General features: G+C 38.3%; 1 protein-coding gene and 1 pseudogene across 1 annotated transcript; both read right to left on the bottom strand.

The window, feature by feature from the left end:
* Positions 1-9,783: 9,783 nt before the first annotated feature.
* On the bottom strand, positions 9,784-10,702 carry LOC122467905 (annotated as a pseudogene).
* A 17,866-nt stretch (positions 10,703-28,568) lies between these two features.
* On the bottom strand, positions 28,569-67,712 carry GYPA (glycophorin A (MNS blood group)). Its single transcript, XM_043568124.1, has 7 exons — positions 67,077-67,712; positions 63,686-63,769; positions 41,391-41,429; positions 38,328-38,363; positions 36,641-36,726; positions 34,264-34,339; positions 28,569-30,331 (listed from the first exon to the last, which is right to left on the bottom strand). The coding sequence occupies exons 1-7, from the start codon at positions 67,117-67,119 to the stop codon at positions 30,324-30,326; spliced, it is 372 nt and encodes a 123-aa protein (XP_043424059.1). The 5' UTR covers positions 67,120-67,712; the 3' UTR covers positions 28,569-30,323.
* Between the last annotated feature and the right edge of the window lie 4,377 nt (positions 67,713-72,089).

Genomic DNA, 72,089 nt, shown 5'->3' with positions numbered 1-72,089 from the left:
CAGGAGGTGGGTTACTTGTAACTTTAGGAGATACCTCCATGAGACACCCCCTTCCCCCAACCAAGATGTCCATAGTAGCTGCTTCTGATTTTGCTCTAATCCTATGTATTTCTTATTCTAATAGAATATTATATATATATATACATATATATGTGTATGTGTATATATATATATATATGTATATTTTCATTGTTGGCTTTGTCCACTCCATGATACACTTTACACGTGATACATCTATGCTATAAATCTATCTTACTTCTCTTAATTGCATATAATGTTCTATCATAAAAATGTACCACGTTTTATTTATCCATTCCCTGTTAACCATTTCCAAGTTTTGAAATTAGCAAATATGTCAATAAATAAATAAAAAAGATTGAAATGAAGTTTTTTTCTGTGTATAAAATCCTGAGTGGGTTTTTTTTTAATGTAGATATCTATCTGAGTGTTTTGGATTAATTTTTAAAGGATAGGTATCTAAAACGTAAACCGTGGGTTCCTAGACTAGAATATTTTCAAGTGTACTACTACTGAGGTGACTTCCCTATTCCACTCTCATCTTCCGTCAGCAGTCTTTGAGGGATCTGCTTCCTCACAATCTCATCCTTGACATTTACAAACGATGTAAGTTTTGCAAATAAAATCAAATACGTGCACGATGTTACCTAGTTTACACACAGCTATTTTGATGCTCTGGGCATTTGAAACCTCATGTCTTTGTCATCCTATTTTCACTTTGGCAGATTCTGCTCCTCTAGCTCACAGGCTCACTTACCTCTGTTCACACCTCACTTACTCTGGAGACGCCGGAGCTGCTGGTGCTGGGGAGGAGAAGTTTCTATAGCATAAAGACTATTTTTTTTTTTTTTTACAAAGATGAAATTACCATGACTTTATTTAGGGCCATGGAATAGCACTCAAATCAAAGAGGGCATATCCAATATGACTCATAAAACAGTTATGTGAAATTCTCTACTTTAATCTTGAATATTTCTTTTATAATAAATACACTTCTCTGAGATAACCTTTAATGGTTGCAGACTATTTCATTTTATGGATGTTCCAGAACTTAATAAATAAATTCCTATTTATTTATTTGTTTGTTTTCCAAACAGTTGGATAGACTATAATTGTAAAAAATCTCAGGACACATTCAACACTGGACTTACTGGTCAGGCGAGCCTGGAAATACATTTCTCCAAGAGTCTCAAGAAAGTTTGGACTCAAAAGGAAATGGAATATTTTTTCCATGTGTTCAGGCCTAATTGTATTTCTTCTTTTTGTGATTTTTCTGTCAACATTCTTCCTCTGAATTTTCATTAAATTAGAACAATTCTTTGGATTTATTATAAAAACTGAACAATTAGATTATGAAGCAAATGGATTTTGAGAAAGATATACTCGGTTTCATCTTTACAGAATTTCTTACCCAGAGCATAGTATTAACTGGACTAATTTACAATATTACTTTAGTATTGTTTCATTCAGGATAATACAGCTCACTTTGCTTGACCTCAACATGGCATATTCTATTTTTATTGCCTTTATTTCACTCTTCAGGATCTCACTAACTTTTCCAACTTAGTTTTTTGCTTCAAAAGTAACCTTTGCCATCATCACGGTAGCAAAATACAAGAAAATGCTTTTCTCATTTTTGCTGTTAATCACAGTTGGAGGTGATCTCCGAGTTAGCTGGAAAATATACAATTAATGCTATCTGTAGAGACTGCTATCTTTGTTTTTTTTTTTTTTTTTAATTTCTTAATGTCTCTTTATTTTTGAGAGAGAGAGAGAGAGAGAGAGAGAGAGAGAGAGAGAGAGAGAAAGCACAAACAGGGGAGGGGCAAAGACGGAGACGCAAAATCCATGATGCAGGCTCCAGACTCCGAGCTGTCAGCACATAACCTGATGTGGGGCTCAAACCTATGAACAGTGAGATCATGACAGAGCCAAAGTCAGACACTCAACCGGCTGAGCCACCCAGGCACTACTGTAGAATCTGCTTTGTAAGTAAAGCAAGCAACCGACTCTATTGGGTGCCTGACAAAGTGATGTGCCGACATGTGAGAATATCAGGACTTGTGAGTTCCAGACCCTGGCACTAGAGATTTTTTGCAGATGAGAGTGGTTTTGTTTGTTTGTTTGTTTGTTTGTTTTTTATTTTTCTGTAAACCATAGAAGGGTAAAAAGGAGAAGATGGATTTCTGCAGTTTAGTTTCATGACTTTAAGAAGACCCAAATCTCAGATTTATTTCTTCAGGACAGGGAGCATGACATAGTAATCATCTAATTTTTTTTCTCACTTAACCTGATCTGTGATCTGTTGGAACTTATCTGTTCTTGCAAGCAGAGTTTTGTTGCCACAGTTCTGACATTTAATTAGAAAAATTTTATCCCAAAGCTTCTAATACTTGGGAGTTGGGCCAACTCCATATTCTATTTTCACAAGCACTTCTACACAAATCTTTATAAATCTAAATAGAATTAAAAGAAAAGAAGTATCCCATAGGTACATAACACCTCATGATGGACTGTCCTTTTATGAGGTGGGGGTAATTGGGAGCGTGGGACAGTAGGAGGTCTGTTAGAATAAAAAGTGTGAATAAGTATTATTTTTAATTGGGGCCACTTGGACACTAGGCTATTGTTGCCTTTTTAAGGGATATGTGTTCCTTAGAGCTGCTTTCCTTAAAGAACTCTTGCCTGTGTCGGTGTCTCCACCCACCAAAGTACCGTAAGTCCTAGAGAATGAAGGACATAAAAACAGGGTTTAGTCAATCACTGTTCTTTTATAAACTAGGCCCCTGTTCTTCTGGTTTTGTTTTGTTTTTTTGTCTCCAACAGAACATATTTTGAAATTTCTGTTTAGAATATTGACAGATAGTAGAGTCTTTATAGTCTGACTGACAGTTTGAATCCCTATCAATCAAATATTTAAGGTACTTCTACGCCACAGGGGAACGATGGCATTTTATGTTATTTACGTGTCTCTGGAAGACAAGAACATTTCTGTACACTGACAGACTACATATGTAAAAGTAAAAGCATCTGCCCTCTAGCTGGCCTAATCCTAGAGAAAATAGTAAAGAAGACCAGAATATTTCAAATTGGTAGTATAAGACATATAAAGAAAAGGCGTGATCATCTAGATAATACAAATCAATTTCCTATCCGTGTTGTACTAAAACCTAGACCCCCCACAGCACCCTGAGGTAATTCCATTACCATGCTAAATTACTTGGCACTTGCATGGCCTTTTTATTTTTGTGTTACTATTATTCCTGGCAAATGAATAAATTTTGCTCAGCAGAAATAAATTAGACAGCTTGTCACTCAAGCTAATCACTCTGGAGCTTTCCTTTCCCGGTTCAAAAGATTGGTTGACACCTACTGGGCATTTATTTAGTCACTTCTTGATAACAGAGCATCTATTTGCACATGGATATGAGTAGAGTTATAAAGATTTAAAAAGTAATTATCTTCAGGTCTCTTTAGGATTTGAAAGTCTAATTAAAGAAGTTTAAGACACTATAAGTCTTAAAGAATTAAGTTTATAACATCCAATCCAATCAGAGTTTGCGATTAAAGTGAGAAACAGGTATGTTAAAGATTGCAGAAACATAAATCTTAGCCAGGATTTAGTTGCTCACAAAACTGAAGTTTCAGAGAGATTTGGGTCTATAACTGTGCTGAACAAAGACAGGTAAGTCCAGATCCCCTTTTCTAGCTGGCATTAGGAATGTACCCTGGCACACACTTTGTGTTAATGATAAATGCTGCCTTGTTGGGTTATACTGGGTAGAAAATGGCCGTGAGACACAACTGGCAGAAGTCATGGAGAAGGGCAAGGACATGGGTTTTGAAATATCTACTCCTTTAGATGACATCTATACTTATGCATAAAATTCACTCCATCCTGTTTATTCCTATATCCTCTCTTTGCTTTGTTTCTTTCAGGCTATACATTTTCTTAAAATATGTGAACAAATCTATTGGTTTTATGTATGCATCAACCCAAGATCTAAAGGATACGAAGATATGAGGCTCCTGGGTGCCTCAGTAGGTTAAGTGCCCAACTCTCAGTTTTTGACTCAGGTCATGATCTCGAGGTTTCAGGAGTTTGAGCCTCACAGGGCTGTGCGCTGATGGTGTGGAGCCTGCTTCAGATTCTCTCTCTCTCTCCCTCTCTCTCTGCCCCTTTCTTACATTGTCTCTGTCTCTCTCAAAATAAATAAATAAACTTAAAAAAATTTAAAAAATAAAGGATATAAAGATCGACAGAATTTTGCTGTGTACTAAAAATTGTCCATGTTTTTCTCTTGGGAATGAAAAAGTTTTAAAGGTGAAAAATAAACATCTGAGAAAAAAGGGTAAAGGAAACATGCTTTTGTTGATTATATGTCAACATCTAAAAACAAATCCTATCCTGAAATATCAGCAATTCAAGTAAATTGGCATAGGATGTGTCCAGAAGAACAGGTTCTAGTAGGAAAAAAAATCAATAAACTTTATCTTAAAAAAATCAACTTTAGGATCATTTTTTGGAAGGTGTGCCTTTGAGATAGCTGAATATATTTCTTTCAGGCAGATGAATTATGACTTCTTGGGTAAAAAATAAAAGCTGTAGAAGTTTGTGACAATCACTAGAAGGGAGAATGGTGATATTCATCACTTTGGCTTTGGCCAGGGTAGGTAAACAGATCCATTTAAAATTTTGGTGGCAGAAGGGTATTTGAAAAGTACTTCTAAAGTTATCTATTTTTCCAAACAATTTTCTTCATGTTCTACCACCTTGGGGGAGCTTTATGGAAACGGATGAGCAGTAAATAGACTCTGTATTAGAGAGGAAGAGCTTGCTACCAGCATACTAATTTACTTGTATTACTGAGATTTCAGGAGAGAATTTGCTTTTAAATGTTTACATATGATCAAAAAAAGTATTTTTCCTTTACTCCTTTCTCTCAATTATTTTTCACCTCTAAAGTTTTTACATTCCTGAGAGAAAAATATGGACTGTTTTCAGTATACAAAGCAAAATTCTGCCTTCTTTTTCAAGCCTGGCGTTTCAAGTTTGACCCATACCACAGTGAAGGAGATATGTTTTGTCTGACATCCCTTCGGCAGCGCTAAAAGATATACCAAAAGTCACGTGAGCAAGTTAAGCCTTGTAGAATTTACTTCGATGTCTTCGAAAAATGGAAAGATGCTCACCAATCAGGAAAAAAGAGACCAAAAGAGAATTATGATTTCCCCTTCATAGGTAGTTTTTAAAAAATGTTTTTTTTTTAAATCAAGCTCAGAATTATTTTGTTTACACCGAAGTGTATTGCTCAGTGCCATAGTAATAATCAGATGCAGAGTTCAACAATATGTATGATTCCTTACCGGATATAAATAAGAGTTTAATATCATTTCTATCTCTGGGTGAAAATAAATAGCTCTGAAAAGTCGATTATTCTCATTTTCTTGCACACTTGGCCTCTAATAGTCATTTTGTGTCATTCTTGTCAGGGTCCTGATACGAAGTTGGATTGTATGTGTCATATTAGCTGTAAGCCTTTACTGAAAGTGAAATGAGAAATGCCTTTGCCAGCAATTCAGAATTCTAAATTGCCAGTCTTCCTTGGTTTTAGTTTGCCCCTCATCAACCAGCCTGTGATAGACTCATGCATGGATTTTGGAGTTAGATTGCAGGTTGAAACTTTACGCAGCCCCTTATATTTTTATTTGGCCTGTTATGCCCAGAATTCGTGATCCCCAAAGATCACCAGGGAGCCGAGTCTGACGCAAAAGCAAAGAGCCTTTATTCAAGCTAGCTGGAGCTCAATCCCCTACCTGCACCGATGCAGAGGTGAGATACCAGAGAGAAAGAGCGAGTTTCAAAAGCACAAAGGTTCTATAGGGATCTAGGGGCAGTTGGTGGGGTAATGGTTGTGGCCTTAGCCATTGGCTGGGGAAGGGTCAGAGTCCCCTTGCGCAGGTTGCTGGGCATGGTTTGAACGGGAAGTTTGAACAGGTGAGCGGGAAGTTACTCAAGGGGAGGAAGCGTGGTCTGAGGTTTGAGTGGGAATTTCTTTCTGTGGTTTTCCTGGAAAGGGGCCATGTCGGGGACATAGTCACTCAAGATGGAGGACACAGAACAAAATGGAGTCAGCTGGTCTAGGTCCGCTCTTTCAGGCCAAGTCCATTTTGAAGCCTCTCCCCCACTGCCCGCTCCCCTCCCCCCCACTATTGGTAGAATGGGAATAATGAATATACTAGCTTCGTGGAGTTGTGAGACACAAAGGAAGTAACATGAGGGGTGGATCTAACTCAGGGTCTGTTACTGGCAGTAGCAGTGCTCCATGGAAAACTGCAACTTTTTGTGACACTGCTATTGGTATGATAAAGGGGTATTTCAAGTCTCCTCATGGTTACCACAGGATATCTTCCCTGGGGATGAGCAAAAAGCCAGAGGACTCAGAAAGCCAATGAGCTCTAATACTGAGATGTGCTCAGGAGGTGTGGTCATTGTCATTGGGTTTAATAATCATCAAAGAGAGTGACTCACTTCTTAGAAAAAGTGACTTCTAACTCCAAGGCCCTCAAAGACTGTGACCAGTAGGCACTGCCCTCTGATGTGCTTATCTAATTATAGGTTAGCTATAGTTAATTAAACACCTTAAATCTGATCATTTCTACCTAGGAATGTATTATTACCTAGGCTAATATGCTATAGAAAACCCTGAGCCTGATACAGAACCTGGCAGAGGGTAAGCAGGTATTTAATATATATGTTAATAGCTTGTGGAGTAAACCCAGATCTTTCCTTGGTGCTGGGTTAGAACTCTGGGAGCATACCTTGATGGAACTTAGCTAATCTAAGCTGCTGAATAATCCTTGAGGTGAGCTGAAACAGTTTGTTATTCCTTTATTTCTACTAACGTTTATTGAGTTTATATGGAAATGCTATAGTTGGCAGTCATATTCACAATTTTGCTTAATCCTTACCCTAGTCCTTCAAGGTAAATATTATTCTTAGTTTCACATAGGGGAACAGAGACTTAGGTAAAATGACCTACTGACAGTAGCAATGTGTAGACTTATATGACACCTTGGCTACTATCCAGATAGTGGTGTGCCTTGCCCAGAGAGGATTTGGGACACCAAGTGCTGTCATATTCAGTTGCTTCCAAAATCTTTCTTTGAGAGTGTATTATTTAAATACATTCTTCATTTGGGGCGCCTGGGTGGCGCAGTCGGTTAAGCGTCCGACTTCAGCCAGGTCACGATCTCGCGGCCCGTGAGTTTGAGCCCTGCGTCGGGCTCTGGGCTGATGGCTCAGAGCCTGGAGCCTGTTTCCGATTCTGTGTCTCCCTCTCTCTCTGCCCCTCCCCCGTTCATTCTCTGTCTCTCTCTGTCCCAAAAATAAAAATAAAAAACGTTGAAAAAAAAAATTAAAAAAAAAAAATACATTCTTCGTTTTAGGCTTGGGCCATGTTATGGACTGAATGTCCATAACAAATTTATATGTGGAAGCTATAGCTCCTTATGTGACTGTATTTAGAAATGGAATTAATTAAGGTTAAATGAGATCATAAGAGTGTGACCTTGATGTGATAGGATAAGTATTCTTATAAGAAGAGATACCATAGAGCTTGCTTTCTGTTTTTACCATATGGGGACACAGAAAGAAGGCAATTATCTATAAGTCAGAAAGTGAGCTCTCCCCAGGAGCTAAACACTGTTGGAAATTGATCTTGAACTTTCCAGCCTCCAAAACTGTGAAAAAAATAAATTTCTGTTGTTTAAATCATGCAGTCTGTGACATTTTGGTATGACAGCCTGAGCAGACTGAGACAGGCCAACACAAGGCACAGATGCTTGGATAGTCTCTTGTATGCTTGCTGGTTTACTGGTTGACAGAAATAAGGTATGCAAAAAAAACTAAAGGCATATTTTCCTTTCCATTTGTTTATTTAGAGTTAAGATTTATTTATTTTTTTTTAATTTTTTTTTCAACGTTTATTTATTTTTTTGGGACAGAGAGAGACAGAGCATGAATGGGGGAGGGGCAGAGAGAGAGGGAGACACAGAATCGGAAACAGGCTCCAGGCTCTGAGCCATCAGCCCAGAGCCTGTCGCGGGGCTCGAACTCATGGACCGCGAGATCGTGACCTGGCTGAAGTCGGACGCTTAACCGACTGCGCCACCCAGGCGCCCCTAGACTTAAGATTTTAAAAAAATTTTTTTATATATAATTTATTGTCAAATTGGTTTCCATACAACACCCAGTGCTCATCCCAACAGGTGCCCTCCTCAATGCCCATCACCCACTTTCCCTCTCCCCCATCCCCCATCAGTCCTCAGTTTGTTCTCAGTATTTAAGATAGACTTAAGATTTTTTTTAAAGAACTTTTAGGTTCACAGAATAATTAAAAGGAAAGCATAGAGATTTCCTCTGCCCCCGCAATGCATAGCCTTGTCCCTTATAAACATCTTCTAACAGAGTGGTACCTTTGTTACAATTGATGAACTTACATTGATGTGTCACAATCACCTGAAGTCCAGGGTTTACATCAGGGTTCACTGTTGGTGTTGGACACTCCATGGGTTTGGACAAATGTATAATGACAGGTAGCTATCATTATATAGTATCATACAGAGTATTTTTATACCCTAGAAATCCTCTGTGCTCCACCTATTTATTCATCTCTTCTCACTCAACCCTGGTAACCACTGATCTTTTTACTGCCTCCATATTTTTGCTTTTTCCAGAATGTCATGTAGTTGGAATCATATAGTATGTAGACTTTTCAGATGGGCTTCTTTCATTTTGTAATATGCATTTAAGTTTCCTCTATGTTTTCTCATGGATTGATAGTGTATTCGTTTTTAGCGCCAAATAATATTCCGTTGTGTGGATATACCACAGTTTTTTATCCATTCACCTAGTGAAAGACATATTGGTTGCTTCTAAGTATTGGAAAGTGTAAACAAAGCTGCTGTAAACGTCCATGTATAGGTTTTTTGTGTGGATATAAGTTTTCACCACCTTTGGATAATTACCAAGCAGTGTGATTACTGGATCAGAGGGTCAGAATATATATGTGTTTAATGTTTTATAAGAAACTGCCAAACTCTCCCCAAATGGTTGTATCTTTTTTGCATTTCTACCAGCTCTACATCCTTGCCAGCATGTGGTGTTGTCAGTTTTCTGGATTTTGCCATTCTAAAATATATATATATATTTTATCTATAAAATATATATACTTCGATGAAGTGTCTGGTAAGGTCTCTGGTCCATTTTTTAGTTGGTTTGTTTGCACTCTTACTGTTGACTTTAAGGGTTCTTTGTACATTTTGGATATCGTCCTTTATCAGATGCATCTTTTGCAAATATTTTTCTCCCAGTCTGTGACGTGTCTTCTCATTCTCTTGACATTGTCTTTTTCAGAGCAGATTTTTTTTTATGAGCAATATGAGTTGATTTAACTATTTTGGAAACAACCCCTTCCCCCCCAATAATGTCTGAACCGAAAAGGTACGTAAAAATGGCAAAACATATTTTAAAATAGTAGATTTGAAGGTCATTGTAGCTTTTTCCTCATCACATGAACTCTTTCTGCAGGACAGTAAATTACAAACTATTTCAAACTGTGTTAAATCACATAATCAATATGGCTGCATTTGTAGCTGCTTCTGGGAAAGTAATCTTGTTGGAGCTATTCCTCTGGGCTGTTTGGTCAGTTGGTCCAGAAGAAGAAGTCCTAGAGACAGCAGTGGGCCTCACCTGTCTTGTCACTACTCATTCTGCTCGTCCGCTGTGATGGAAGCAGGCACAGAATCCTGGACCTTGTTGACATCACTGGTGCACACCCACTGCCCATTGATGGACTCCTTCCACAGGGCCTCCTTATTATTTCTGCCTGAGAAAGGCAGGATGTTGGCCGTGATGGACCAGCTCACATGCCACACATCATTGAACTTATGCAGCAGTTTGAGCAACCACATATTGCCTGAGGCATCGTCATGGGTCCAAATGAACATGTGACCATCCTGGGAGTTGCTGGTGATGGTGCTGGTGAACAGGCTAATGGAGAGGGCCCAGGCCACATCTCGAACCCAGTCACTGTGCACTTGTAGCTTCTGTTTCTTCTGTTGGCTGGTCTCCTCTTCCTTCCACAGCTTGATGAGGTTGTCACAGCCACTTGATGCAAACTTCTTAATACAGTTGGGCTTCTGCACCGATAGCTGGACTATGAGGCTTCCAGGTTCAAAAGGAGGGGGTCAACTGACTGCATTGCAGCCAATAATGTGAGCGTTGTTGATCTTTTTCACTTCCCACTGGTCATCTCCTGTGTACTACAGCAGAGATATGGCCCCATCTGAGTTGATATAGGCCATAGTCATGGAAGGGCCCAGCACACAGAATTTACTGAGAAGTCGTATCCTGTATGCTTGTCCATCCGTCTTCTCCCAGATGCCATTCTCCTCTTTCTCAATAAGGATTTTTTTGTCAAAGGAGCAGCATGCCAGGATGTTGACATACAGAGAGTGGTCCCAGGCCACTTTCCACACAGGATCCTCATGACCCCTGAGGTCACCAATGAGGATCTTCCCTCCATTGTGCACATTGAAGATTCTGATGGACCTGTCTGATGAGCAGGTTGCCAGGCAGGTGCCATAGTAATCCATTTGGGCATCGTGAAGCATGTCCTAGTAAGAGGTGTCTACAGTGTTGATTGCTGACACCATGGCCCTGATGGCAGCGGCTCCCGGTCTTGGATGTGGCAGCTCCTGGTGGTGCCTCTGAACAGCTCCTCCAGAGCAGAAAGTTTTAATTTTAGTGAAGCCCAGCTTATCAATAATTTTTTTCATGGTTTATGCCTATGGTGTTTTATCTATGAAGTCATCACCATACCCAAGTTCATTTAGGTTTTCTAAGGGTTTTATTGATTTGCATTTTACATTTATGTCTATGATTTATTTTGAGTTAATTTTTGTGACAGGTTTAAGTTCTGTGTCTAGATTTTGTTTTGCATGTAGTATGTCCAGTTGTTTGAGCACCATTTTTTAAAAAGACTATCTTTTTTTCCATCATGCTCCCATTGCTCTTTTGCCAAAGATCAGTTGACTATATTTATGTGGGTCTATTTCTAGGCCACTTATTCTGCACCACTGACCTATGTGTCTATTCTTTCACCAATACTACACTGGATTGGCTACTATAGTTTTATAGTAAGTCCTGAGATCTGGTACTGTCAGTCCTCCAACCTTTTCTTCTCCTGAAATATTGTGTCAGCTGTTCTTGGTCTTTGCCTCTCCATACAAACTTTAGAATCAGTTTGTCATTATCCACAAAATAACTTGCTGAAATTTTATTAGGATTACATTGAATCTTTAGATCAAGTTGGGAGGAACTGTCATCTTGACAATATAGTGTCTTCTTATTCATAAATGTGGCATATCTCTCCATTTACTTAGTTTTTACATTTCATTCATCAGAGTTTAATAGTTTTTCTTATATAGATCTTATACTTATTTTGTTAGAATTACACCTAAGTATTTACTTTCCTTAGGTGCTAATGTAAATGGTATTGTGTTTTTAATTTCAAGTTCCACTTGTTCATTGCTGGTATACAGGAAGGCAATTGACTTTTGTGTATTATACTTGTGTCCTGCATCCTTGATATAATTGCTTATTAGTTCCAGGAATATTTTGGTCCATTATTTTGGATTTTCTACATAGATGTTTTCCTTTTATTTTTAAGGTGGAAGTTTTAGGTCATTATTGACTTATTTGCTGTGGGAAATCATATTAATTGTGTGTATCAGTGTTGGTAAGAACTTATCTACAAATTTAAAATGATTTTTAAATCCTAATTGATTTCTAGATATTCAAATGAGAAGACAACATTTATGTATCGTCAGAAAAAGATTTAGGGAAAATAAATTAGTAAAATAATAAGTATTATATGTATATATATCATATAGCATCATATATGTATAGTATTGGAAGGATATATAAAAAATATTAGTGTGATAATGTGATCTCTTTGTGGAGATGCTATATGTAATTTTCTTTGCTTTTGTTTATATGAATTTTTAAAAAAGATTTCATCTTTTTAAAGTAATCTCTACACCCAATGGGCAACTTGAACTGAAACATCAAGATCCAGAGTCAAATGCTCTACCAACTGATCCAGCCAGGTGCCCAGTATGATTTTTTTTATATTTGTGTCTTCAAAATATGTAAAAGAGAATTAAAGTCACTAACAACCAAAAGCAAGTCAATTTTATAGATGGGTGAAATACACTTGATCCTTGAGCAACATGAGGGTTGGGGCGCTGACCCTGCCATGCAGTGGAAAATCTGCATATAATTTTTGACTCCCCCAAAACTTAACTACTAATAGCCTACTGTTGACTATTAGCCTTACTGGTAACATAAACAATTAACACATATTTTGTGTGTCATATATATTATATACTGTATTCTTACAATAAAGTAAGCTGAAGAAAAGAAAATGTTATTAAGAAAATGATAAGGAGGAAAAAAATACATTTATAGTAGGGTACTCTAAAAAAAGTCCACATATAAGTGGACTCACACAGTTCAAACCTGTGCTGTTCAAGGGTCATCTCTACATATCTTCTTCCAAAGAAGGACAAAGAATTGCAAATAAATGTTTAGAGGTATAAGAATTAGCAAGTAGGATGTGTCTTTTGTCCAGAAGATCTATGGCATTAATTCACAGATACAGGTGTAAAAAATGAAACAAAACAAATCACTCAGAATTTCCACAAAATGTTGCTTCCGTAAATATACTATCAACACTAACTTTAAATAAGCTGCACACAGGATATCTTTTAAATGGGTGACTGAGTTGTTCATATTTTGTTGTTCTTATAGGTGTTACCGCACAACTTTAGCTTTGTAGAGGACTCTGTGGGGAGTTCTTGGGATAGTGTCCTGAGAGAAAGAACAGTGGCTTTGGAGTCAGCAAACCCAGAGTTGACTCAGGTATCAGCTGTGTCACTGAAAAATCATTTAAGCTCTCAGAGACTTCATCTTCTCATCAGTAAAGCTGACTTCACAATTCTGTGTCCTTTGGATGATTTTTGTCAGTATCAAACCAAATGAAAATAATATATGCAGTGCTTTATGACTCATAGCACTCTATGCAAATTCTAGTTATCATTATTCTGAAGATGGCTATTACAACCAAAGTTACCCAAATTATAGAAACATAACAGAAGTAGTGCTGGAAATATTAATTAAAAATTTTTTTTAAGACATTTATTTTTGAGAGAGAGAGACACACGCACACAGTGTGCGAGCAGGGGAAAAGAGAGACGGACACACAGAATCCAAAGCAGGCTCTAGGCTCGAAGCTGTCAACACAGAGCCTTATGAGGGTCTCAAACTCATGAACCATGAGATCATGACCTGAGCTGAAGTCGGATGCTTAACCAACTACTTAGCTTAACCAACTACTGAGCCACCCAGGAGCCCCTGGAAATGTTAACTTAAGCCCCTGGAAATGTTAAGCTTAGCTTAACTTAGCTAGCTTAAGTAGCTTAACCAACTACTGAGCCACCCAGGAGCCCCTGGATATGTTAACTTTCAATGTTGGAGTCTTAATTAGGCTTAGGGCATGGCCTTTTCATATTCTTAATTTCTGCTCTGATCGTAATTAATGTATACCACTGTAGGTATTTTGGATTTCTGGTAGATGGTGAAATTTGAGGTTTAAGAACCCTTTTGAGCAATGGCTGTCTAACCAGGGTATAGTTTTGCAAATTCTAATTTTCATTCATTCAATATTTACCACTGAAATCTATTGCTTACGGTATTCCAAGTTTTGTGGTCACAGCAGCAAATAAAACAAAGCACCTGCTGAAATGGAGCTTACAATTTAATGGGGGGGGGTGTTGTGGTCCATAATACAGTGGAAAATGAATATCTAATAGTTCAGTAATGAATATAGGATAGAGCAGGAAGTGTAAGAAGTGCTATGAAGAAAAACAAAGTGGAAGAAGGGAGGTCGTCCAGGAAGCAGAAACTGGGATGGAGATTAAATGCAGAAAGTTTACTGAAAGGATCAACACTTGTCAGAGAACAGGAGGAGGTAGGGTTGGTTGGGGGGAGAACTTGGGCTACAAAGTAGACACAATTAGGCCTCCAATAACACCCTGGGAGCTGGGAAGCCGGGAAGGGCCTTCAGAATAGTGTTGAATTGTGGCAAAGGAACCCAGGTCTTTATGCTCCTGCAATGACCAAAGAGTGGTTGCAAGCTGTCCCTGGAGAAGGGAGTGTGACCTTGTGAGGTGACTTTCTTCTGCGCAAGGCAATTCCCAGGGACAGCTAATAGCAGTAATCAGCCAGTAGCCCTGTATCCATTAGAAGGTGTGCGTGGTGGGGGGTGGGGAGCAAGGGATTGCTTATTTTAAAAGATAATCAGGGGAGCTTCTCTTAAAACTTTTTTGAGAGTATATTTGAAGGATATGAAGGAGAAACCAAGTAGACATCTAGGGGAGGAGGATTCCTAGGGAAGAGAATTTTGACCTTCATTTTTAGATTTTTCTTCATGTAATTTCTATGCCCATCTACTGCTTTTCTACTCACAGTAGAAATAATAATGCTACTCTCAGTAATAATAATAACAAAAACAAAACCAATATCATTTTTCACTCTGTAATTGCAAGCTTTAATTTTAGAAGCTGATGTAAAATGTAAATGTTTCATAAGATTTCACTAGAGTTTTAATAAACCAATCCATTTATTCATTCGATTACACAGTGAGTATCTATAAATGCCCAATGTATGCCCGTTACCATGTGAGGTGATATGGGTATAGTGGTGACAGGTGAATCAGTCCCTGATTTGAAAGCAATTGACTTGGGGAGACAATTGAAACACGCTATTTGAAAACACAGCATAAAGAGTGACTTGGTGTGGTTAAGCACAGGGAATGAAGATACAAAAAGCAAGTCATTACACTAAACCACGATGAAACCAGCGTACATGATGGGGAAGGGTGGGTAACTAAAACATAGTCAAAATGAAGCTTTCTTTGAATAGGGGAAGAATGGTGTGTTCACAACAAAGCTGGTAAAGATAGGGGAGGTAAGTTTCTTTGCAAAGGGAAACCATGTTTTGTTCACCTTTTAAGTTGTAGAATGGGTTAAATCCATAAGGGTCTACAAAGATCAAACCACCAACGCAGAAAACACACATTTCTGTAAGAAATCAGTTGTGTGAGAGGTTTTCATTGCTAAAGATGGACTTTGAGCATAAAAGAGACTTAGGTAAAACATGTATCAAGGACCGAGCTGGCATCTTTTATCAGTGTGGCTGCAAGTTTGAATAGAAGTGTATTGATCAGAGGTAGGATGAGTTCTGAAAAAGTTCGTTTTGAAAAGCAACATTGAATGTGTTAAATATTTTTAGGGAATGTGATCTGCTAATTGCTCTAACAAATTTTATACATCCTAGGGAAAGGTTTGAAACTTTCCTGTCAGTCATTCCACCACCTATTTATTGAGTGACGTCTCTCTTCTACTCACTAGTCTAGGTATATAGGGACCCCTACAGTCGTTGCTCTCAGGAAACTTAAATCCTGGTGCCTGTGGGGCTGCAGGTAGCTTATGACAAACAAGGAAGCCAATGTTATAAGATGTTGTGAGATATTCCCATTCTCTCATAATTGGCATCCATGATGAGAAAGACTGAGTACCACCTGATTCAAAAGAGAAACACTGAACTGCTGCTCACTTCTGGGGCCCAGCCACCTCACAGGAGTTTCTTAGACTTTACAGAACCAGACTTTCTACTGGCCAGGCTCATAGAAAGTGAGCAATGTGGAGGGAAGAAACTCATCGGGGATTCCTGGTCAGTGATCTGGTAGGGAACACATGGAGGAGGAAAGAAGGGTGCTTTCTATTCCCAGAATCTAAGTGGGGAAGGGAAAGGGACTCTGAAAGAAAAGCTTATAAAGGTTGAGGACATCTGCAAGAAAACAGGAGAGACTGACATTTTGCTTACTGTTGGAAGGCTATGTGGGCAGCATTTTGCCAATATGGCCCTATTTCTATATGAGTAGGGGAGAGACACCTGAATGGAACAACAGGGCTTAGAGAAGGGCAGCGCTTGAGCAGCTGAACTCCATCCATTTGGTGTGTACAGATGCCAGAATATCCAGCAGATCTAGCAGAAAGTGTCGCTGGCATCTGGCATAAAAGGACTGCCCCCTAAGCAAAGTGACATTAACAGTAAGATCCTTGGGACAAGAAGTTGGGGATGGGAGTTGAGCCAGAATGGAAGAGGTAGAGCTGGTATAATCCCCATGTGATGTCAAAATCCTCTGAGATTCCCCCATGCCTTTGAGAGATCCAGCTTTGTACTTTGACTCCCAGAGTCCACTGGTGGCTAGTTTATGTAAGCCAGATTAGCAGCTACAACCATCAGGCAGAGAACCACAACCTGGAACAGTTAAGTACAATGAATTTTGTACTTCACATTTTGAAATTGAAATAGCTTTAATAACAAAAGAGACCAGAAAGTTTATTAAGTTTCCAAGATGTCTGGAAGTAATAGGAAATGTATATTCCATATAGCGTAAGTGAATAAAAGATTGAATGTTTTGGGGCACCTGGGTGGCTCAGTCAGTTAAGCGTCTGACTTCAGCTCAGACCATGATCTCTGTCCATGAGTTTGAGCCCCATGTTGGCTTCTGTGCTGACAGCTCAGAGCCTGGAGCCTGCTTCGGATTCTGTGTCTCTCTCTCTCTTTGCACCTACCCCATTCTCTCTTTCACTCTCTCTCTCAAAAATAAATAAACATTAAAAAATTAAAAAAAAAAAGATTGAATGTTTTTTAGCCAGGTGAATCAAGACTTACCAATAACCAGTTATACAAATAAAGAGTCCTAGGAACTGAATGCTATGAAGAAAATAAAGGAAAAAAGTGAGATAGAATTTAATGGAGGAAGGAGAGAGGCAGCTGCTTTACTTTGGGTAGGCAGGAGAGACCTATTTCATTCAACAAAATGTCATTGTTTTTCTGCCCACTCACTATTCCCAGCTTTGGGGATATGGTGGTAAACAAAGCAGACAAAAAGTAAAACCATCACTAGCCTTTGAATGTGTGAGACAGGAATGATATGCAGGAGGCAACCAAGCAAAGATATGAGACAAAAAGGAGAAAAAGGTAGAACAAGAAAGGAAGAAGCATAGCGTGTTGGAGTTTCAGGAGAAAAGGTCAGTGGCTGGGGCCTATGAATAAGGAAAGGGTTGAAGGGGGTAGGGGAGGGAGAGATAAGATCTGGCCTAAGGACAGTGAGATTCTTGAAGGTGAGATTCTTGAAGAGCATGCTGAAAGAGTAAGGGTTTTGCTCTGGTACAATGGGAAGCCTAATGGAGATTTTTAAATAGGGGTAATAGTTTATGGGTTTTTAAAAAAAAATTTTTTTAACGTTTATTTATTTATTTTTGAGAGAGAGAGAGAGAGAGAGCATGAGGAGGGGAAGAGCAGAGAGAGAGAGGGAGACACAGAATCTGAAACAGGCTCCAGGCTCTGAGCTGTCAGCACAGAGCCCGACGCGGGGCTCGAACTCACGAACCATGAGACCATGACCTTAGCCAAAGCCAGACGCTCAACCGACTGAGCCACCCAGGTACCCCGGGAAGTAGTTTATGTTTTAATTTATGTTTTAAGTTTTAGAAAAATTACTCTGATTGCTTTGTGGTAGAGGGAGTTGTAGGAAATAAGAATAGAGTTAGGGAGATAAAATGTGGGCTGTCACTGTGTTCCAGACAATCTCATCTATTCTTTGTAGTAAGAATAAATGATGTTGGTCACTTTTCAGTGCTCCCTTTTCTAAATTTCAAAATACTTAGGGATGGAGTTACTTTGATCTGAGAAAATTACAATATTCAGCACTTTTGTGCTTTAGTAGGCCTAGAAAGAATTGCATTGATTTAGGGTAAGTAAGACTTACATTAAACGGATTGCTTTTGATTTAAAGATATTATGTTTCATCGGAGAATGGAAATTATTTTCACATGGTTGGCAATATTTGAAATAATTACTCAACTTCAGTTGATAAATGGTCTAAAAATTATTTTATTAGCTTTCCTCAGAGCACATCTCATTACAAATAACACTACCCTCAGGAGAGAAGAGTCCATGAGAAGGGTCAAGGACATCCTGTGAGTAACATAAGTAGAGGCTGAAATAACATGTTCTAATATATGATGCACTGATAGCATTTGGCAAAAACATCTGGAAGAGACCCAAAATGAGACAACAAACCCAGTTAATAAGCTCCACTGAGTGATGTTCATCAACTGATAATGTGAACTCAGGTTGAACTCTAGTCATAAAACTTGGAAAGAGGGAGGTTTGAGAAATTGTATGTTCTTTATTGCGAAATGACTGGCCTGAGCATAAGATCAAATCTAGGAATGACTCTTAGGGTCATATAAGTTCAAGGCCAAGCTCAAATAAATAGAAAACACTCAGCACGTGCTGATCATCTCAAATTCCATTCCCAAACCCATCTATACTGAAGAACATTTTCAATACCCCCTGAAGGACTGATATTCTTGTCTCTAATTTGAACTGAAGTCACAATTCTCTGTAAACCACAATTAAGCAGTCACTAGAACATATTAGACAGGCAAGCAACACAGTCTAGGAACTCATAGATCTAGAGGACTGTTTTTATTATTTGTAAGTAAAACCCCATATAGACTAATGTAGTTTATCCATTAGAGAAGTGTGAGTTAGCAACTGTGTGGTCATGATTTTTTTTTTTTAACTTCGAAAAAGTTAGTGGTTTCTATTGCAGTTTTTCTTTAAAGATGTAATACAGCTTATTATAGAAAATTTGAAAGCTAGGCAAATGTAAAAAAAAACCCTAAAATTAGCTATAATACCATTTCTAACCACACACATGCATGTGCTCGTGTGTGCACCTGTATACACACACACACACACACACAATGAGCTCTTACTATTGGACCCCTTTGTAATCTTTTTTTTTTTTTAATTTTTAAACATTTTTAAAGTTTATTTATTTATTTATTTATTTTTAATTTTTTTTTTTTCAACGTTTATTTATTTTTGGGACAGAGAGAGACAGAGCATGAACGGGGGAGGGGCAGAGAGAGAGGGAGACACAGAATCAGAAACAGGCTCCAGGCTCTGAGCCATCAGCCCAGAGCCCGACGGGGGGCTCGAACTCCTGGACCGCGAGATCGTGACCTGGCTGAAGTTGGACGCTTAACCGACTGCGCCACCCAGGCGCCCCTAAAGTTTATTTATTTTGAAAGAGAGCAAACAGGAGAGGGGCAGAGAGAGAGAGGAGAGAGAGAGAATCCCAAGCAGGTTCCTCACTGTCAATGCAGAGCCTGACATGGGGCTTGAACCCACAAACTATGAGATCATAACCTGAGCCAAAGTCAAGGGGCAGGTGTTTAACCAACTGAGCCACCCAGGCACCCCCAGGTTGGTAATCTTTTAAACATGTAACAAACCACATTCCTTGTCATTAAATCTAACAGACCCATCATAGTGTGACTGTTAAGTAATGTTCTGAGATTTCCAAAATACACTAGAACTTATACATTCTAAATTGTCACTTTGGGAGTTCATGGTATGCATTTAGGCAAACGATGCTGCTGAGCAACACAGATGTGCCACAGTCTTCTTATAGTCTATCAAGGGAAGGCATGTGATGTGTGGCCAGGGCCCTGCCATACCCTGTCTCTTAGGACGGGAGACATGAAACCTCAGACATCCCTTACCTTCACTCCTAGGGCAAGGCTGTCGTGGTGCATCTGGTGTGAGTGATAGGGAAGGGGAGGACTACATGTTGTGACATTAGACCCTTTGGTTTAAACTTTATGTCATACGCCTGAGGGGCTCATGCAGTCTGTCAGACATTTCTGACCCAGGATCTGCCCTGTCCTTGAGATGACAGGTACTCTCCAGAGATCATCTGGATGTCTGGCCTTCCTCTGCATGTTTCTACCCTATGCTTGTCACTCTCTTTACTGTTAAGGGAAGACTCTAAACTCCAGGCAGGTGAACTATAATTGAGATCACTTCATACCAATGGAAGCCTAACAAAAACTGTGCCTTGGAGGCGAAGACTTGAATTAAACTCATTCCCTGCCCTCAAGCTGCTCACAGAATAATAAACTTGGCCTTTTGCTTGTTTTATTTATTTAAAAAAATTTTTTTAAATGTTTATTTTTGACAGAGAGAGAGAGAGAGAGACAGAGCATGAGTGGGGGAGGGCCAGAAAGAGAGAGGGAGACACAGAATCTGAAGCAAGCTCCAGGCTCTGAGCTGTCTGCACAGAGCCCGACACAGGGCTCGAATTCACAGAGTGTGAGATCATAACCTGAACTGAAGTCAGCTGCTCAACTGACTGAGCCACCCAGGCACCCCTGCTTGTTTTTAATCACAGTGCAGCTTTATCAGTAGGCACCTGGGGTATTTGAAAGTCTCAGTTTTTCTATGGCATTCCTTTCCCGTCCCTTACATGTTATTTCATTTGTGCCCGGACAGCCACACAGTGAGAATACAGGCTGATGTCTTCCTCATGCTTCTGCACATTCTCTGCTCTTGGCTTTGTTCATACCTTCATTCCTTCGTATTTATCCTCCTGGGATGGGCTTAAAATTTTGAAAATAATAAATCATCAAGGTAATACATGTACGTTTTTAAAAGTCAAATGTCGGGGCGCCTGGGTGGCGCAGTCGGTTAAGCGTCCGACTTCAGCCAGGTCACGATCTCGCGGTCCGTGAGTTCGAGCCCCGCGTCGGGCTCTGGGCTGATGGCTCAGAGCCTGGAGCCTGTTTCCGATTCTGTGTCTCCCTCTCTCTCTGCCCCTCCCCCATTCATGCTCTGTCTCTCTCTGTCCCCAAAATAAATAAAAAACATTGAAAAAAAAAATAAAAGTCAAATGTCTTTTCATGGGATTATAATAAAAATCATAACAGTTGATATTAATTGATCACTATTCTAAATGTTTTATATATATATATATATATATATATATATATATATATATAAACTCATTCACTCCTCACTACAGCCCATTGAGAAGGTACTTCTGTTATTATCACCCTATTTTGCAAATAAGAGTAATGGGGCACAGAGAGGTTAAATAGCATTTTCAAGACCTCACAACTAGTACTGGTAGAACTTGGATTCAAACCCATGTGTCATGGCCATAAGAACTGTGTTTTTAACCACTATGCTATTCTGTAACAATTCTTTGTTCCAGCCTCTCCCCACTGCTCATTTTAGGCCCTAGAAACCAACACTCACACAGGTGGTCTTGTTATTCCCCAGGTAGCTTACTGTTTTTTGGGAAAATTCTAATACACAAATCATGTTTCCTCTTCCTTTCTAATTCATCAGTTAACCCTTTAATTTCTTTTCCATTTTCCAGATCTTTACTGAAATATTCATCTGTTGTTATTATTATTTCTTCTGTTCTTTCCATTTTGCTTCTTATACCTTACTATTATTGTTAGATGGCGTCTTAGAAAAGAGAAAATAGTCACATGTCCATTGTACCATCTTGAATGAAAAGTCTGCTTTTACATGACCTAGAGAAGTGGTATTTGCATTAGCATTCATAGGGTATAACTTGTGATCCACCCCCAGCCTGCTCTCCCAAACTTGACTTTGGGCTTACATATGCTTCTTATATATGCTTCATATTTTTCTGAGTCTGGTGTCTAACCCTTTCAGTCTTTCTTGAAACCTACAGCTGAACATGATCTTTCTCTCTCATCTCAATTCCTGGAACACTTGTGGTGTTTCTCTGGAGGCAAGATGTGCCTCATGATTTCTGTTTTATTACCATCATTCCTATGCATAATTTTATTTCCATGTTGCACAGAAGCTTCTTAGGAGTGACTGCCAAACCCTTTTGTAGTGGGAAAACCTGGGCTTGAAATCAGGTGCAGTTCTATTCAAGCAATAATTACGAGAGTAAGAAATATTTAAATTTACAAATTCTCAATAGCTGAAGAAAAAAAGCATTTGATAGGATTCAATAACTGTTGCTGATGAAAAAAATATTCCCTAGCAATTAGGATGGAGCTTTCTTAAACTATAATGGTTGTAGACAAAAAACTTATATTATTCTTCATGGAGAAACTTCAGTTCAGACATATTCCCTTTAAGAAAAAGAGCGAGAAGGATGCCAACTATTACTGCTACTGTTTAACATATTACTGAAGATAGTGGCTAAAACAACAAGTCTTAGCTTCCATGACCTTTGGTTGTGGTTATGCAACTAAGTCTGGCCAATGGCATGTGAGTGAAGGTTACCACTTATACCACTTGCCAGTCTGGCCCAGAAAACCTCAAATGAGTGTCCTTCCCTTCTTTTTCCCTGCCACTAGGTGATTGGGAAGATGACTTTGCAGACCAAGAGGAACTATGAGCCTAGATCCCTGAATGACTTTATGGAACAGAAATCTCTCCCTTTCCCTTCCCAGATTCACACTGGACAGTTATGTGACCAAAATGACAAAATTTAATTGTGCTGAACCCTAAAATTTTCGCCTTGTTATAGCACTTAGCCTATCTAATACAGAAACAGAGATTCTACCACAGCAAAAGCCTGAAATATATGTCATTGGCTTAGTATTTGAGTGTCAGGGGACAAAGATTTAGATATTACTTCCCCAAAGCAGACTATTCATGCTATGCTGAAGTAAGTAATCTGGTAAGCATTGTTTATAATAATTTGGAAGGGATACTGTGTGCCTTCTGCATCTATCGTTTAGAAGAGTGGTTAGAGCCCAAGTTTTAGTGTTTGTTAATTGTTATTGCTTTTAACAATATTATAACAAAAAATGAGTTTATTAGGAAAGAATTGCCTGATTTTCAAGAAGAAATTAAGAATCTCAGAGTGTTGGGAAAAGCAAACGCTTCTGAGCTTAAAACACTAGGACAGATAAGACTGTCAAAGACTTAGAGGGAAAAGACATCAATGCTTCTCATTAACCAAAAGAACCTGGCCCTAGGGCTGAGATCACATCAAGAATATTGCTTTTTATCATAGCCCATTATTTAAGATGCCTCAAAGGAGCTGTCATTAAGTTAGAGGCAAGGATTAATTCCAGCCCACAAAGAAAGGAAAAGATGTAGAATTTTGTCTCAGAAATAACTTTGGGTGTAGTTACAGGCAAATGGAGCTGACTGAAAGCAAACTGACTAGAAGTCACTTAATTTTCTAGGGAATTTGTGTTGCCAGAGTTAAGTGTCAGCCTGGCTTGAAAAAGCTTTTGCTTGTTTCTCTAGCCAAACAACCCTAGCATCATTAGAAAACGTGTTACAAAATTTGTGTACTCACAAGCTATACACAGGGAACACTGTTCAACACTCAGTTCAAATATGGCCATGGAATTTAATGACCAGGAAGAACTTACCAGGTACAAAACCAAATGTAAGTGCATTGCCGTAGAGAATAACGGATCTTTCCATATCCTGGGCAGGAGTCTTCACAGTGTTGCCCATCAGATTCTCTCATTGCTATGGACAACTGACTGATAATGTGTTTCAAATTCATCTCTTTTTTTTGCAGATACCTTAGTTCCACCATTGTGTATTAGGTATAGCAGTAGGCAGAAAACTTGTCTTCTTAGTTTATTGACTGTCTGGCCATGAGAAAATACATTGCAACCTGATGAGAAGACTGTACATCCTAAGGCATCCTGGGCTTTGCTGTACATGCAATAACAGAGGGAAAAAGAGAAGAGTGTGATACATGTGTGGGAATGAGGGTATACATAAGTATGTCATGACCAGAGGCCTGGGTTGTGGAAGGGACAGCCAGATGTCCAATAAAATCCATTCTACCTTTATTCCTGGACCCAGGGCTTGACTTTTCCCAGATCCCCTTGCAGTTAAGTGTGGCAACGTGACTGAATACTAGTTAATGGAATGTGAGTTGAGAAATGGCCATTCCCCATCCCTGTCCTTTTGGTTCTTGATTCATGGGAAGGACGGATGAAACCTCCCACATATGCTTCTACATACTATTTCCCTCTTCTGGAATAATGATGTCCAGGGAAACTTTGGAAACCATGTGTTGACGATGGCAAAGATGCCATCAGCTTAGATTCATGAACAACTATGTGAAGGATAATCTCTATTCCCCACTGACTTGGAATATTTCTGTATCTTTACCCGAACAAAAAACAAACTTTTTTATGTGTTAGCATCATTATATTTTGGGGCTTAAACTGCTCTAATTAAAGCCACAGGCAATCTGGTGGGTGAGATAATGTAGCAGTAATTTCAGACAGTGACAATACTCAAACTCAAATGGATGGCAGCCTGAGTAGGCTTGGAATCACCATCACATAAGGCCCTGAGGATACAGAGAAGAGGGCTATCTGGTCAGCAGCCAGATGAAAGAGGTAGGATTCAAGTCCATTTTTCAATTAGTGGAGGAATTGTGGGAAAAGCCCTTCTTATAAATCCAAAATCAGTATCAGTCACTTGAAGAAACTACCAGGAAACACAGTACTGTTCTCATTTCCAAGTATGTCTTCAGAATACTTGAGGACAAAAAAAAAATACATGAACTCTTGGTCTGTCCCAGTTTTGATTTCAAGAAGTTACCAGACGCCTATGTAATAATGTATCATTGTGGTGGGCTCTATTCTGAGCACGGTGAAGGAGTTAGACGTGAAGATCCTCTGTATTGTCCTGGAAACTCTGCTGGTACACACTGGAGGTAAGAGAAAAGTAAAACACACGATACTGGAGGCAATACTATACAGCTGTATTAAATAAGAATAAGGGAAGAAAGCTGGGAACTTGGAGCTCCCATATATTGGAAGCTTTGTGATAACCCTGAGGTAAGGAGATGAAAGCAAATAATTAAAGGTTGTTGTTGTTGTTTTTAATACTACACGGTTATCATTTCTTAGAGGGTTGAGTTTTGCTTTAGAAGTGAAAAGGAACTGTTATATGTCAGGGGAAACGGACAACATAACTCCTATGCATTTTGTTCAAACGGTCCAGTAAGAGACATGATGGCTTCTTTTGCTTTCTTTTTGGGTTTTCTTTATAAGGCCCCTGTGGGAACCATGGTCCCTGGTCCATTGCTGCATGGGGTGGCTAGCAGATAATCTGGAAATAAACACTATTCACTAGCAGACTTATTGGGAGGGGTGGGAAACAGATGCACGATTTTCTGTCTTCTGTTGTTGGGATGATACTCTGCTATGGCTTCCTTGGGTTTCTAAGAGGGAGAAGTAGCCTGATTCTTTCAAACAAGGATTTAAATGATGTAAAATTAGTTGAGCTCATGAATTATCATATACATATGTACTCCTAACATTGCACCAAACGGATGTCTGAATAGGAAAAAAAATAGTTTTTTTTTTTTTTTTTCAACGTTTATTTATTTTTTGGGACAGAGAGAGACAGAGCATGAACGGGGGAGGGGCAGAGAGAGAGGGAGACACAGAATCCGAAGCAGGCTCCAGGCTCCGAGCCGTCAGCACAGAGCCCGACGCGGGGCTCGAACTCACGGACCGCGAGATCGTGACCTGGCTGAAGTCGGACGCTTAACCGGCTGCGCCACCCAGGCGCCCCAAAAAATAGTTTTTAAGACTATAGCATGTTAAAAAAAATGGGATCACGTTCCTTTTAAAGTGTACAGGCCAAGTTATTTTATTGATGAATTTTTCTGTTTTTCACTTTCTTTGAAACAGTTATCCTTCAAGTTTCAAGGACGAGTTTTGCAGAGTCACAGCACGTTTTGAGCACACCCAAAAATATGTTTCATGAGATATGAACCATGGTGCAATACCAAGGTATCGCTGGTGTTCAGGTTTAAAATAGAACTCTGGCTTAGAGATATTCAGCAGGATCCTGCAATGTTGGTTTCACTAGTGCTGCTTAACAACAAGGAAAAAGAAACTATTAAGTATCACTGAACATTTTTTCCGAACTTATTAGTTTATGTACCTGTTTTTTTTTTTTTTAGGGGAAAACATACTGTCATCTACCTTTTCAAGAATAAACTAATACCTGTCTTAAAGGTTTTGTGAAGATCACATTAAGCATTTCAAGCAGTTTGACATATGGCAAATGCTCAATAAATGTTATGTTAAGGTATCATTATCCATGAAGTTTGTGTTTCAAATAAATTTTATTTATTTATTTATTTATTTATTTATTTATTTAACGTTTATTAATTTTTGAAAGACAGAACGTGAGTGAGGGAGGGGCAGAGAAAGAGAGAGTCACACAATCCGAAGCAGGCTCCAGGCTCTGAGCTGTCAGCACAGAGTCTGATATGGGGCTCGAACCCACAAACTATGAGATCATGACCTGAGCTGAAGTTGGACACTTAACCCACTGAGCCACCCAGGTGTCCTGAAAATAAACTCAAATGGTAAAATATTTATTGGATGCATAATTGTACTACGGTGCTGTGGTAAGAAAAAAGAAAAAAAAATCAATCTTGTTTCTGCTAAGACATTACAGTCTAAGATATATAATGCCAGTGTTCACATTTATGCAGGCAGGAAAGTGAAACAAATCATTGTTATAATCACAACCATGTCATTTAAGGAGAAGAGACAGTTTAGGAAGGTTTATGGATCTAGAAAGCACCTGGAATTAGAAAAGAGAATTCTCTTTTCAAAGAGAATATGTCAAAATGATCAAAACTTTCTGGGTTTAAAAGTCAATAGAACGAGTAATTCTGAAAAGAATGGCTATGCTTCTGTCTGTTTAATAGTCATTTAATATCTAAAAAGTAGTGACTTCTTACTTTGAGGAAATTTTTTTCCTGGTAAATTGTATGCACTGTAACTGGAACTTAAGAGTTATGCCACACTTAACTTGTAGGGTGGTTCCGTTATTAGCTGTTAAGTACAAATGGTAAGAATATTTTTCATAACATTCTGAATCTCCATATGCTTTCCATCTAATTCTCTAAGAAAGGAAAGAAAGCAAGTCAGAATTATGAGAGGGGAAGGGTTTTTTTTCCAATTACAAAACCTACAGTGAGTGAGTGTGACGGATATCTAAAACATGAGGAAAATTAGTTGATCACTACTTCCTTTTATCATTGAGATCCAGTTTTTCTAACTCTATTGTCTTCAAAACAAACCTACTTTTTCAATTTAATCCCAAGTAACACTTCAAAGCTATTTAGGAGAACTGAAATCGTAAAAGGCAACTGATTTCGTTTTGTACATCTAATCAGTGAAAACACATATTGTAACATTCCAGTGACAAAAGATAAGAAATACTACCTTTCCTGTTTTTCACAACAAAAAACTGAGATGGCAAAAAGAAACATAGGAACAGACTTTAAAAGGTACATATTTCCACAGGGCATTTAAAGCGGATTGTCTCTAGAACTCTGTGCTGCTTTGTGGGTAGCAAGTAAGGAAGACTTTGTCACAAGTGATGTTAATCAGAGCTGCCTTTTTATTGAGCACCTCCTTGGTGCTGAGCACACCCTATATACCTCATTTCACACAAATGTCAAGGCATTTTTGCAAGGTAGTTATTCTTTTCTTTTTTTTATGTTTATTTTTGAGAGAGAGTGCGAGCAGGAGAGGGGCAGAGAGCGAGGGAGACACAGAATCCGAAGCAGGATCCAGGCTCTGAGCTGTCAGCACAGAGCCCAATGCGGGGCTCGAACCCATGAACCATGAGATTGTGACCTGAGCCAAAGTCAGATGCCCAACTGACCGAGCCACCCAGGTGCCCTTCAAGGTGGTTATTCTCATCTTCCCATTACAGGTAAGGAAACTGAAGTTATGTGAATAAACAAGCAAGGGTTCAAACTCTGGATCCAAAATTGATTCTCTTTCCATACCATGCCAGACTAAGCCTTTCTATCGCTATGAATAATGTCATTTTAAATATTAAGAAAAGCATCATGGGATAAGAGCACATTTTTTCAGGCCTCACAAGAGTTACAAAAATGAATTAAAGTCCCTGCTCCCAAGGGATCTCAGTTAAGTAGGGGATAGAATTTAGATCATAGTAAATGCAACGCAAGATGCACAGGTGCTGTGAGAATTCAGACCACATGTTTCATTCTAGAGACTGAAAGTGGGTTACCAGTTAGTTGCCAGTGCACATATTCTAGCTGAACAGAGCTGAGGGCATAAGCTTAGATAGATACCTGTTGACACAAGAACAGGTTCATGCATGATTTTGGGTAGAATTTTGTATTGATTTTTGCTTGGATGACATGTGGCTCTTAGGAGTTTCTTATGAGAAATGTGCTACATTTGATAAGACAAATGCTTAGAATAAACCAGAAGGCTCTTGCTCCACTACTGTATATGAATATCACTAAAATAGCCCTTACACCACGGCGTTCCTCGGATCCCCATGTTCTTCGCAAGTGTCTCACCTTTCTCCATTCTTTTCCCTTCACATGGCCCCTCTGCTCACACCTACATGGGCAAACACCCAGGCCTGGAGGATAGAATTTTCTAATCAGCATCACTCCCACCCCTGATTCTAGTCTCAATTTTAAGAAATTCAATATAAACCATTCATGTTGGCTTCCAAGGTAAGATTTCTTTACTATCATTATAGGCTGGTTTAATTATAACAACATGAAGAGAGTAAAGGTAATTTCTTCCTACAAACATTAAATTGAAATGTGAAAAGTCCACAGATCGAAGTACAGAGAAATTAACTGGAAAAGTTCCAGGAGTGTAAAGCAATTCATACTTTCATTATTCTCTGAATTCTCTTGCTCTTGCTGAGATGGTACAGTCACTCTAGTCTCTTGTCTTTGACTCGTAAATTGCGTTAGCAACAAACCTAGTCTGTTCTCTCTTGGTTCAACATTTTATTTTTATTGAAAAAAGTACATTTAAAATTGCCTTCGTGCAAAAAAATGAATAAAAAAATTGCCTTGGTGCTTGAGTCATTCATTTGATTAAATTAACCCAATAATACTGTTAAAACTACCTTAAAAAATACATACTAACAGAAATATCCTATTCTTCTTTTCAGCTGAATGATCAATTTAACAAAGTAAGACTCTCAGAAAAAATGTGTATGTTAAGATTTAGATTTCGTAATTTATTTAAAAAAAAAATGTAAGCTGCCAAGCCCAAATGTGTACATAATATTATTTACTTAACTATCACAATGAAAAGCCGTATGGATTTGTAGTAATTTGGAAATAGAATATCACAGGAGGGCACTTCTTTGTTTTTATATTGCCTTTTAAATTTTACTATAAATGAGTGAGAGCTATGTAGTTACAAAGCCTTAGTCTCATGTCTAGAAATTTCCTTTGGATTATTTAAGCTAATTTCCAAAGCTTTATTAAGAAGAGAATGTGGGAATGGATGGATTAAAGAATTCAATTGAGAACACAGTACAAATTATTAAAATATTCACCTGCTTGTCAAATTGGCACATCTTACTGAATTTATAGGGTTATTAACTCTGCAAGGTAAAGTCATTAATTCCTTTCTTTGTCAGGACACTGTGACCTCTTACATAAATAACTCTTCCAGTGGAACACAACGCATCTGTCAGTGCCCTGAAAGAGTTAATGCTCGACTGTCAGACAAACTCTTTTAAATAGGTCATTTACACACATGAAGCTTCCTTTTAACATGGGAGAAACTTTTTGTGTTGTTTTATGTATGAGAGAAGGAATGTGAATGTCTTTTTATACATCTATATCTACGTTACATATAACTCATGATTTTATGCATGTGTGTATGGAAGGCATCTCCAAACACAAGGTTTACTCATGTGACTAAAATATAATCATCATCGTCATCATCAGTGTAATCCCCTATCTTGCAATGAGGGAAATATTAGGATTTCAGGTCCCTTAATATATGTAAAACAATGACAAGATGCAGAAGTTTGGAATGAGAACTTAGATTTCATCTAGATGTGACAAGCCTTTCATTCGACAGCACGATCATTAAAGTATAATAAAATAGAATAAATCACTTGTAAATAACTGCGGATGAAGCCAACCAAAGTTTGGGGATCAGAATTCCAAATCAATTAATTATAAAAATAATGCTAACACACAAAAGCAAGCATGAAAGAAAATATTTGTTCTACATTTTGAAATAGACACCTAATGAATACAGACATTTTCCATCACTGAGTCACTGGACTCATTACAATGAAATTTTCATCCTGAAGTACGTACAGCTTAGGAAGGTATACGCTATATTGGAGTGTGTAATTCACACATTCATTTTTCACTTGACTGAAGTCTTGTGTCTTTGACTTCTTCCAAAATCTGGCTTGATGAGCAGATTCTCATGAATTACTGTTCTGTAGAAGGATTATAGAGGGAAAAAAAGCAGTAGTATGGGGCATAGTTATATTTAAGCACAATAGGAAATGAATACATAAAACATACTTTAGAATTCTACATTCTCACAGAGTTGTTCTTGAACATAATTATTAGGGAATGAAAGGAATTTTCTTTCAGATTAGCACTATTAGAATAATATGTAGAGAAAGAGAGAATTTTTTAGAAAATCTATTCCAAAAGCCTTAGATAAGGCACAAACGTAATTACTCTGCTCCTAATTTCTACAGAGATGAGAAACTAACACAGAACTTGTGTAGGAGCCGAGTACAGTGGGAAGGCAGCAAATGATAAGTGAGTTGAATTAACATATATGTCTTTGAATCTAAAGCAACCTCCCTAGTCTATAATCTCTCTTGAGAATAACTTTTTTCTTTGGACATAAACAAGAAGAAGTCTGTACAACAACTCATTGCTAAATTTCTCTCTGACACTACCACATGGGAAAAGGGTGTTGGATTGGTCTCCTTCATCAAATCTGACCCTCCACCTTTCTTGGCTAGAAAGTTGGATTTATGTTACTGCTGGAGAGTGTGTTAAATGGATGAGAAGAGTTTTGCTCTTATTAAAACAGAGTGTTTTCCACAGTTTTCTTCTATTTGGGTATAATGGGAACTGTGTATCCCAAACATTTTCCCGTGAGAAATGAGCTGATGGAGTCACATGCGCCCACCACCATGGACAGCGAACTCCGACTCACTTATTCTCCTTCCCCACCAGGCATAACCAATGTGCAAGTTCAAGGGGGGTAAAGCAGTTCATACTTTACACTCCAACATTTCTAGTTCTTGTTAAGAAGGCATTGTCACTCTACTGTCTCTTATTGCCTTTGACTTGTACATTTCTTTGTAGCAGGATTCTATGAAAACAGGACTAAAACATTTTTTAATAATTGTGTGTGTTTCCCAATGTTTCCTGTGAGATGGATCAGATTTTATAACCCATTTCACTAACTTACTAAGACACATTTGATAACCTCATTTGCACAAATAGGGGGAAATAAAAGAAGCCTGAAATTTGGCTCATCTGACTTGCCACTGGTTCTTTTCACTGTCTTTCTATATATTTGAGACATGAATTGAGAACCAAAGCATTAATCTTGCTAATATAGAAATGCACATAATTCCTTGAGTACAGCATATTCTGTCTTCTTCCATGCCTTTTGTCATATTGTCCTTCAGCCTGGAACTGCCTTATCTTGCCCTGGGTAATGTTCATCTCTCTTTTAAGACGGGCCCCAGGTGATTCTGTCTCCAGAAGCCTCTGCTACCTGCTCCAGTCTCTTTAGGTGGTATTGCCCCTAATACCTTAGAATTTGTTCACTGCAATGACCACCTTTCATTAGATTCTCAGCTTCTAAAGGATAGAGACATTAACTGGTAAATCTAATTAAGTGTGGTGCCTAGCCCACAGTAAGCATTTGGTAAATATTTGTTACACTTAAACTAACAATGGTATTTTAATGTGCTTTGGTGGATTAAATTGTCCCAAACTTTTGCAGACTATTGTACAGAGAGACTCAATATTGTATAGGAAGAAATGGCAGAGGAAATGCTAAACACTAAATTTGCCACCAAAATACATCAGTAGTTAAAAGCATATAGCAATAGAGTAACAAACAAAATTAGGCTTTGGGTAGTAATTGCTCCATTTTAGAAATAGCATCGAAACATTTTTTTGAAACCATGCACAATGTAGATTAAAAAATACACATGTTAGTTCCACCTGCAAGTCTTATAACAAGGTAGCCTAAGTAAATTAAGTAAATCTGGCACATGACTGAAAACTTTGTTAAGTATAGGCAGATTGGGTTTTATTAATCCTTTTAGCTGAGAACTGTGTATATGCCATTTAAAAATTTTTTAAATGCTTATTTATTTACTTTTGAAGGAGAGAGAGACAGAGCACAAGCGGGGGAGGGACAGAGAGAGAGAGAAGGAGACACAGAATCCGAAGCAGGCTCCAGGCTCTGAACTGACATCCCAGAGCCTGATGCAGGACTTGAACTCATGAACCATGTGTGAGATCATGACCTGAGCTGAAGTTGGATGCTTAACCGACTGAGCCACCTCGGTGCCTCCTGTATATGCCATTTACTCTACATAGCATGACCTTCCTGGGACTAAGTAATTACGTGACAACCATGGTTAAGCTTTAAGAGCAATCCACAAGATAACCTGACAAGGCAAGTCCTGCTTATAGGTTATGTAGCTGGAGCAAATCTTTAAAACTTCCTTTCCTCACTCCAAAGTCTAGGAAACCTAGCAAGGCCTTTGAAGATAGGTGCTTGGTCCCAGGTTAAAACTAGAATCCAAAAATTTACAGGTCTTCAGTTCTGTCATAATTTTTTATAATTATGGAAAAACCCCAGTCAGTTTTGCAGAAGGCAGAGTCAGGTCCTCTTTGCTTGAGTCTTAAAGCCCATTTCACAGAGATTTGTTCTTGGTGGACATCTCCCAAAATAGACATCGCTTGGGTTTATGCTTCAGGCAACATTTAATAGGAACTATGCACTTAATTATAGAGGTTATACAAGAGGCCATAATGAAAAAAATAAATGAAATTGGCTTGGTATTTAAACCAATAGCTCAGGCTGCAAGCACTCCTCGGCTCTTATGAATTAATTGCTCTCATGCTGGTATAGAGGCTCCAGCATTGTTACAGTTTATATTTTTTTCTGTAAGGGAGCATTAATATTTGGATGTTTTTTAATGTACAAATCTCCCACTTTTTAAAGTTGGCAATGAATGCTGTTTTAAAAAACCACTGTGTGGGTTAATACTGTTCTATGTAGGGGTACCTGGGTGGCTCAGTCAATTTAGCATTTGACTCTTGATTTTGGCTCAGGTCGTGATCTCAGGGTCTTGGGATCGAGCCCTGCACGGGGCTCTGTGCTGAACATGGAACCTGCTAAAGATTCTCCCTCCCTCTGCCCCTCTCTCCTGCTCAGGTGATATCTCTCTCTTTAAAAAAATATATGTTCTTTGTGAAAAAAATTGACCTGCAGTTTTCCACATGTTGTGTATCTACATAGCACCTGCAAGTGGAAAAACAGGGGGCCACGTGACTAGCCAGTTGTGTAGAGGAGGTCATTTGCTCATGGAGCCTACATTACTTATTAGAGCTAACAGGCATGAGCACTTACTATGGCCAAGAACTGTTCTCAATGTTTTACTTGTTATAGCTCATTTAATCCTCATAAAATTCCATGAGGTCGACATTATCATTATGTCATTATTAAATTATCTCCACACTAACTACCATTATCTCCATATTAGTAGCTTCTTCGTGGTTATGTAGCTAGTAAGTGTTGGGAGTATGGATTCAAACCCACGTCTGGCTGCAGATCAGGGGTTATTAAATTGTATCCTCTATAGGGCCTCCTGAATATAACTTTGCAGTCTGGAAAATGAAAAGTATACAGAAGATCTTAAATTTTGCTTTTAGTTATAGTATGTGTTTTATCTTGTTTTTTAAAATGTTATTTATTTATTTTGAGAGAGAGAGAGAGAACACAAGCGGAAGTGGGGGAGGGTCAAAGAGAGAGGGAGAGAGAGAGAATCCCAAGCAGGCTTCCCACCGGCAGTGCAGAGCCCAACTCGGGGCTCCACCTGAGCAACCGTGAGATTATGACCTGAGCTGAAATCAAAAGTCAGACGCTTAGCCAACTGAACCACCCAGGTGCCCCTGTTTTACCTTTTTTTTTTTTTTAAATACTTTGTTCCTAAGGGATAATTTCATTATGCTGAAGACATAAAAAAATCTTACAGAAGTAGCATCGATAAAATAGAATACAAATGAATCTTACTTGGGCATACCTCTCCCAAATCAGAAGTAACTAATTTTTTTCCCTCACCAAAACGCAAAAGGCATTAAGAATATTAGCACCAACCTGGATTTCTTGTTTCTACAGAACTTTCAGGATCTGCGTCCTCTGGTTGTGCAGTTTGCACAGGAAATGGAGTTTTCTATGAATAAAAACCAGATAAATATTAATGCCACAATTTTCTAAAGTTAAGACCTTATAAAGAAAATGCCTCAAGTTAAAAATATTTTGGAGGGTGGGGCTCCTGGGTAGCTCAATCGGTTAAGCTCCTGACTTTGGCTCAGGTCATGAACTCGACGTCCATGAGTTTGAGCCTCATGTAGGGCTCTGCGTCGGGCTCTGTGCTGACAGCTCAGAGCCTGGAGCCTGCTTCGGATTCTTTGTCTCCCTCTCTCTCTGCCCCTCCCCTGCTTGCGCTTCTCTTTCTCTCTCAAAAATAAATAAACATTAAAAAAATTTTTTTTAAATATATTTTGGGACTGAAGTTTGTTTCCTTTTGATTAATATGTGCTTTGTAGAGGTTACTTTTGGAAGAATTTATGGTTTCATAGATATCTACAAACTTTGATTTCAATTTGTATTTGTCTTTCTAAATAATATTTGATGTTTCCATAGGTGAATTATTACCCCAAACATTGACTCTCATATTTCCATGCTGTAATGAAAAGCTAAAATGGATTTTTTTTAAAAAAAGAGGTAAGGGAGCCCCTGGGTGGCTTAGTTGGTTGAGGGTCAGACTCTTAATTTTGTCCCAGGTCATGATCCCAGGGTCGTGGGATCCAGCCCTGCATCGGGCTCTGCAGAGTGTGGAGCTTGCTTGAGATTCTCATCCTCTCTTTCTCAGATTAAAAACAAAAAAGAAGTAAGGTCTCTTAGCATAATGGACATGATCCAAGTTTTCTATATACAAATAGAATATTTTCTCTGAATTCTGCCAACTAAGTATTTTATTGATTTTTTTTTAGGTTTTAGATTGCCAGCCAAGAGAGAAGACAACTCATTTTGCCATATATGCCCAAATACAAGGAGATGATTTTCTCCCAATATTTATCCTGCAGACAAGAGGAGTCATCTTGCATTCAAGTCTTTACAAAATTTCTCACATTACAACAGGCACTCTCAATTACTTTTATTAAGAAGTATTATTTAGACAAGATACATTTACATGGAGTGTTTATAATCCATCATAGGTTTGGATCATTACAGAAGTCACCTAATAGAAGTCATTAAAAAAGAAAAAGGCAGGGGTGCCTGGGTGGCCCAGTCGGTTAAGTGTCCAACTTGGCTCAGGTCATGAGCTCGCCGTTTGTGGGTTTGAGCCCTGCGTCTGGCTCTATGCTGACAGCTCAGAGCCTGGAGCTTTAGATTCTGTGTCTCCTGATCTTCTCTCTGCCCTTCTCCTGCTCACACTTTGGCTCTCTCACTCTCGCAGAGAAAATAAATAAATAAATAAACATTAGAAAAAAAAGAAAAAAAGAAAAAGGCAAAGGAACTTAATGTGAATTTACTATCAGTCTTGTTACACCCCTGTCATAGCAATGTTGTAACCCTTCTAAATAAGTCTTTTTAAAAAATATATATAGTGGTTATGGTGTGGAGATCACAGAGATCAAGAGCAGAGGATGAATGAGAACTCAACCGTACCATTCTTTTGGGACTAGGTCTTTAATGATCTAGGATCACAGTTCTAATTATAGCATCATAGACACACACAAATGTATCTTAAACATCTTAAATAGAAGGGGCCCCTGGGTGGCTCAGTCCATTGGGCGGCTGACTTCTGCTCAGGTCATGATCTCACGACTTGTGAATTCAAGCCCTGAGTTGGCCTCTGTGCTGACAGCTCAGAGCCTGGAGCCTGCTTCGGATTTTGTGTCTCCCTCTCTCTCTACCACTTCCCTGCTCACACTCTGTCTTTCTCTGTCTCAAAGGTAAATAAACATTAAAAAAATTTTTTTTAACATCTTAAATAGAAAGTTATAGTAAAGGTTATGTGCTCTGGAATGCTGTATCATATGGACATAAAGTTAGCTTTTGTGATGAAGAAAAGAAAGTCACTCATGCTGGAAAACACATAGATGGAGTTTGAAAAATTTGTATAAAGAAATATGACAATGAAAACCACCAAAAGTGTTAAACATATGTAAATATATCATGTTATTTTTAATATTTTGCACACACAAGTTAAAGTATATACTACAATTAGAAATTTGACTCTTCCATCTCTACGCATCAAAGTATATTAAGTCAAGTGAGACAAAACTTTATAAAATTTTTCATTGGGAAATGGAGGATAGTTTTATATTTCAGCTTCCTCTATAGGGCAAATGCAAAAAAAAAAAAGTGTCCAGTTGAAAAAGATGGAATGAAATTTTGTTTCTCTTTGACTTGAATTGCACTCAGAGGAAGCGCACTTATAGCAAAATTAAAAACTGAATCTCACCTTTGTTAGTCGTTTAATACAGAAGGCAATTGAGAGGATAGTTCCGATGATACCAGCCATTACTGCATACACAATCCCTGTTATCTCTATGGGAGAAAAAGAGAGCAGAAAATTGCAAAAATATGCAATAAGCTACCACAAAGCAACTGAAAAATAAAACAGGTAAAATCATGGTAGTATCACTTTGCGTTTTTACGGAAAATATATTAATATACTTTTAGGTATATCTTATATTTTAGAAGATTAGGTTTCCACAGTAACCATGTGGGAAACTGGAACTTTGAGTGCTAAAGTCTTTGTCCAAGGTCACACATCTAATGACAACCAAGACTCAAGAGTTCCAACTCACCTCCATTGTTCTACAGGACCTCACAGGCATAATTATGGATAAGAGCTATGTGGACATTCTACCTTGATATGGAAAAAACCCGCAAACTCTTTCACAGTTTCAAAGTTATGAGAGAAAACAATGTCTAAACTATACTATATGCTAATATACAATGTGCACACTGATTAGTATATTTCTAATGTAATAGACAAACTATATGACATTGTAAATATGCTAAAAATATTTTTCAAATCTTTTACTTGTTGAGAATGAAACACAATTGAAGTTACAGTTTCTTGCGTATTCATTCATATTTGTACTGCTTTCAAATGAGGTAAATAGAACTGAAGGCAAGACATAGAAGTAAAATGGCATATCTATTTGGCTAATTTATACTTAAAAGACTTATTATTGATTGAAAAAAAGGTAAAAGTGTTTTTTCCTGTCCCTGGTGTTGTCCAGCTTCCTTTCTATTTAGCTTTAATTCATGAATAGGGATTCGTTTCTACCATTCATTTTTCTTGTGCGAAGTATGGATACAGGCCAAGTGTGAAGGGAGGCTGAGAAATGCAGAATAGTAAAGGAGCACATGAATCAACTAAAGCCAGGTCCACAGCAGCACCTAAGAAGTGGGGGTGACGGTCCTCCAGTCATAGAGGGTTGGGAGGATAACCCCAAAGTGGTAGCATAGGCCCCAAAATAAATCAGGATTGAGATATCAATGGTCTATGTTTATTCTTGATGTGGTGCCAATCAATCAGATGATTTTAAGCTCCTTGCTTGCTTTACAAGTAGGAAACAAGGAAGTTCAATTGTTTTATAAGCTCTTATGAGACTTTGCTCAAGTACCCATGGTTGGTTAGAAGGCTAAAATATCTAAATTAAAAGAAAAATTAATATCAGATTATGTATTGCTAGTTCCAAAATGTTTAGGAAAATAAGAAATGCATATTTTAATTTTAAAAAGAGCATGTGTTGTTTGCCTTTACAGTTTTGTATGATGAGAGTTAACAACATATGCTCTTCTGATTTAAAAATTGATGCTTTTGGGGGCACCTGGGTGGCTCAGTTGGTTGAGTGTCTGACTTCAGCTTAGGTCATGATCGCATGGTTCATGAATTTGAGCCCTGCATTGGGCTTGCTGCTTTCAGCATGGAGCCTGCTTTGGATCCTCTGTCCTCCTCTCTCTCTGCCCCTCCCCTCCTCATGTTCTTTTTCTCAAAAATGAATAAACATTTATTTAAAAAAATTGATGCTTTTTATTTTCTTAGGCAATCGCAACTAGTAATGTGTCTAGTTGATCTTAAATCAATAGTTTAAGATGAAATTATTATTATTCTACACCAACTGTTAACATACCTCCCGCAGAAAAAATGTGTTCAAGTAGTCCGTCTCCTAAAAAAAGAAAATTTCAAAATAAAGTCAGAATACATAGAGTGTGTCTTTACAATTCCATATTGGAATTAGATTGTTGAGTGGGTTTCCTTTTATTAACTGTGTTTTGCAGCCACTGTTAAATTTTTTAAAATTGTTTTTAATGTTTACTATTTTTGAGAGAGAGAGAGAGAGAGAGAGAGCAGAGGAGGGGCAGAGATAGAGGGAGACACAGAATCTGAAGCAGACTCCAGGCTCTGAGCTGTCAGCACAGAGCCTGATCCAGGGCTTGAATTCACAAACTGCCAGATTGTGACCTGAGCTGAAGTCCAACGCTTAACTGGCTGAGCCACCCAGGGGCCCTGCTACTATTCAATCTGAAGCAGTTAGCTAGTAAAATTTATGAAGTAATGTGTCAATATTAACAGTAGTAATTTCAGTATCTACTTTCAAGCACTTATCGACTTATATCAAAAGCAGTGCATTTTCAAAAATATGTAAAAATGGTGAGGAAAAAGGAGACACAGTGAGCCATTGCCCCACACAAACTGTAGCTCATCCCCAAGAGAGGTCATGTTGCTATGAGTTTTCCAGATTTATACCACGGTCACCATCTGGATCCAAATCCTTACTGTGTCTCATTTGAGCTTTTATCAATGGTTGCACCGGATTCCCTATCTGCAGAAGTTTCTAGTAATGTTGCCTTAATGCACCACCAGAGTTAACCTGATGAGTCCACATCTTACATTTCTTTCTCTGCTGTCTCCAATGCCACTTTAAATCATGAAGCCATATGACTACTTCAGCCTCACAATTTTCTTGAATTTAGTTGTTACAAATAACATTATACCTTATTGTGTCACATACTCAGGGACTTGGTGATATTTGATCATTCCTTAGAAGTTATGTTTAAAGGTTATTTGGGGCTTGTCTTCTCTTTCTTCATGACAGTTGGTGGTTGTGGTTGGTGTATGAGCTCTGGAGCAAAACAAATGGGGTTTCAGTCATAAGAATCTCTTTTACTAGTTGTGTGACCTTGGACAAGTTACTTAATTTCTTTGTGCTTTAATAATTTCTTGGGCAAAGGAAGATCATAACACCTGTCTCTCTGGATTCTGCAAAGATAAAATTCTGGATGTCTGCAAAGATAAAATTAGATAATGCATGGGAACACTTACAATCCCCCACTATGCTAGCCATTATTTTTAGGATTCAGGGCATATAGCACTGGGTGTCTATATTTGACCTTTAAATGCTTTCCGGTTTGACACCATCATGTTGGCTTCACATTGAAGTCACTTTGAAAATTAGATTGTCTCACTGAATGCAGAAGCCTAATAATTAGTTCCAAGCACTTAGCCTAATTTTCCTCTCCTAGTCTCTGTTCTTAAAATCTGCTGCTTCCATTTATCTCAGTGTTATTTTCTCAATGTTTCGATTAGCTAATGAGACTGCAGCCACTCTTAAGTTTTTTCTGAGCCTTAAAAAAAAATCTAGAGTATCTTGCCTAAATCCCACCTGCAAAAGACACTTTCCCTTTCTGCATTCAGCCAGCTCTTGTGAAGCCATCTTCTTTTTCCTAGAAAAATAACCGGAGGGGTGTCTGGGTGGCTCAGTCAGTTAAACATCCAACTCTTGATCGTGAGATTGAGCCCTGGGTCAGGTTCCATGCTGAGAGTGGAGCCTGCAAAAAAGAGAACAGAATGGAAGGGAAGGGAAGGGAAGGGGAGGGGAGGGGAGAGGAGAGGAGAGGAGAGAAGGAAAGAAAGGGGAAGAAAAAAGAAAATAGAAAAGACAAGAAAAGACAAGAAAAGACAAGAAAAGACAAGACAAGACAAGACAAGACAAGACAAGAAAAGAAAAGAAAAATAACCAGACATAGTGAATGCCACCTGACTACCCTTTTCTCAGCACTCAGCCTGGCTTAAGAGTTCTCATTTACTAGGCAATTATGCTATGTCAGGCTTGGGATGAAGCAATTTTGCCTACGTTTTCTTATTTGATCTTTAGAGAAATACTGTAAGATGAATGTTATGGGCCTATTTTAAAATTCAGGGGACAGAAACCCCTTAGGGAAATTCACTCAGGGTCAACAGCTGGGACAGCTGAACACTGCTTGGTTTGACCACAGACCATCCTCACCACTGCACCGTGAGATCCCTTTTACCTGTGTGCACCATTTTGTGGTCGCATTCAGCATTTATTCACTCTGATAGATTGTTTTAATTTTTTTATCCCACAGTAGTATTTCTGGGAGATATTCCAGAAGTGAGAACTCCTCTGGAATAGGGATTGCATCTACTTAGCTTCTGTTTCTCAGTGTTTGTCACAGTTTTGCCACAGTGACAAGTCTCATGAGATAGAGTTGCGTCAGAACAATGACTCCAAAGTAACTATTTTAATATATGAACAAAGCCTGTTTTTTCGTTGTCTCTTCTTTGTTTTTGTTTCTTAAATTCCACCTATGAGTAAAATTATATGGTACTTATTTTTCTCTGGCTGACTTATTTCACTTAGCCTTATACCTTCTAAATCCACTCATGTTGTTGTAAATGTCAAGATTTCACTCTTTTTTATGGCTGAGTAATATTTCATTGTGTATGTATACTACATCTTCTTTATCCATTCACCTATGGATGGACACTGGCTGCTTCCATTTCTTGGATGTTGTAATTAATGCTGCAATAAACATAGGGGTGCACATATATTTTCAAATTAGTGTTTTGATTTTCTTTGGGTAAATATTCAGTAGTGGAATTGCTGGATCATATGGTATTTTGATTTCTATTTTTTTTGAGGAAGCTCTATGCCGTTTTTCACAGTGGCAACACCAGCTTGCATTTCCACAAACAGTGAAATAGGTGAAGGGATAAGAGTACACTTCTTGTGATCAGTAATCACTTCTTGTGATTAGTTTCAGACCTGAAACTAATATCCTACTATATGTTAATTACACCTGAATTAAAAAAAAATTAATGAACAAACTTTGTTCCCCATCTGAGAGATACTGGTGTATAGTAACTAAAAGTTCTTGTCTTATTTTCTTACCATGAATGTTGAATTGTAAGGCCTCTGTGGTAACCACATCTGTATAAAACAGAAGTTAAGAAAAAGATCAGAAAAAAGGTGACTGAGTGGACTCCAGAACATATCGTAAAATAAAAATTTATTCCATGTCTCTCCCAGTGGCAGCTCTGGAATTTCTATATCAGGGCTTTACAGCTGAGGAAAATGTATCTTTATTTCCTCATGTGTGAAATGATAAAACCTGCCTCAAAATATTATAAGGACTAAATTAATTTAGTGTGTGTGTGTGTGTGTGTGTGTATGTGTACACACATTAACAGAGTACTTGGCACATAATGAGCTTTAAATACATGTTGGTTATTATTGTTATTATTCTTATAAAGGGGGGAAAGACTGGAAGCTGTTTTTGCACAGTATTTTCCATAACTTTGAAAAATTATTGAAAGGGGGAGAATCGTGATGATTACATAGGACGAAAGTTCTGCCTCATGCCTCCCTGTCTCCACCTCCTTGGTCCAATTCTACTTTCCTGGTAAAAATTAAAACAAAGGCATGACCGAATTCAGTTTTCTTCTTGCTTGATAGAGGGTGAGTCAATTCTTTTTTTCTCTTTCAAAAGTAGCGTTTCAGAGTTGTAATAGAATTGTAGGAAATGCTGGCTCCAGTCTGAGGTGACTGGCTGAGGACATGGATAACCAAGTGATGTAATAAATTCTAGGCCATGGTTATTCTTTAGAATAAACATAAGCATGCAAATATATTCTCATATGTCCTTTTAAAATCTCATGAAATGCATTATAAATTGTTAACATTAAACAATTATACTTTTAAACTTTATAAATGTAAAATTATGAATTGTTTTATCAAGTTTGATAAATTAAATAGGATTTTTTATTGCAAAAATAATCTAGGTTCAATGAAGAAAAGTTGGGAAATGTGAGGAAAGCAAGAACAATATAAAAATCATCCATTATCAAACCACCCAGGGATGGGCACTTTAAACATTTTTGGTATATAGCCATTTGAACTTTTAGCTACTGCATCTAAATATGGGATCATTGTGTTTTAAGTATGTATAAATATGTACATAGTGTTTAAAATATTATACCACAGACATGCACCCTATGCCACAGATTATTCTTCTATGACAAGATTTTTAATGGCTGTATAGAATTCCATTGTATGAATGTACCATTGTTCAGTCATCAATCACTGACTTTGAGCATTTCTGTTATTTATGCTTATGAGAGTTATAAATCATTCTTAGATAAATATCAGTGAACTAAACTCTGTGGATGTATCTCTGCTTATACCTTTGAAACATTCTAGTGAGAGAAATGGGGCCCAACCACAATGAAGAGTGAGTGGAAAAGTGCCTCCAGACGTTCCCCAGAGAGAGTGTCACTTTGGCGCTTCAGCTAAATGCTCAAGGTTTCCTGGGGAACCTACAAAGAATTGAAAATGTCTGACATTTCTGGTCAGTCTACTCAAGGTCAGAGTACCAAGACCTGCCTCTTCCTACCAGCTGCCAGCTAATCCTTACCCCCAAATTGTGCAGGCAGGAAACATTATCCCCAAACTGTTTTCTGCAATGTTTTCCCCTCTTTTATAAATCCTATTTTCACCATGTTCTTCAACTTGGTCCAACCACCTGATTCATCACATGTATTTAAAAAAACTGCTGTATATGGGGCGCCTGGGTGGCTCAGTCGGTTAAGCGGCTGACTTCAGCTCAGGTCACGATCTCGCGGTCCGTGAGTTCGAGGCCCGCGTTGGGCTCTGGGCTGATGGCTCAGAGCCTGCAGCCTGCTTCCGATTCTGTGTCTCCCTCTCTCTCTGCCCCTCCCCCGTTCATGCTCTGTCTCTCTCTGTCTCAAAAATAAATAAAACGTTAAAAAAAAATTAAAAAAAAACCTGCTGTACAGATTCACTACATATGATAAATGAAATACACCTCTAAGTTAATCTTCAACACTCAGGTGTGATGATTTAAAAGATAATATAGGAGGGGCGCCTGGGTGGCGCAGTCGGTTAAGCGTCCGTCTTCAGCCAGGTCACGATCTCGAGGTCCGTGAGTTCGAGCCCCGCTTCAGGCTCTGGGCTGATGGCTCGGAGCCTGGAGCCTGTTTCCGATTCTGTGTCTCCCTCTCTCTCTGCCCCTCCCCTGTTCATGCTCTGTCTCTCTCTGTCCCCAAAAAAATAAATAAACGTTGAAAAAAAAATTAAAAAAAAAAGATAATATAAGAAAAAACATTTTAAAACAATAACCTGGTGATGGTATTTGAAGTTCCAGCAAATATTAAGATCAAAATTATGGAAAGAAATATTTTTATTGAGGATCAATGAAAGTGTGTAAAAATTATAAAAAGGATAACTAATGAACGAACTTATCTATAGCTCTTAGTTAATGTTACATCTCCTTTATACCCTTCAGTTCAGTATAATTATTTACATGTAGGGCATTAATTTATAATTGCTTTAGGATACCAAATAGATTCTTTTGAGATGTAAAACTTGTTTCCAGGGCTGCTAGTTCCCAGGGCTAGCTCATTTTGAATTCCCTCAGCATTAGAAGAGTGCTTTGTACATAATAGGTATTCAGTGAAATACTAATAGTTATACACTTTTTGGCCAATTTCTTCTAGAGAAACAACTAGGTGAGTTTCCAGATTGCATCTAAAATGAACATAACAAGGAAGTAAATAAGCCCTACTCAAAGTGGCAGGTACAGAATGAGTGCAAGAATAGTTGAAAAACACGCATTCACAGAAGACCAACAAAATACTTTAAACATTTCAATAACATTCACATATTTTAAGCCCAAGAAAAAAAATCTAAAAGTGAGAAAGAAAACAAACCACACCCAAATTTTTAAGGGTTAAAAGTGTTAAAATGCTAAAAACTTTAACTGAAGCCAGTGAGGAGTTTTCACTGTGAGCACAAATACGCCCCTCCTCCAGGCTTCCTAAGTCTTCCACAGGACATCAGGGACTGCAGGAGTCTGGGGCCAGTGAGGGAGGTGTGCTCAGTCTAAGGGCTGCGGACCCCCTCCTCTTTATGCACACCTATAAGGCCTTGTGTGATCCAGCACCCCCCCCTTTTCTCCACACCTCATTGCTTGCCCCCAACCTTCTCTCTTCAGGTGCAAGCCACACTAAGACGCCTCTTGGTTCCTGAAATGTCCTGTACTCTTTCGATGCCCACACCTTTGTGCTTCCTCTTCCCTTTGCCAGAAATATCCCTTCCCAGCCTCGTCTTGCCTAGTTATCTGCTTTTCAGGTCGCAGTTTAATACCATTTCCTTTTGGAGGTCTTTTCTTATTTTCCCTACCTAGACCACAAACTCTACCAAGTCTCCAGGGTTTGTCACGGTGTGGTAGAGTCCCAGTGAAATCTTATGATTGACTATTTGTAATCCAAATCTGTTTTACCAGGGCCATCATGGTTACAGGGAACCTTGGGTATTCATTCATTTATACATTAATTTACAAAAGTGTTTTAGCATGTTTACAAAGAACACAACAAACAAACCAACAAACGAATAATTCACGGTCTTCACAGCAAGGAAACTCCAGTTTAGTAAAGAAACCCAAAGATTTAACCCATGTATAATAAGGTGTCTTAGGGTGGCAGGGAAGTGGGGGCACAAAGGAGACTATGGTCAATTCTCTGGGAAGGAGGAGAAGGTGGAAAGGAACACCTCCATGAGGTGTTCTCCTCTTGAGAGAACTCTAGGATTTTGACTGTGTGGCTATTTAGGTATAGAGTCGTTAGTGTCAGCAACGTGTTGGAATTTGATACTATTAAGGGAACTGCAAGTATCTATGCAACTGCAGCACAAGATGTGAAGACACCAATGCAGCAAACAAGGGAAACAGCTGAAGAGGTAGTGAAGTGCGATGTGGTGTGGGCTGTGGTAGGGAATTTGGACTATATCCTTAAAGCAGTGGAAAGACCATAAAGGGTTTGAACCAAATTTTCATTTGGGGAAGATCGCTGTCAATGGCAGGCTGGATGATGTGGGAAAAAAGAGCATGCCCAGAACTCATCTTAAGAGGATCCCACCTTGTGTTCAGTAGTGGCCAAGATAAGCAGTCCCCTGGGAACCCAGCCACACCTCCTCACAGAGCTTCCTTATCACTACTTTGCATTGCTTTTGGGGGAGAAGGCCTGTAGTCTAAAGGCTTAAAGGAGGAGAAAATTACAGCAAGTTGTAAAAAAATATGGCAAAGACCCAACAATAGTATCTAACATTTCTTAAAACTGGTACATTAGTGCTCTGAATTTTAAACAAAGTCAGAGGAGAAGAAAAAAGTATTTTAAATGTATAAGCAAAGTACATGTAACTTTTAAAAAATTTTTGATATTGAAATGAGAAGATGCTTAGGGAAAGAGACCCCGTCAAAATAAGTCTTGAACTTTATCAAAACCATTTTAATTCTCTAGCAAATAGACTTTTTTTCTTTTCCAACAGCTATTTCTCAGAGGAAAGCAGAGTTTAGTGGAAATTTTGTTCCGAAGAAGTAGAGGCTGAAGCCCAAAGCTCCAAATTGTAGTCAGAGCTCAGGAACATCTAACATCAAAAGCAACACATTGTTTAGAGGAACAAAGTTCTTGAGGCAATTTCCAAAAATTGCATATACTTTATTCAAGTCCCAGTTGTGAATGTTGTGTTTTACTTGCACCCTTACAAAACCTGAATGGTGGCCAAATTGATTTGAGGCTAAAAATTTCCAGTTATGTTCTTAGAAATACCTGCTTTAATTCTCCAGATTTAGTTGTTTTGATGCAATTTCTTACCACAGTCACCTAAAGTCACCAACACAGTAAGTAAATACTTACAGTAAATAAATAAACAAATGTCTTAAGAGCAACTTAATAAAAAATGCTTTTAAACTTCTTTTGCTCAATAATCAAATATCTGGAGCTGATCTATAAAATGATCTTTGTCACGGTTTTCCTTCCATTTTCAGAAAGAAAAATAGATTATCTTGTAAATATTTCAATAGTAGTTAATACTTGTGCTTGCTTAGCAGTATGAAGAGGACTCGGATATCTGTTACTAAAATACATAGTTTGCAAAAAAAAAATGTCAGCTTGAAAGAAAAATAGCTCTACTCACTCACATAAATTTTTATATTTTCTAGTACTTAGTTAAATTTTACAGAACTTGCTGGTTATTCTAAGATAGATTCACATGGGACAAATTGAATAATTTTATCAAACACTTCAAATTAAGTAAACTAGCCCCTGGTTGAAAATGTCACCTAGGAGAAACAAAAGAAGTATCTCTTTGTACATTCCCAGGTGCTTAAGCTACTTTCAAAATTCAAGGTAAGGAAACCAAAATCCATAATATATACCCGTAACAACCATTGGGAGTATTTTGATGTTTACATTTGACAGCAATAGCTCTCCAGTCTATCTCGCTCTCCCACGTTCCTTGGCCCTAATCAGCTAATGGACATCTGAGGACACATGCAGTTATGCAAAGCAGCAAAATTTCTGTGAATAAGGGGATACACAGGGCTTTTTACAATAGAATCTTCAGTTAGATTGATTAGGTAGAAAGCATCCAAGCAAATTTGCAACCATTGAACAACAGATGTGGTTTGCCTAAACCTCTTAGGGATGGGCTTATGAGAAAGGCCTCTCTCTCTCTCTCTTTTTCTCTTGTGCTCTGGGCCCCCAGATTTCTGTAAGTAAATTGGCTTTCAACAAATCTGATTGCATCATTCGCTAATGAAAGGTCAATTTAAATACTGTCCTTTTTAACTCAGAAGGTACTTTTACGTTTTATATTACAAGGTCTCTTGGAACAACTAATCCAACTTCCTTACTTTACACATAAGAAATTTGATATCATAAAAATTAAATGATAAGCTCAGTTTAACACAGCTGGGAAGGAATAGAACCAAGACCTAATTCTGCTGGTTCCAATAATGTTTCCATTTCCAGATCTGTGACTGGTCAAAATCTTGTCAGCAAGATTTCTCGGATGTATTAGCATATTAGCTGGTGAACATTGGGGTGCATTGTACACACACACACACACAAGACAATTAAATTCTGGGATCCTAGGGCCAAGGAGTTTTAAAATAGTCATGTATTATTCATTTTGACTTTTTCACACCAATTTATTGTACTAATTACATTACATCTCTTAGCCCTCAGTGTCCTCTTGCTATAGCCTCTTGCTACAACCATTACTGTTCTAGTAATTTTGACACGAGGGTCATTTTTTAAGTCTATTCACTTTTCCTAGGAAGAGCACAGCCAGACTATTCCTGAAAAATCTCACTGCCATATATATGTGTATATATATTGAATATATATATATATTGAATATATATATATATTCAATATATATATATTGAATATATATAGAATATATATATAGAATATATATATAGAATATATATTGAATATATATAGAATATATATATTGAATATATATAGAACATATATATAGAATGTATATATAGAATATATATATGTAGAATATATATATATTGAATATATATATGTAGAATATATATATTGAATATATATATAGAATATATATATATAGAATATATATATATTGAATATATATATATATACACACTATATATATATGAGGTACTATGGAAGGTGTGTCCGCATTTGGCTACCCAACATTACACATTTACTTAGCTGCTCTAAAAAGTATACTCTGCAGTCCTTACCCCATGCTTACTTACAATGACCCGCTGGTCGAAACTGGAAGGATGGGAAGAATTTTAGGTAGAAATGTGGAAAAGGAGGAATGAAGGTAAAGAAATAGCATGTGAAGACAAAGACATTGCAGTGTGCATTTGTGTGGAGACCAGGAGACAGGTGGCAGGCAAAGGCTGGCAAACTTCTCAGATTGACAAGAATTTAAACTTTAAGTAGAAAATTAGTGCAAAATAAAACACAAGGGTAGCTTCAGCAAGGCCTCAAATTCCTCATTTAAAATTTTGTTTCAGTCCCCAAATACTGAAATGGCATTTGCTATGGCACTTTGTACAAAGTACATTACAGAGACTGGAACTGAATCACATAATTTTAGGTTCTGGAAGGGTGTAATGAATGAATTAATATACCACCCAGAATATTAAAGATTCCAAATTTTCATGACTGTATCATCTCACACTTATAATATCTGAATTGTTCCAGAACATTCACCTCCTTTCTTTCTTACCCTCACAGCTCTGCCCTCACAGTTGTGCACTAAGACAGACTGAGACATCTGTATATTGAGGCAGGGAACATGAGAAGGTCCCTGTCACTATTCCCAGGGTACCAAGAAGGAGGGGCAACTTGTGGGCCCAGGACACATTTAGGGATACAACGGGGAATAGAGGTCCAGTCTCCTAACACCATCCTCTGTGCTCTATCCACCAAATCACACGGCTCTCCCAAATAGTTGACATTCTAACATGAAATGTTATTAGAAGGAATAAAAATAAAGTGCAATATTGGACAAATAGCCTACAATTTTGCTTTATGCCAAAACTTCCAGTAGCCGAGCTCCTGTCATGATGTGATAAAGTCAGCTCTTACAGCTGTTGGTTTGGGTTTGGTTCCCTCCTGACTTACAGTTGATAGAAGTCTTATCTTACGAGAGCAAACTCTTACAAGGACACATCCTGCCCATGAAATGCCTTAGTTTCCAACTCAGAAAACTAAATTTTCTAAGTGCTATAGGTTTTTTTTTTTTTTTTTTGGCACTGGATGACCATGAATATTGGTTGATACATTTATTTGTGGAAGTTTTACATAGCTAATCTGTGGTAAAACAGTGACAAAAACTCACATCCGCTGACTTCCAACCCAGTGTCTTTTCTGCCAGGCCCTATTATTTTATGCAGAATGAATGTATAAATGGAGATCTTGCCTGCCCCACCCCCACCCTCAAAAAAATGTTTGGAGAAGGCTTTGGCTGTTAAGCAATAATATACTCAATTTTGCTCTTGAACTGAAGGATTGACAAACTCAATCTGGGTCAAGTTGTCATTCATTTTTCTTTTTGGGAAGGGTTTTAGTAAGCCAAAATAGCCAGTTACAATTCAGAAAAATTGAGCTTGCTAAAGAACAGAGTGGTTGTTGTGATAATATTTGAGCCTAGTGTTTTGAATAGCCCTCAATATTCTGTTTGAACTTTCTGATCCCTAGCTCTTAAGGAAGGGAACAGCCTGTTAACTGGTGCATTTAGCAGGTGAGCTGTCAAACGCAATGACCAGCTTCTGTTCGTCTATAGAATGACGTGCTCTGGTAGTTCCCTTGAAACGAGGTAGTCACACTTCTGCCTTTCCTTAACTTGATAGAATAATAGCTCCTCATTGAGTCTGACTTGAAGCTGTGGACTAGAATGACAACAGCTTCCGTCAGGAACCTTGAACTTTATAGCCTGGTTCTGTACTACCCAGCTTCTGGCCATTCTCGTTGTCCCAAATCATTGTTGAGGCAGCGGGGTTAGAGAGATAAATCAGCCTCTAATCTCGGCCACTGTACGTTCTTCAACCCAGACAGAAAGAAAGCAAGGGATGTTCATCTACATTGTCCCAGTGAGAAAAGAGGTCAGAGTTCCAGTCCAGTCCAAGCTTTGCCACTAACTGGCTGAGGATCTGAGTAAGTCACTAAACTTATCTGAGCCTCAGTTTCTTGCTTCTAATATGAGAGTAATGGAACAGATATCCTGTAAAGAATGTCACTACTCCAGAATCATGGAAATTTATATGGCTGAGATAATAATATTCATATTTAACACATTATGTATTCATTACATGCTGGGTATCCTCTCTTGCCACCTTCAAAACCTGAGAGCATATTATTATATATTAACCATTATTTGTAGAGGAGAAAAACAAAGATCAGAAACATTGCCTAACTTGCCTAAGAGATTCAGTTGATAAATGGCAGAGCTGGGTTTTAAATTCAGATCTATTTGACTGCAGAGCTGTCTGCAAAGGTCTACTATGATCTATGCAGAATAAAAAGAATGAGAGCCCCAAGTAAGTTGCTTTGAGAGATTAAATTCTCAACAAAGTATGTAACTACTCTCAAACAAGTCTTCACTTATGGCAAAGTAGGGCTAAGTGAAAAGATACAAAAATAATAACTCACCTTGTGTGTAACCTGAGGTGGGACCTCTAACACAGAAGGGCAGGGTGACATGTAGTGTCACAGCCATGTTATGGAAAGACAGATGTTTCTGGTTAGTAACAATTTGTTAGCTGAAACCTCCCTTTTTTTGAGCCAAGAATCTTTCAATCCACTTACTATGCCTATCCCAAATCCTCAGAACAAAAGAGGATCACGTACTTTAGGTGTGCCAGCTTTATTTAAAATATTGGCATTTTGGCAACTGAACTTCCTGCACACATTAGGTTTGAACTTAAGGAGTTAGGCTGGATGAGAAAAATTCTAATTAAAAGTGAAGGGGTGCCTGGGTGGCTCAGTCAGTTAAGCATCCGACTCTTGATTTTGACTCAGGTCATGATCTCAACGATTGTGAGATGAAGCCCTGCATCGGGTGTGGAGCCTGCTTGGGAGCCACTTTCCTTCTGCCCCTCCCCCAGTGGTGCACTTGCTTGGGAAAATGAAAAAAAAAGAAAAAGAAAATCTTATCCCAAGGTTCTCACACCACTGATACTTTCTGCCACTGGTTGAACAATGACAAATAGCAACAATAAAAACTAGATCAACATTCTCAATCCTGACTGCATATTGGAACCATCTGTGGTGCACAGGCATGAGATTCCAGTGTGCTGCCAGTGGCAGGAGCCATCGCTCCAGACTAAATCCACATGTAGAAGCTTCATTTTCCAGGGCTTTGAGAGCTACTCTTAAATTTTCTGAGGTTCTTATGGCACCCTTATCTACAGCTTGAACAAATTCAGAAAACAATTGGATAGTAGCCTGATTTGCTTGAGAAATACTAACATTCACAATTTTCCATATTACATGATGGTACGTCTTGTGGTTTTGTCTTAGAAAAGCCCCTCTCCCCCTGCAGTTGATTTAACTACATGCAGTTTGCAAGGGTAAGCTCCTGAGTGTGTGAAACAGACGACAGGTGGAATGGCTCTACTGGGAAGGTGGGCAGTAAGCCTGGAGCCTCGCACCCTGTGTCCACTGCCAGCTAGAGGCAGCTCCAAGGAGCTCTGCGAGAACTTAGCTAGGAAATCCTCAGTCTCAAACTGACTTTTCAAATTGCAGAATGAAATCCCTTGTGCAAGAGTTGGCAGACTTTCTGTAAAGGGACAAAGAATAAATATCTGAGGTTTTGTGGGCCACATGTTGGTCTCTGTTACAGCTCTTGTCATTACAGTACAAAAGTAGCTATAGGCAACGTGTAAGCCAAAGCATAAATAAATAAGTGTGGCTTTGCTCCAATAATTATTGATAGACACTAACATTTTATTGATTTTATAGATTTTATTAATTTTTTTAACTTTCATTTATTATTGAGAGGCAGAGAGAGACAGAGCATGAGCAGGGGAAAGGCAGAGAAAGGGGGAGACGCAGAATCCAAAGCAGGCTCCAGGCTCTGAGCTGTCAGCACAGAACTCGACATGGGGCTCGAACCTACGGACCATGAGATCATGACCTGACCTGAAGTCATTCGCTTAACAGACTGAGCCACCCAGGCACCCCGATAGACACTAACATTTTAATTTTACATAATATTCACATGTCACAAAGTATTATTATTCTTCTGATTTTTTAAAGCACTTAAAAAAGTAAAAGCCATTGTTAACTTGCAGGCTATCCAAGACCAGTGGTGGTCTGGGTTTGGCTCCCAGGCTGTAGTTTGCTGGCTCCTGCATTACTGTATTTAGAATCTCTGGCTATGGAACTCAGTTGTCAGTATCTTATAGAGACAGTCCTTCAGATAATTCCAACATGTAGTTAAAATAGTGAATTCCTTCATTAATGGGCCTTGAAATCAATTCACTGTGTCATTACTGGCATTAAAATAGTAAATTGTACAAAATAGAAGAGACTGCATCACACATAATAAGGATACTTATTATTTTGTGGAATTTTGTTTGATACATGTTTATGTATTTGTGCACAATGACTTACAGTATACATTCACTACGTCCTAATCACATGTGAATGTGTCCTAACGTTGATATACCTTGCTGTACCCTACCTGAATACCTGGCCTCCGGAGGGGCTGAGGAAATCAACATCCCATGACACAACTGAAATCCATTCAAGGCACCCATGAGCTGTTGCCAAGTTGGCTCCACCCTAGAACAATCTTATCCAGCTTTTATAGAGTCCCTAAAAGCAGTTACAGTTTCTAAGTGTACTGCATCATTAAAATGATTTAAGAGTTCTGAGAGAGAATTCTTAAGAACATAAAGTTAACCACTGGGATAATTACAAATAGGTTATATACATTCAAAACAGGAGGAGGATAAAAGCAAACTGACCATAGTGTGTATGTCAAAACATCAGAAATAAATCATTAAAAAAAGAAAAGTGTGGAATAAAGGCAACAAAAGATACTACATGTCACTTGTGAGCCCATAAATGTACATAAATTAAATTTCCATATTAAAATACAAAGACCTTTAGATTGAGTCAAAATAGGATAAAAGGCCCCAACAAATGTATGCTAGATCACAAGGAGCACAAACAAAACTAAAGAATGCAAAATGTGTAAAAAAAAAAAGTGCAAAGGTATGTTAGACAAATAAAAATAAATAAAAACAGGAATCAAAAATTTAAGATTAGACAAAGTAGAATTAAAGGCAAAGACACTTAAAAAGACATGGAGGATTAATTTATACTGTTAAAGGATCTATTACACAATGATTCTTAGGTAAATATGGGCCATTATATCCCCAAAACAGAGCAACAAGAAATATAAAGCAAAAGAAGAAATTGACAGAATTACAATGGTTGTGGAACAATTTTAACAGTGATAGATCAATGAAGCAAAAACAAAACAAAACAAAACACTGACAGGACCTGAAAAATATCTGACTTGCAATCACAAGTGATTGATGTTGACTTTTCTGGAGTAATAAATCAATGAGAATAAATTTACGGTGTGTCCCTACATTCCTATAGACTCATTTTGAAGTGACGTTGCTGAATTGCCTGACAAGATGGCTTTGAGATCTGTACGTGACAGAATAGCTCAGAGGACACCAAGAGGCATATTTGTGCAGTGTCTCTCCTAGCAAGATGCAATTTCACTGCCATGGTTCATCTTTCCAGTTGGCTTCAATAGATGGACTATACTCACTTTTCGTACTTTAGGATTATTTTCTTTCATTTGATTTTTAAGTGCAATCATGACTGAGAAATAAGTGGTAATCATCAAAGGTATGATCCTAAGATTAAAAGGTACCTAGCCCAGATTAAAAGGAGCAAAAGGCTAACATCATAGTCCCTCAATTAGGGTTCATTAAGTGCAGCAGCAGAAGACAGACCATCAGCTTTCATTATAGGCTCCACTTTAGTGAAAGCATAAGCAGAACACTGACAATGTTACAAGTCAGAAGAGCCAAGCCTGAAACAAGCCCATATGACAAACGAGGTAGTTTAATGTATTGATTAAGTGCTTGGATTCTAGAGCCAGCCTTTGTGGGTTCAAACTAATTTCCCTACTAGTTGAGGCCTTGGGCAGGTTGGCTAATTTCTCGGTACCCTTGTTTCATCTTTCGTAAAATGGGGATAATAATTATTGCTTACCTTATAAATTACTGACTTAGTAAAATGAGTTAAAATATGTGTAAATTTTTGCACAAATAGAAAAGCTGTTCTTAAAATTCCTATGGAATTTCTAGAACCACAAATAACCAAATTAATCTTGAAAAAGAACAAAGGTGGAGGACTTACACTTCAAAATTTCAAAACTTATTACAAAGCAACAGTAATCTAAACAGTGTGCTGCTAAACCTCTTACTCAACACATCTCTGGAGGCAAAGGAAACAAAAGTAAAAATGAACTACTGGGACCTCATCAAAATAAAAAGCTTCTGCACAACGAAGGAAACAATCAGCAAGACTAAAGGCAACTGACAGAATGGGAGAATATTTGCAAATGACATATCAGATAAAGGGTTAGTATCCAAAATCTATAAAGAACTTATCAAACTCAACACCCAAAAAACAAATAATCCAGTGAAGAAATGGGCAAAAGCATGAATAGACACTTCTCCAAAGAAGACATCCAGATGGCCAACCGACATAGGAAAAAATGCTCAACGTCACTCATCATCAGGGAAATGCAAATCAAAACCACCATGAGTTACCACCTCACACCCGTCAGAATGGCTAACATTAGCAACTCAGGCAACAACAGATGTTGACGAGGATGAGGAGAAAGAGGATCTCTTTTGCATTGTTGGTGGGAATGCAAGCTGGTGAAGCCACTCTGGAAAACAGTATGGAGGTTCCTCAAAAAACTAAAAATAGAACTACCCTACAACCCAGCAATTGCACTACTAGGCATTTATCCACGGGATACAGGTGTGCTGTTTTGAAGGGACACATGCACCCCCATGTTTATAGCAGCACTATCAACAGTAGCCAAAGTATGGAAAGAGCCCAAATGTCCATCTATGGATGAATGGATAAAGAAGATGTGTGGCACAAAAACAGACACATAGACCAATGGAATAGAATAGAAACCCCAGAACTAGACCCACAAACGTATGGCCAACTCATCTTTGACAAAGCAGGAAAGAACATCCAATGGAAAAAAGACAGCCTCTTTAACAAATGGTGCTGGGAGAACTGGACAGCAACATGCAGAAGATTGAAACTAGACCACTTTCTCACACCATTCACAAAAATAAACTCAAAATGGATAAAGGACCTCAATGTGAGACAGGAAACCATCAAAACCTTAGAGGAGAAAGCAGGAAAAGACCTCTCTGACCTCAGCCGTAGCAATCTCTTACTCGACACATCCCCAAAGGCAAGGGAATTAAAAGCAAAAGTGAATTACTGGGACCTTATGAAGATAAAAAGCTTCTGCACAGCAAAGGAAACAACCAACAAAACTAAAAGGCAACCAACGGAATGGGAAAAGATATTCGCAAATGACATATCGGACAAAGGGCTAGTATCCAAAATCTATAAAGAGCTCACCAAACTCCACACCCGAAAAACAAATAACCCAGTGAAGAAATGGGCAGAAAACATGAATAGACACTTCTCTAAAGAAGACATCCGGATGGCCAACAGGCACATGAAAAGATGTTCAGCGTCGCTCCTTATCAGGGAAATACAAATCAAAACCACGCTCAGGTATCACCTCACGCCAGTCAGAGTGGCCAAAATGAACAAATCAGGAGACTATAGATGCTGGAGAGGATGTGGAGAAACAGGAACCCTGTTGCACTGTTGGTGGGAATGCAAATTGGTGCAGCCGCTCTGGAAAGGAGTGTGGAGGTTCCTCAGAAAATTAAAAATAGACCTACCCTATGACCCAGCAATAGCACTGCTAGGAATTTATCCAAGGGATACAGGAGCACTGATGCATAGGGCCACTTGTACACCAATGTTCATAGCAGCACTCTCAACAATAGCCAAATTATGGAAAGAGCCTAAATGTCCATCAACTGATGAATGGATAAAGAAATTGTGGTTTATATACACAATGGAATATTACGTGGCAATGAGAAAAAATGAAATATGGCCTTTTGTAGCAACGTGGATGGAACTGGAGAGTGTGATGCTAAGTGAAATAAGCCATACAGAGAAAGACAGATACCATATGGTTTCACTCTTATGTGGATCCTGAGAAACTTAACAGGAACCCATGGGGGAGGGGAAGAAAAAAAAAAAGAGGTTAGAATGGGAGAGAGCCAAAGCATAAGAGACTGTTAAAAACTGAGAACAAACTGAGGGTTGATGGGGGGTGGGAGGGAGGAGAGGGTGGGTGATGGGTATTGAGGAGGGCACCTTTTGGGATGAGCACTGGGTGTTGTATGGAAACCAATTTGTCAATAAATTTCATAAAAAAATAATAAAAAAAAAGAAGATGTGGTATATATATACAATGGAGTATTACTTGGCAATCAAAAAGAATGAAATCTTGCCATTTGCAACCACGTGGATGGAACTGGAGAGTATTATGCTAAGTGAAATTAGTCACTCAGAGAAAGACAAAAATCATATGACTTCACTCATATGATGACTTTAAGAGACAAAACAAATGAACATAAGGGAAGGGAAACAAAAATAATATAAAAACAGGGAGGGGGACAAAACAGAAGAGACTCATAAATATGGAGAACAAACTGAGGGTTGCTGGAGGGGTTGTGGGAGGGGGGATGGGCTAAATGGGTAAGGGGCATCAAGGAATCTACTCTTGAAATTATTGCTGCACAGTATGCTAACTAATTTGGATGTAAATTTTAAAAAATAAAAAATAAAATTAAAAAAATAAAAATAAAAAATAAACTCTGAGGACCAAAAAAAAAAAAAAAAACCCAAAAAACAAAACAAAACAACAACAACAAAAATCCCAAAACAAAACAAAACAAAACAATGTGCTGCTGCTCAAAGAATCAAAGGAATAGAATTGGGAGTCTAGAAATAAACCCACATTTTTATCAATCAATTTTCAACAAGGGTTCCAAGACCATTAAATAGTGAAAGAACAGTCTCTTCAACAAATTGTGCGAGACAACTAGTATCCTAATGCAAAAGAATGAAGTTGGATTCTTATCTCACATCATCTAAAAATATCAGATCAAAAAAAGGACCAAAGACATAAATATGAGTTAAAATTATAAAACCCTTAGAAGGAAACATGGGAGTAAATCTTTATGTTCTTGGATTTGCAGTGGTTTTCTTTTACAATATAGGACACCTAAGGCACATGCAACAAAATTTTAAAAAATAGATAAATTGGACTTCATCAAAATTATAAACTTTTTGTGTTATCAAAGGATGTTCTCAAGAGAGTAAAAACATGATCCACAGGATGGGAGAAAATACTTACAAATCATCTATCTGATAAGGGTCTTGTATACAGAGTATATAAAGAACTGTTATAATGTAACAAAACCACAAACAACCCAATTTAAAAACGGGCAAAGAACTTGAGTAGACATTTCTCCAAAGAAGATACACAAATGGCCAACAACCACATGAAAAGATGTTCAACACCATTAGTCACTAAGGAAATGGAAATCAAAGGAAATGGAAATCACAATGAAATATGACTTCACACCTACTAGAAAATAACAAGTGTTGCTGAAGATGTGGAGATATTGGAATCTCATACACTCCTGGAGGGGCTGTAAAATAGTGAAGCTTCTGTGGAAAAAGTATGGCATTTTCTCAATAAGTTATACATAACATACCATATGACTCAGAATTTCTACCCCTAGATACACTCAAAAGAGAATTGAAAACAGGTGTTAAAAAAAAAAAAAACTTGTACAAGAATTTTTATAAAACACTATTTCCAAAAGCCAAAAATGTACACAAGACCAGTCTATCAACCGATGAATGAATAAATAAGATGTGGTACATCCATGCAATAGACTATTATTCATTCATAAAATAGAATGAAGTACTAACACTTGCTACATGCTAAGTGAATGAAGCCAGACATAAAGACCATGTATTTACGATTACATGTATATGAAATATTCAGAATAGGGAAACAGAGACAGAAAGCAAATTAGGTGTTGCCAAGGCTGGTGGGGGTGGGGGGTGGGGAATAAGAGTTTAATGCATTTGGTACTTCCTTTTAAGCTTATGAAAATGTTCTGAAACTAGATAACAGCTATAGGAGTACAGCATTGTGAATGTATTAAATACCACCACTGAGTTGCACATTTAAAAATGGTTAAAATGATGAATTTTATTACATGTATGTCTCCACACACAAAAAATTAAATATATGTACCTGGCTTAGAGTAGTGCTTGGCAGTAGGTAAATGCTCTATGAATGCTGGCTATTAATCTTTGGAATGTAACTGTATACAGAACCTAATCTATACTATACCCATCTAGAGATGGATGCACCAAAGTTGATTAGCTATACATAGAATTTTGTACGCTAAAAATAAAGATGGCACCTTCTTTTCTGGTGCTTATGTATAATAATTTGTATACAAAGAAACTCTTAACAAAAATCCCCAAATAGAGAGGTACCTGGGTGGCTCAGTCGGTTAAGCATCTGACTTCGGCTCAGGTCATGATCTCGCAGTTTGTGACTTTGATCCCCACGTCAGGCTCTGTGCTGACAGCTCAGAGCCTGGAGCCTGCTTCAGATTCTGTGTCTCCCTCTCTCTCTGGCACCCTCCCCTGCTCATACTCTGTCTCTCTCTCTCTCAAAAATAAAGATTAAAAAAAAATTTTAAAAATCCTCTACTATAATTGGAAGAGATGATTCTTCTTCAAAATATCTTTCACTTAAAACTTGCACATAGTGATTAATGAATTATTTTTAAATAAAATGGGCAAAAATTCTTTCACTTTTTGATAGCAAATGCATGTGTACTCACAAAGGTATTTCAAAAAAAATTATATATGACAAATGTAGGTAAAATGATCCTAAGACAAATATTAAATTCAGCACGATATTAGAAGAATACTTTACAATAGCCAAGTGATTAATACTAGGATGTGAGGTATAGGGCAATGTGATAATATCCATTGATATAATTCATCATTCAACATATTGAAGAATAAAAATACTGTGAAATAAATAGAAACTAATAAGATGAACAGACATTCTTAAAGAAAACCAAACAAAAGTTTAAAAAGTATTTCTGTTATGTTAGGTATAACAGATACTTTCTTTCTTGTGACAACTGTCAGGAAATGTATTATTTTACCATTAAGCTATGGAAGTCAACTTTCAAAGTTTCAACAATGATGCATAAAAGGCATTTTATAGAATTTAAGATCTTTTCTTTTTCTTGATTAAAGCTCTTTGTTTAACGCTAGCAAGAAATTTCTTAACATAAGGATTATTTGCTGAAAGCCGCAGACATCATAATTAATGGCGAGACATTCATATTATAGACAGTCTCAAGACAAGGATGACTATCACGACCATTATGCAGCATTAACTAACATAAATAACATTTAGAAGTTCTAACAAATGCAATATCATAAGAAAAGCAGCTATGAGCATTTATTTCAAGTGAAGAAGAAACAAAATTTCACTTTTATAAGGAATATGATTCTTAATTTTGGAAATTGAAGAGAGTCAACTATTTTAACCAAGTAAGGTTAGCCATGTCACTTATAAAATGAACGTATACAAAGTGATAAATTCATCTTAGGCCATTGATAATTTGAAAATGCAATGAAATATATTTTAATTAAAACAATAAAAGGACATGTAAAATATCTCTTCAAAAGGAAATACATAAAATTTATCTAAAGTTTTTTTCAGAATTTTTTTCCGAATTTTTTTCAAACTCTTCAGAGGACATAAGATAGGGCTCAGTGAAAAAACATGATATATTCCCAATTCAAAGATTTACTATTACAAAATGTTTTATTTGCTCTGAGCCAATTTATTCATTTCATTCTATCATTCATTCCATTCTAGCCAAATAACCCTGGAATATTTTTATGTTGCACAAGGGATAACTTTCCCAAATGATTCTGAAACTCATCTGGAGGAATAAACTAAAACTTCTGGCTTCCAGTCAAGGCAAACTAGCTTCTTGCAGATCAAGCCTCCTGTCCACAACAAGTAGAAAAGCTGAGCAAATTTAACACATCTAGAGAGGGCATCAGAGCCTACCAAGACAGTAGGCTCTGAAGGTGGAGAGGAAGTACAGAGAGGTGAGCTTGCCATTGGCTTTCCCCTGAAGACATTTGTCTATTTTCAAGTGAGACCTGAGAGGCCCTGAAACTTGTGAGAGATTTTAATGGTCTCACAGAACTAGGGGTTCAGAGCCCACTGAGGAGGAGTGGGAGTCATGACAAACTCAACACGTGTAAAAAAATTTTTTTAAGTTTATTTATTCAAGTACTCTCCATACCAAACATGGCACTCAAAACTCACAACCCTGAGATCAAGAGCCATATGCTCTACTAACTGAGCCAGCCAGGTACCTCTTATTCTAAAAAAACTTTTTAAAATAAACACCATGAGGGGCGCCTGGGTGGCGCAGTCGGTTGGGCGTCCGACTTCAGCCAGGTCACGATCTCGCGGTCCGTGAGTTCGAGCCCTGCGTCAGGCTCTGGGCTGATGGCTCAGAGCCTGGAGCCTGTTTCGGATTCTGTGTCTCCCTCTCTCTCTGCCCCTCCCCCGTTCATGCTCTGTCTCTCTCTGTCCCAAAAATAAAAAATAAAAAAACGTTGAAAAAAAATTTTAAAATAAACGCCATGAGATTTTTAAGTTGGGGCCTCCAAAGTGCTATTCCCTAGAAGTGTGTGTGTGTGGGGGGGGGGGTGGCGGGGAACAGAAAGTGAGCTTTCAAAAAGATGGATTGCTAGCTGCAACTCAGTTGCTCAGTTGCTGAGTGGATTAAGATGTTTCTTCTCAGTAACTGCCCACTGGAAGCCAAGATCTGACCTGGCACTGGTTTGCCTCACCTCACTCACCTCACCTCAGACCTGACTCTGATGGATCCCAGCTATGTTTAAAATTCCGACATGTTATTCATCATTGATTTTTTGAATTAATTTTGAGTTTTTAAAAAATACTTTATGAAAGTATTTATCTTGATGACTAAGGTTTTGGTGCCCCCTTAAATTTGGTCCTGAGGTGAGTACCTCACTTGTCCCATTCTAATCTTCAGCCCCGAGTCCTACACTTGAAATTAGTGAATTTCACTGCATGCAAATTATCACTTGGTAAAGCTGTTAAACACACACACACACACACACACACACACACACACACACAGAAATGGTTTGTTTTCATTAGCAATCAAGGAAATAAAAGTCAAAACATAAATATACCATATTTTTCACTTAACCTTAATTTCAGGTACAGATTTCTGGGACACAATTTGGGAAGAAGGTACTGAGACAAGATGCTTTCAAAATTTACTGATGGGTATATACTTTGGCATAACTTTTGGGGAAGCAAATTTAGCAATATTCATCAAAATGTTTAAAAAGTACATATTCTCTTTAATTTAGCAATATTCATCAAAATCTTTAAAAAGTACATCTTTCTCTCACAGAAAGATGAGTCTACAAGGATGTCCATCGTAGTGTTGTTTAGGTATTAAGGAAGGCACTTGTGATGAGCACTGGGTGTTGTATGTAAGTGATGAATCACTAAATTCTACTCCTGAAACCAATATTACCCTATATGTTAACTAATTACAATTTAAATAAAAACTTGAAACAAACAAACAAAAACAGACTGTAAAGTAGAAACAACCTAAATATTTGAAACACGGCATAGGTTAAACAAACCATAGTTAGGCATCAGATGTAATATTGTGGAGCCATTAAAATGTTTTGTAAGTGTACTCATTAATATGGAATAGATGTTTTTTAAGTGAGGAAAAGTCAGGTTTCAGAATATTATATACAGTAATTAAAAAAAATTTTTTTTTTTGTTTATTTTTTTGAGAGACAGAAAGAAACAGAGAGCTAGCAGGGGAGGAACAGAGAGAGGGAGACACAGAATCTGAAGCAGGCTCCAGGCTCTGAGCTGTCAGCAAAGAGCCAGACGCGGGGCTCGAACCTATGAACCGTGAGATCATGACCTCAGCCGAAGTCAGTTGCTTAACTAACTGAGCCACCCAGGAGCCCCTACAGTAATTTTTGAAGTACATATTTATAAACATGCCTAGAAAAAAACATCTGGAATATTTGTACCAAAATATCAACAGTGCTTATTTCTGGATAGCAGATCAGGAATGATGCTCTCCTCTCTTGAGGAAGAAAGTAGAATATGTTGGGTAATGCTGAGGGTTCTATGGTCAAACCTCCTGGATTTGTATCCAGCTTTCCTGCTCACTGACTGTGTATGTCCTCAGGCAAGTTTTTAAAACATTCCGAACCTCTTATTTTCATCTGCACGATGGGAATAATACCTATTCCACAGAGTTATTGTCCGAATAAAATCCACGTAGAGGGCTTAGCATAGTGCCTGATATACAGAAAGTGTTCAGTTTGAACTAATACTTTTCTCATTTTTCTTGAATGAACACATGAAAAGTTAAATATATGCCATGACCCTTGTTCCCTCTTTATATATGGTTTTTGTAAAGGTGACAGTTCATTGTCTCTATCACTGGGTAATTGCTTAAGTTTAACACTTCTGTCAGTTATGTCGGTTTCTTGGAAAGAAACCCAGGCCTTTTGCTTGTATCTTCAAAGCAAATTGCCAAATTTGAGTCTGATTCCAAAATATCAGAGGAGATGAAGCTTTAGCTGAGATGATGTCAGGAATCTCCTCCAGCACCTTTGCTCTGGCAGTTGGTATGACGCCTGGGGACAGAGAGAAGAATGTATGGTATTTTATGATTTGGGGCCTACAATGGTTTTAGAGTCATTTAATTTTCTGAGACAGACATGGGCCTGGCTCCCATGATGTTACAGAAGTCTCTTAGTGAACAGTGTCCCAAGGTTCTATGCGTCTGCCACTTTTCTGATACTCTTAGCTGCTGGAGTATGGCTGTTGGCGGCTTGGGGCTGTGTATCACAATAGAGTTGTGTGTCATAACAGCTATGTATGAGCTGTGTATTGTAACAGATGTGGACAAGTTGTGTATCATAACAGAAACAAGCCCTATTAAAAATTGAAAATGGGAAAATTCGTAATGATGGTGTATCTCCTCTGTTTGCCGACAATTCTTGCTTTTTTTCTCTATCAGATTCCTGAAATAAGAGTCAGCAGACATTCTAACCAAGTTTATTTGAGTAACCACAATGAAATGCATCTGCCAGTATCTTGGTTTTCCTGTTCATATTTGTCAGCATTGCTTAATGACAGAGGCCTCTTAGAAAGCAAAGATTAGGGGCGCCTGGGTGGCTCAGTCGGTTGAGCGTCCGACTTCGCTCAGGTCACGATCTCACGGTCCGTGAGTTCGAGCCCCGCATCAGGCTCTGTGCTGACAGCTCAGAGCCTGGAGCCTGCTTCAGATTCTGTGTCTCCCTCTCTCTCTGGCCCTCCCCCCGTTCATGCTCTGTCTCTCTCTGTCTCAAAAATAAATAAATGTTAAAAAAAAAATTAAAAAAAAAAAAGAAAGCAAAGATTATTTGTTCAGTTTACCTTTTACATTTTTTTTACCTTTTTCTAATTATGTTTTTTTTTTACCTTTTCCTAATTAAATATGGAGAAATGATGATAATGGCTGGAAATCTATTACCCACCTACTTTTGTTAGTAACTTACGTGGTGATTGAACAGTCATGGCCCTTACTGGTGTTTCGTGAGTCATTGAGACACTTTCAGTAGTTAGTTGAGAGGAACTATAGCCTATAAAGACAAGTTGAAGAAATTACTTAACATGTGCTTCCCCAAAAGGTTCATAGATGTTTTCAATAATCTTCTAGAAACCAAAGTAAAAAGAAATCCATCACAGGAATGCTAAATCTGGTTTGCCAATTTAAAATTAGTGGGTGTCAGTCTTGAGGTACCATCTCTTTTTTCCCTTCTTAGAGGGATCCTTCCCCAGGCATTCATAGTGAGGTGTCCGTTTCTGTCTAAAAACCCAATTTTACCCCAAGATTATGAGATTTATAGGTTTGGGAACAAGGCTACAGGTCATCTCAGGCTGACCTTTGGGAACTCATAGAAGTTAAGCGATGGAAGGGATTTTAGATACTATCTATTCTGTGTTTTATTCAATAGGGACAAGGAAACGGATGCCCATGAGGATGAATTGATTTTCCACAGTGAAACTAGTCTGCTGCAAAATTCTGGTCATTTGTTATTTCTGCAATTATTATTTATCGAGTGCTTACTATGTGCCTAGCAATGTGTGGGATGCATAAATAAAGACACAGGTTTTACTAGTAAGAAATTCAAGTAGTCCCTGAAACCCAGCTCAGAACTCTTCCCTACAACATCTACATGGACAGAAAGGCTCTCTTTTTGGATCGCTGAGAAAACAGAGATGGCTGTTTCTTTACTTATTCCTTCTAAGCATGTGCTTTTCAAACTGATGTACCTGCTGACATATGGAATAAGATGTCCAGGTTATCATGGTATACCTATACAGAGCTCTCATTTTGCCTAAACAAATGAAAACAAATATTCTTTCCTTCCTTCTCCTCCCTCCCTTCCTCTTTTTCTCCCTGCCTTTACTTGCTTCCTTGCTGATTCACCCGATATCCTAGGACATGTCAAGAGCTGTGCTAGATTCTGGAGATACACTAACGAATAAAACCTGTGATAACACCTGTTCCTTGGGATCTTCCAATTAAATCAATAAATTATGGCCTAGGATGCAAATTTTGCACAAATTTTAAAGTAAAACCAGGAAACTGAGGGTTTACTTTAGAGGGTCCTGGTTTATGAATTTCCTGGTTGAAGTGTTACAATAGTGCATTCTCAAATTCCTTCTTCATGTCCGAATCTGATTTTCAAATAAAAGCATTGAACACACTCTTGTCCAGTGTCAGAAATGTTGCCTTTGTCCTTCCCCCAACTTTCGCGAGGTCAGCTTCTTCCAGTCGTTCACCTCTCTTCATAAATGTCACTTACTCCAAGAAAAATTTCCTGCTGCCCTTTTGTAAATCAGCCTTCTGCATTATGTTTATCGCTTTTCCCGGTTTAATTTTATTGGTGTTCTTTATCATTGTTCTTATGTTAGTGATTTACTTATTCAGTTTAGGGCTGGTGCTCCCTCTCACTGCCCTGACTGTGTGCTCCACAGGAGCTCACTGCTCCTACTGGCGTGGCCTCCGTGTCCAGCACCTGACACACAAGCGCTGAACGAACAAATGAGTAAATGAATTCAGAGATTGGGAATCAAATAATTTCAAGAGAACTTACTCTCCATTTGGAGAATGACATCTGATAAATTTAGAATTAGGAATAGTGGCTTTACCCTCAAGATCTCCAGGGAAAGAAATATCATCTTTTCTTTATTTTTTCCCCTAGCCAAAGATGTTTAAACCACTTTCCAGGTTCTCTACTTAAACTAGGGAGTAAGGGGGTGCTCAAACACCTTTCCATTATTCCATTATTCCAGAGAATGTCTTTGGATGGTTTCAGAAAACGCAAAGATGATGGCAGCATTTGCAATGAGGGCCGCGGGGGGCCTTTGGGGGTCACATGGCCTTGATGACCTCTCATGAACTGTCATTGAAGACCTTAGTACACTATCCACTTGAGCAGTTGTAGACATGAAGCATTTATTTCTTCTCCAGGAAACCTTTCCAAATATCCCCCACCCCCCGCCACAAAAAAACTGGGTAATGTATCTAGTTCGATTGAGTAGGCCTTCTTTGCCCTCTGAACAGCACAGTACCTCTTTTCTTTTCTGTGTAATAGCTCTAGAAGTATTGGAATATATTTAAATATTATACTACATCCCTTCTGCTTGTTTTCTTTTCTTCAAGCTAAATGTTTTCATATTTTGCTACTTAAAAAAGAAGAGAGTAATTTTGTTAGTCTCCTGTTTTCCTGTAATTGTCCCATTTTCCCTGACTTCTCAGAAATCATCCTCACACACCCAGATTTGTTCCCTAGCTAGTAATTACTATCATAGCTAAATTATTTACTAATTTGCTATTCCTTTGTATAGTCCCTATTTCATTAGTAGGAGGCAGGTACCAACACTGTAGGCATTTTACAGATGAAGATAGGGAGGTGAAAAGAGGATAATTTGCCTTAATGTCCCCCAGCCTTTCAGATGTCAAACCAGGTTTGAGCTTAGTTCTGTCTCTTCCTCATCCCTATGCTTTAACCATTACACTTTTTTATTGGCTAATATATCTTAGAAAATGCTGGCTCCCTTCTCTATCTCCTAGAGAGTGTCCAGTAGATCCTTAGTATGTGCTCCAATTTGAGTTAGAGCCATGTCTGAGGGCTCCATACATTTCAAGTAACTGCCTCCTCCTTATCTATGTATTTCCAACACGTAGACAATGCATTTGAGAAGACATTAACCATCACATTCTCAGAAAAAGGCCCCAAATATTGCTAATTTAATACAACTTAGTAATACTCCACATTATTTCTTTATCTTAATGAATTGATTTTGATTTCTCCCCAAACCACCTAACACTTAAGCCAATAAGCTGCTTTTTCTTCTTCCTCCATCATGCCTCAGTGAAAGACCAAAGCGTGGGAAACAGCTCCCCCACGGATACAGACTTCATGCTTGTAGCTTGTACTTTTTTGGTGGGTGAAGGAGATTATAATTTTTCACAAAACGTTTTGAAAACTGAGGATCACATATCCACCATCACTTTCATTAATGACCATTTAATTTAGAAGTTAACCTCATTAAGCACAAAAGGGCAATAAATTTATTCACACAGAGACATTTCTCATTATATTTGGTACAATTCTTTTCACTGTGGCGAGGCTTTGAACTGAAGCATGCTACTGGAAAATTGTGATCCAGCCACAATTACAGAACTCCTTAACCCAATTCCCTCTACCTTACCAGCTGAGTCCCAATAGAAATCCATCCACCAGACTGGGCTCTGAGATACTACTCATTTATTTATTCATTTAAGTAAGATAGAACTAAAATCAGGTAGTTTACATTTTAACCTATAATCTGACATCCACTATAACAGCATCATGCTACAAAAAGAAATGTACTTACCTGAGAGTAGTAATACAGTTAGTATTATTGTTTTTTCATACATCCTGAGATCATGAGCTGGCTCTCAAAAGTCAGTACCAGAAAACCACCAAAGACAACTGGAGTGCAGTCTGTGGCCCCAGCTGGGACTCTGTTATCTTTCCGACACACCTTTCTGAGGCATCAGTTGATAGGCCTGGGAGGCATTTTAAATTATGCAAATTTGTGAAACATCTGTCAATAAAGATACATGGATAGCAGCTTCACGGATTAAAGTGTTAAGTAAAATCTTCACTTCAGGGAACTGGGTGTTACATGTTAAGTCTACTTTGCATAAATTAAGTGGGCATTGCAAGGCAGTGGTCTCCAGAAGCTGCCCGTTTGAATGAAGAGGAATTGGACCTTGATGGCCTGAGACTGGGGCCCTGAGCAAGGCTGGGGTAGCTATCAGGGAGCTAGAGACCTTCTCGGTTTTCATGTAGGTGTTCTCCTGGGCCAGGACGACAATGACTTCTTACACGTGAAATAAATGTATTTGAGAGGTTACCTTACCACTGAGTGCTCTGGGGTTTGAAAGAACTCCCCAACTCACGACAAGCCACACAGCGATATGAGAGTACATGAAACACAGGGAAATTTGAATTCAAAACAGCATTTCAATTCAACAGCTAGTGCCCACATGGCTGCGGTCAGTGAATCATCTCTCTCCAAAATATGCCTCACTAAGTAAGCGTGAGTGAATGCCAAGGCAATAAATGCAAACGCTCAAAACCAAAAATAGACAACCCCAAAATCTTGTTGTAAAGCAGGTTAAAATGTGGGTTATGGAAGGCTGAGGCATATCCATTTTAAAGGGAGGCATAAAAAAACAATCATATGAATTAAATCTGAAACAGCTCAAGAAGGTGATCTCCTTCCTGTGAGAGCCGTGAATATCTTTCCTGTTTGACCCAGAAAATCAATTTGCTATGTCAGCAATTTGTCAAATAAATTATATGTACATTTTTACCCAAAAAGTGGTTAAGAAACTATTTAGGAAACTAGTGGTTTGCAGCCTCAGGATATGGAGCCACAGACAAAAAAAAAAAAAATAATCATTTACTGGGGAAAATATGGAGATAAATGTTAGCTAACATCCCAGAGAGGGGTTCTGAGGGGATAAAGAAGGCACTGAGATGCAGACCTGAGGGGGAACTAAGAATGAGGGACACAGAGGGGTCTCTGAGAGACAGCGCAAGAATGTGAAAGCCCCAGAATCCTGAAGCCCCTCTGAAGCCTGTGCCAATTCATGCAAAAACAATTACAGCAAAATTTACAAATCATTAAATGTAACCAATATTCAGTAAATGAATAACTTGCTTAATTTAGTATTTGCTATGGCTGGATATCAGATTGGGTTGCAGAAATTGTTTTCAACAGATACTCAAATAAAGGAGATTTATTTTGGATATTATTATGATCAGTAAAGATTATGTCACATGATTTCATATTTTTAAGGAGAGAACAATTATCATGAGCCTTAAAAATGCTATTGCCCTTTGAAAATAGGTAAACAAGGGGCTCAGTCGGTTGAGCGTCCAACTTCTGCTCAGGTCATGAAATCACGGTTCATGGGTTTGAGCACTGCATCTGGCTCTGTGCTGACAGCTCAGAGCCTGGAGCCTGCTTCAGATTCTGTCTCTCTCTCTCTCTCTCTGCCTGTCCCACACTCATGCTCTATCTCTCAAAAATGAATAAACATTAAAAAAAAAGAAAATGGGTAAATAAATTAGTCACTATCCTCACAATGGATTGCTATGCAGCTATTAAAGTCATGTTTTCAAAAAATAAAATCAAATAATATTTTCAAAAACAGTTGATATGGAGACTCAGGATAAAAAAAGTAAGCGGAAAATGGCAAGATCCAAAACTGCATATACAAAAATAAAATCCTGTTTGATTCTTTTTTTTTTTTTCTTCTGTGCTTATTACCTCTGTTTGGAACACACTTACTGTCTTTTTACATGATCTACTTCTATTATGCTTAGGATCTCAATTTCAGAGCACTTCCTCCAGGAAGGTTTCTCTAACTTCCTGTCTGCATCAGAGGCCCCGGTTCTGTACTCCTATTGCACTCTGCTCTTCTCTTATCATAGGACTTAACATATTGCACTGCAGTCATCTTTGTGTCCTCACTGGACTATGAATTCTAAGTGTGCATGCCCTGCCTGTGACTCTCTTATTTACCACTGAGTGCTTGGGGCACCGTTGACAATAAAGATTTGTCAAATCAATCAATCAATAAATATTGCACTGCAGAGAAAAGAAATTTCTTTCAGGCAATCTTGAGGAACAGAGGTGGATCTATCATCTCTCTATTATCTATCTATCTATCCATCTAGCTATCTGTCTATCAACTGTTTCCTAAATTATATCTTAGTTTCAGGCTACCCCCAGCATGGAAGTCTCTTTCTAAGGCAGAAGGAGAAAAGGAAAATCAGTCTAAAATCCAGCCTTCATACCTTCTTCCACCTGGACTGTTTGGCCGTTGAGAACACTTTTCTTCATGTGACCTCCTGCTTTCCTAGCAGATCACTTCATTAACCACGCTCAGAACTCCTATAGCACTTAGGCTAATTCATTTGTTTTCCTGCATGGTCCTTTTCATTATATTTGTAAGTCTTATCTCCCTTGTTCTACCTTCAGCATCTGGCAGAATACCCTACAGAGGCTGAAGGGCAGTCAGTAAATTGCCATCAGTGCTGGCCACCAGATGACATAGGTAGTCACCTACATGAATATGAAGCCACAGGAAAGAAATGGGTGCTTTGCTCTCCGTCACTTGGAAGGACGGAGTGCTTAATAATGTGGGGAGTGGGAACTGACCTTGGGTCAAGTATGAGTTTGTAGCTTCCTTCAGGCAGATATGTTGACACTAGCTAGTTTGATTAAAGACAGGCAAAACCTGTAAGGGTCTCAGTGTAGAAACTGGAGGTCAGACCCAGCATTACTTACACGCAGGGTGCGCGGAAGACTGTACAGTGACCTCTAGTGGCATGTCTATGTAATGGAAGGAAAAATGTGAGATCTCGAGATGCAACGGAAAAAATATACATCAGATTAATACTTCTCCCTTGCACGCATTTCCACAATCTTCTTAACATTCTTACTGAAACACATATTCAGAATCACCATGAAACCCTACTTGTAAGATACATCATGCAAAAGGGTCAGACAAATTTACATCTCTTTTGAGAATTTTGAGTCTATGCCTAAAGTAAAAAAACAAATACTTTCAAGACATTTAATCACACATAGAAACCTTATCTCAATTTCTTGCTACTGGATGTCTTTAGGCTATTTTTTTCTTGAGTGTCACTGGCCCAGACGAAGGATGAAGTATAAGTATAATTTGGCAAAATAGGAAAGTCAATCTGGATCTATCAACTTAGCTCGAACTTGTTTCATTCACCATGAGGGATTATCCCTTTTTTTGCCAATTACTTTTTTTTTTGCCAATTACTTATGTCCCAACTATTTCAGGATCACACTGTCCTGATTCACAATTACTTATGTCCCAACTATTTCAGGATCACACTGTCCTGATTCACAATGATTTCATGCTAGTCTGATCTGCCTGTGGAGAAGCCTACTTTTTATGTTCTGCATGGAGAACTGAAGAGGAGGGGAGGGACAGGAAAGTTGAGACAGAGTGGCTTCAACTGCGGGCCTCCTTAGGAGCCTGTTGGCTTGAGGAAACTTAAACCACTCTGCTTTGCCAGAGTGGTTTCACTTCTTTCCTCGACCTTCTTTTGTTATCTTACCATTGCAAAATTAAAATAAATACAAATTTAGACCAATCCGATGTTCAAAGTCACCCAATTAGGGAGGCAGAACAGATACAGGTTTTCCCTGCCATCGGAAAGTAGAGCATTCTCATGAAACTTTTCATAGGCTAAAATGGCATTAAGCAAAGAAGCAGTTGCTATCTACATGGAAACATACCTGAGCATTTCCAGAACCGCGCCCCTCCAAAAACCTCCCTTAGGCTTTTCTAATACCTTAGGGCACATCTTGTTAACGGATGCACAAAATAAATCGAGATAAGGCACAGGTGCTCACGGGTGCAGTTCAAGGCTGGGGTGGCTGTGTGTGGGAGATGCTGAGAGGAGTTCCAGCGGAAGGAGCTGGGCTGGGCAGCTCTCGTCGCTCTCCCTGCTCAGGCTGCCTCCACTGCTGTCAGCTGTCCGACAAACACTGGATGCTATTTTCACTTTTTGTCTTTTTCCCTAAAAGCGAGAATCCTCTTCGGATTTCTTTCGGTTACTGAAAACAGGCTCTTATGTAGGTAGGTCTTTCGTGAAAGCAAAGTGGCACAAGAAAATTTCAAAAAGCGAGGGATACCTGTATTATTCTTATTCTACACATGAGAAAATTGAGGGGTAGAGAAGAGATTGCAAATGTATTCCTTAATTTGATTTGGCGCTAAGTGTCTTTCCAAACATATTGATTTAGTTGTCAATATTTAGAGGGTGTTATATTTTAATTAAAATCAGGAGGGGATTTATTATTTTTTCTTTCTTCTTTTGGTATGAAGAGAAGGTATGTATTGTTCATATTAGGCATTTAGTAGGAGGGGATTTAATTAAAAATCTGGCCCCTCTTAAACATCGGGAAGATTTGCCAAGAGTGAGCTTGCATCCCTGCCGGGTGAGGATCCACCAGAGCTGAGGGAGGATTGGCTGTCCCTTAGGACAGATAGGCTTTCTTGAGTTAGCCAAGTCCTTCACCTGATGCTTGCAGCAGTCATCTTAGACTACCTGATAATCTGAAAAAACCTCAAGGCCTCAGTGTCTTCAGCAGCATCGGCTCATTTCCCGCTCCCGTTACATTTTGTCTGTGGAAGGACTAGGGCTTCCAGGATCCAGACTGAAGGAGCAACCCCACTTCGAATATGCTGTTCTTGGTGCAGAGGGACAAGAAAAATGGTCAAAGGGAGCAATGGCTTTTAACGCTTCTGCTCAGACATGGTACATGCCATTTTTACTCACATTT

This window comes from Prionailurus bengalensis, chromosome B1 (assembly GCF_016509475.1).
Source record: "Prionailurus bengalensis isolate Pbe53 chromosome B1, Fcat_Pben_1.1_paternal_pri, whole genome shotgun sequence".
Classification (NCBI taxonomy): domain Eukaryota; kingdom Metazoa; phylum Chordata; class Mammalia; order Carnivora; family Felidae; genus Prionailurus; species Prionailurus bengalensis.
Note: the sequence above shows the minus strand (reverse complement) of the source record. Positions and strands in the feature narration are given on the sequence as shown.

Bases quoted from the DNA above. Each gene is read 5' to 3' on its own strand.
- GYPA (XM_043568124.1), bottom strand. From the start codon at position 67,119: ATGTATGAAAAAACAATAATACTAACTGTATTACTACTCTCAG. The intron at 63,770-67,076 runs GTAAGTACATTT...TTGTCTTTATAG, and splicing joins AACTGTATTACTACTCTCAG to GCTATAGTTCCTCTCAACTA. The intron at 38,364-41,390 runs GTAAGAAAATAA...TTCTTTTTTTAG, and splicing joins CTTACAATTCAACATTCATG to GAGACGGACTACTTGAACAC.